General features: G+C 48.6%; 1 protein-coding gene across 2 annotated transcripts; it reads left to right on the forward strand.

The window, feature by feature from the left end:
* The first annotated feature begins 19657 nt into the window (after window positions 1-19657).
* Window positions 19658-38653, forward strand: swi5 (SWI5 homologous recombination repair protein). Of its 2 annotated transcripts, XM_072248738.1 has the most exons (6): window positions 19658-19816; window positions 31583-31631; window positions 32564-32679; window positions 36097-36191; window positions 37058-37128; window positions 38356-38653. In XM_072248738.1, the coding sequence occupies exons 1-5, from the start codon at window positions 19683-19685 to the stop codon at window positions 37096-37098; spliced, it is 435 nt and encodes a 144-aa protein (XP_072104839.1). In that variant the 5' UTR covers window positions 19658-19682; the 3' UTR covers window positions 37099-37128; window positions 38356-38653. The 2 variants fall into 2 exon arrangements, with proteins under 2 accessions (XP_072104839.1, XP_072104838.1); XM_072248737.1 differs by lacking the exon at window positions 37058-37128.
* The last annotated feature ends 32332 nt before the right edge of the window (window positions 38654-70985 follow it).

A 70985-nucleotide genomic window follows, 5' to 3' on the forward strand; every position in this document is an offset into this window, starting at 1 on the left:
TTCGTCTCAAGTCTCCAGCCTCCAGCCTCCACCCTCGCCTCAATTCTCCTCCCTCCAGCCTCCAGCCTCGCTTCAGGTCTCCTGCCTCTTGCCTCCAGCCTCCAGCCACTCCTCAGGTCTCCTGCCTCCAGCCTCCAGCCTCGCCTCAAGCCTCCTGCCTCCAGCCTCCAGCCACCCCTCAGGTCTCCTGCCTCCAGCCTCCAGCCTCGCCTCAAGTATCCTGCCTCCAGCATAGCCTCAAATCTCCAGCCTCCTGCCTCCAGCCTCGCCTCAAGTCTCCAGCTTCGTCTCAAGTCTCCAGCCTCCAGCCTCCACCCTCGCCTCAATTCTCCAGCCTCCTGCCTCCAGCCTCGCCTCGTCTCCAGCCTCCTGCTTCCAGCCTCGATTCAAGTCTCCTGCATCCAGCCACGCCTCAATTCTCCTCCCTCCAGCCTCCAGCCTCGCTTCAATTCTCCTCCCTCCAGCCTCCAGTCTCTCTTCAGGTCTCCTGCCTCTTGCCTCCAGCCTCCAGCCACGTATCAGGTCAGCCTCGCCTCAAGACTCCTGCCTCCATCCTCCAGCCACCCCTCAGGTCTCCAGCCTGCAGCCTCCAGCCTCGCCTCAAGTCTCCTGCCTCCAGCCTCCAGCCACCCCTCAAGTCTCCTGCCTCCAGCCTCCAGCCTCGCCTCAATTCTCCAGCCTCCAGCATTAAGCCTCGCCTCGTTTCCTGCCTCCAGCCGTACCTCAAGTCTCCAGCTTCCTGCCTCCTGCCTCACCTCAAGTTTCCAGCCTCCTGCCTTCAGCCTCGCCTCAAGTCTCCAGCCCCCTGCGTCCAGCCTCACCTCAATTCTCCTCCCTATAGCCTCCAGCCTCGCTTCAAGTCTCCTCCCTCCAGCCTCACCTCAAGTCTCCAGCCTCCTGCCTCCTGCCTCGCCTCAAGTTTCCAGCCTCCTGCCTTCCTTCAGGTCTCCTGCCTATTGCCTCCAGCCTCCAGCTGCGCCTCAAGTAAGCCTCGCCTCAAGCCTCCTGCAGACAGACTCGCCTCAAGCCTCCTGCCTCCAGCCTCCAGCCACCCCTCAAGCATCCTGCCTCCAGCCTCCAGCCACCCCTCAAGTCTCCTGCCTCCAGCCTCCAGCCTCGCCTCAAGTATCCTGCCTCCAGTATAGCCTCAAGTCTCCAGCCTCCTGCCTCCAGCCTCGACTCAAGTCTCCTGCATCCAGCCTCGCCTCGTCTCCAGCCTCCTGCCTCCAGCCTCACCTCAAGTCTCCTGCCTCCATCATAGCCTCAAGTCTCCAGACTCCTGTCTCCATCCTCGCCTCAAGTCTCCAGACTCCTGTCTCCATCCTCGCCTCAAGTCTCCACCCTCCTGTCTCCATCCTCGCCTCAAGTCTCCAGACTCCTGTCTCCAGCCTCCCCTCAGGTCACCACCCTCCTGTCTCCATCCTCGCCTCAAGTCTCCTGCCTCTTGCCTCCAGCCTCCAGCCTCCCCTCAGGTCACCACCCTCCTGTCTCCATCCTCGCCTCAAGTCTCCTGCCTCTTGCCTCCAGCCTCCAGCCACCCCTCAGGTCTCCTGCCTCCAGCCTCCATCCTCGCCTCAAGTCTCCACCCTCCTGTCTCCATCCTCACCTCAAATCTCCAGGCTCCTGTCTCCATCCTCGCCTCAAGTCTCCACCCTCCTGTCTCCATCCTCGCCTCAAGTCTCCACCCTCCTGTCTCCATCCTCGCCTCAAGTCTCCACCCTCCTGTTTCCATCCTCAGCTCAAGTCTCCACCCTCCTGTCTCCATCCTCACCTCAAGTCTCCACCCTCCTGTCTCCATTTTCGCCTCAAGTCTCCTGCCTCCAGCCTCCAGCCTCACTTCAGGTCTCCTGCCTCTTGCCTGCTGTCTCCATCCTCGCCTCAAGCCTCCAGCCACCCTTCAAGTCTCCAGCCTCCAGCCTCGCCTCAAATCTCCAGTCTCCTGCCTCCTGCCTCGCCTCGTCTCCAGCCTCCTGCCTCCAGCCTCGCCTCTAGCCTCCTACCTCCAGCCTCCAGCCTCGCCTCAGGTCTCTTGCCTCCAGCCTCCAGCCACCCCTCAGGTCTCCTGCCTCTTGCCTCCAGCCTCCAGCCTCACCTCAAGCCTCCTGCCTCCAGCCTCCAGCCACCCCTCGGCTCCAGCCTCCTGCCTCCAGCCTCGCCTCAAATCTCCAGCCTCCTCCCTCCAGCCTCGCCTCGTCTCCAGCCTCCAGCCTCCTGCCTCGCCTCAAGCCTCCTACCTCCAGCCTCCAGCCTCCCCTCAGGTCTCCTGCCTCTAGCCTCCAGCCTCACCTCAAGTCTCCTGCCTCCATCATAGCCTCAAGTCTCCAGCCTCCAGCCTCGCCTCGTCTCCAGCCTCCAGCCTCCAGCCACCCCTCAGGTCCCCTGCCTCTTGCCTCCAGCCTCCAGCCTCGCCTCACCTCAAGCCTCCAGCCTCCAGCCTCGCCTCAATTCTCCAGCCTCCAGCCTCGCCTCAAGTCTCCAGCCACGCTTCGCCTCGTCTCCAGCCTCCAGCCTCGCCTCACCTCAAATCTCCAGCCTCGCCTCCAGTCTCCAGCCTCGCTTCGCCTCAAGTCTCCAGCCTCCAGCCTCGCCTCACCTCAAATCTCCAGCCTCGCCTCCAGTCTCCAGCCTCGCTTCGCCTCAAGTCTCCAGCCTCCAGCCTCGCCTCAAGTCTCCAGCCTCCAGTCTCCAGCCTCGCCTCGCTTCAAGTCCCCACCCTCCAGCCTCGCCTCAAGTCTCCAGTTTCCAGCCTCGCCTCGCCTCAAGTCTCCAGTCTCCAGCCTCGCCTCGCCTCAAGTCTCCAGTCTCCAGCCTCGCCTCAAATCTCCAGTCTCCAACCTCGCCTCAGGTCTCCAGCCTCCAGCCTCCAGTCTCCAGCCTCGCCTCGCCTCACTTCAAGTCTCCAGCCTCGCCTCGCCTCAAGTCTCCAGCCTCTCTTCGCCTCAAGTCCCCACCCTCCAGCCTCGCCTCAAGTCTCCAGCCTCCAGTCTCCAGCCTCGCCTCGCTTCAAGTCCCCACCCTCCAGCCTCGCCTCAAGTCTCCAGTCTCCAGCCTCGCCTCGCCTCAAGTCTCCAGTCTCCAGCCTCCAGCCTCACCTCCAGTCTCCAGTCTACAGCCTCGCCTCGCCTCCAGTCTCCAGCCTCGCCTCAAATCTCCAGTCTCCAGCCTCGCCTCAGGTCTCCAGCCTCGTCTCGCCTCAAGTCTCCAGCCTCGCCTCAAGTCTCCAGCCTCGCCTCGCCTCACTTCAAGTCTCCAGCCTCGCCTCGCCTCCATCTCCAGCCTCGCCTCGCCTCGCCTCAAGTCTCCAGCCTCTCTTCGCCTCAAGTCCCCACCCTCCAGCCTCGCCTCAAGTCTCCAGCCTCCAGCCTCGCCTCAAGTCTCCAGCCTCGCCTCACCTCAAGCTTCCAGCCTCCAGCCTCGCGTTGCCTCACGTCTCCAGCCTCGCCTCATCTGCAGCCTCCAGCCTCGCCTCGCCTCACGTCTCCAATCTCTAGCCTCACCTCACGTCTCCAGCCTTGCCTCGCCTCGCGTCTCCAACCTCTAGCCTCGCCTCGCCTCGCCACAGGTCTCCAGTCTCCAGCCTCGCCTCGCCTCACGTCTCCAACCTCTAGCCTCGCCTCGCCTTGCCACAGGTCTCCAGCCTGCAGCCTCGCCTCAAGTCTCCAGCCTCGCCTCGCCTCACCTCAAGTCTCCAGACTCCTGTCTCCAGCCTCGCCTCAAGTCTCCACCCTCCTGTCTCCATCCTCGCCTCAAGTCTCCAGACTCCTGTCTCCAGCCTCGCCTCAAGTCTCCACCCTCCTGTCTCCAGCCTCGCCTCGTCTCCAGCCTCCTGCTTCCAGCCTCGACTCAAGTCTCCTGCATCCAGCCACGCCTCAATTCTCCTCCCTCCAGCGTCCAGCCTCGCTTCAATTCTCCTCCCTCCAGCCTCCAGCCTCTCTTCAGGTCTCCTGCCTCTTGCCTCCAGCCTCCAGCCACGTATCAGGTCAGCCTCGCCTCAAGACTCCTGCCTCCATCCTCCAGGCACCCCTCAGGTCTCCTGCCTCCAGCCTCCAGCCTCGCCTCGAATCTCCAGCCTCCTGCCTCCAGCCTCGCCTCGTCTCCAGCCTCCTGCCTCCAGCCTCCAGCCTCGCCTCAATTCTCCACCCTCCAGCCTCGCCTCAATTCTCCAGCCTCCAGCATTAAGCCTCGCCTCGTTTCCTGCCTCCAGACTCCAGCCTCGCCTCAATTTTCCTGCCTCCAGCCTCGCCTTAAGTCTCCAGCCTCCTACCTCCAGCCACCCCTCAAGTCTCCAGCCTCCAGCCTCGCCTCAAATCTCCAGTCTCCTGCCTCCAGCCTCCAGCCTCGCCTCAATTCTCCACCCTCCAGCCTCGCCTCAATTCTCCAGCCTCCAGCCTCGCCTCAATTCTCCAGCCTCCAGCATTAAGCCTCGCCTCGTTTCCTGCCTCCAGCCGTGCCTCAAGTCTCCAGACTCCTGCCTCCAGCCTCACCTCAAGTCTCCAGCTTCCTGCCTCCTGCCTCGCCTCAAGTTTCCAGCCTCCTGCCTTCAGCCTCGCCTCAAGTCTCCTCCCTCCAGCCTCCAGCCTCGCTTCAGGTCTCCTGCCTCTTGCCTCCAGCCTCCAGCCATGCCTCAAGTAAGCCTCGCCTCAAGCCTCCTGCCTCCAGCCTCCAGACTCGCCTCAAGCCTCCTGCCTCCAGCCTCCAGCCACCCCTCAGGTCTCCTGCCTCCAGCCTCCAGCCTCGCTTCAAGTATCCTTCCTCCAGCATAGCCTCAAGTCTCCAGCCTCCTGCCTCCAGCCTCGCAACGTCTCCAGTTTCCTGCCTCCAGCCTCACCTCGTCCCCAGCCTCCTGCCTCCAGCCTCGCCTCAAGCCTCCAGCTTCGTCTCAAGTCTCCAGCCTCCAGCCTCCACCCTCGCCTCAATTCTCCTCCCTCCAGCCTCCAGCCTCGCTTCAGGTCTCCTGCCTCTTGCCTCCAGCCTCCAGCCACCCCTCAGGTCTCCTGCCTCCAGCCTCCAGCCTCGCCTCAAGCCTCCTGCCTCCAGCCTCCAGCCACCCCTCAGGTCTCCTGCCTCCAGCCTCCAGCCTCGCCTCAAGTATCCAGCCTCCAGCATAGCCTCAAATCTCCAGCCTCCTGCCTCCAGCCTCGCCTTGTCTTCAGACTCCTGCCTCCAGCCTCGACTCAAGTCTCCAGCCTCCAGACTTGCCTCCAGCCTCCTGCATCCAGCCTCACCTGAATTTTCCTGCATCCAGCCTCCAGCCTCGCCTCAATTGTCCAGCCTCCAGCATCCAGCCTCGCCTCGTTTCCGCCTCCAGCCACCCCTCAGGTCTCCTGCCTCCAGCCTCCAGCCTCACCTCAAGCATCCTGCCTCCAGCCTCCAGCCACCCCTCAAGTCTCCTGCCTCCAGCCTCCAGCCTCGCCTCAAGTATCCTGCCTCCAGTATAGCCTCAAGTCTCCAGCCTCCTGCCTCCTGCCTCGCCTCAAGTTTCCAGCCTCCAGCCTTCAACCTCGCCTCAAGTCTCCAGCCCCCTGCGTCCAGCCTCGCCTCAATTCTCCTCTCTATAGCCTCCAGCCTCGCTTCAAGTCTCCTCCCTCCAGCCTCCAGCCTCGCTTCAGGTCTCCTGCCTCTTGCCTCCAGCCTCCAGCCACGCCTCAAGTAAGCCTCGCCTCAAACCTCCTGCAGACAGACTCGCCTCAAGCCTCCTGCCTCCAGCCTCCAGCCACCCCTCAAGCATCCTGCCTCCAGCCTCCAGCCACCCCTCAAGTCTCCTGCCTCCAGCCTCCAGCCTCGCCTCAAGTATCCTGCCTCCAGTATAGCTTCAAGTCTCCAGCCTCCTGCCTCCAGCCTCGCCTCAAGTCTCCAGCCTCCAGCATCCAGCCTCGCCTCAATTTTCCTGCCTCCAGCCTCCAGCCTCGCCTCAAGTCTCCAGCCTCCAGCATCCAGCCTCGCCTCGTTTCCGCCTCCAGCCTCGCCTCGTCTCCAGCCTCCAGCCTCCAGCCACCCCTCAAGCCTCCTGCCTCCATCCTCCAGCCACCCCTCAGGTCTCCTGCCTCCAGCCTCCAGCCTCGCCTCGAATCTCCAGCCTCCTGCCTCAAGCCTCGCCTCGTCTCCAGCCTCCTGCCTCCAGCCTCACCTCAATTTTCCTGCCTCCAGCCTCGCCTCAATTCTCCACCCTCCAGCCTCGCCTCAATTCTCCAGCCTCCAGCATTAAGCCTCGCCTCGTTTCCTGCCTCCAGACTCCAGCCTCGCCTCAATTTTCCTGCCTCCAGCCTCGCCTCAAGTCTCCAGCCTCCTACCTCCAGCCACCCCTCAAGTCTCCAGCCTCCAGCCTCGCCTCAAATCTCCAGTCTCCTGCCTCCAGCCTCCAGCCTCGCCTCAATTCTCCACCCTCCAGCCTCGCCTCAATTCTCCAGCCTCCAGCATTAAGCCTCGCCTCGTTTCCTGCCTCCAGCCGTACCTCAAGTCTCCAGCTTCCTGCCTCCTGCCTCGCCTCAAGTTTCCAGCCTCCTGCCTTCAGCCTCGCCTCAAGTCTCCAGCCCCCTGCGTCCAGCCTCACCTCAATTCTCCTCCCTATAGCCTCCAGCCTCGCTTCAAGTCTCCTCCCTCCAGCCTCACCTCAAGTCTCCAGCCTCCTGCCTCCTGCCTCGCCTCAAGTTTCCAGCCTCCTGCCTTCCTTCAGGTCTCCTGCCTATTGCCTCCAGCCTCCAGCTGCGCCTCAAGTAAGCCTCGCCTCAAGCCTCCTGCAGACAGACTCGCCTCAAGCCTCCTGCCTCCAGCCTCCAGCCACCCCTCAAGCATCCTGCCTCCAGCCTCCAGCCACCCCTCAAGTCTCCTGCCTCCAGCCTCCAGCCTCGCCTCAAGTATCCTGCCTCCAGTATAGCCTCAAGTCTCCAGCCTCCTGCCTCCAGCCTCGACTCAAGTCTCCTGCATCCAGCCTCGCCTCGTCTCCAGCCTCCTGCCTCCAGCCTCACCTCAAGTCTCCTGCCTCCATCATAGCCTCAAGTCTCCAGACTCCTGTCTCCATCCTCGCCTCAAGTCTCCAGACTCCTGTCTCCATCCTCGCCTCAAGTCTCCACCCTCCTGTCTCCATCCTCGCCTCAAGTCTCCAGACTCCTGTCTCCAGCCTCCCCTCAGGTCACCACCCTCCTGTCTCCATCCTCGCCTCAAGTCTCCTGCCTCTTGCCTCCAGCCTCCAGCCACCCCTCAGGTCTCCTGCCTCCAGCCTCCAGCCTCGACTCAAGTCTCCTGCCTCTTGCCTCCAGCCTCCAGCCTCACCTCAAGCGTCCTGCCTCCAGCCTCCAGCCACCCCTCAAGTCTCCACCCTCCTGTCTCCATCCTCACCTCAAATCTCCAGGCTCCTGTCTCCATCCTCGCCTCAAGTCTCCACCCTCCTGTCTCCATCCTCGCCTCAAGTCTCCACCCTCCTGTCTCCATCCTCGCCTCAAGTCTCCACCCTCGTGTTTCCATCCTCAGCTCAAGTCTCCACCCTCCTGTCTCCATCCTCACCTCAAGTCTCCACCCTCCTGTCTCCATCCTCACCTCAAGTCTCCACCCTCCTGTCTCCATTTTCGCCTCAAGTCTCCTGCCTCCAGCCTCCAGCCTCACTTCAGGTCTCCTGCCTCTTGCCTGCTGTCTCCATCCTCGCCTCAAGCCTCCAGCCACCCTTCAAGTCTCCAGCCTCCAGCCTCGCCTCAAATCTCCAGTCTCCTGCCTCCTGCCTCGCCTCGTCTCCAGCCTCCTGCCTCCAGCCTCGCCTCTAGCCTCCTACCTCCAGCCTCCAGCCTCGCCTCAGGTCTCTTGCCTCCAGCCTCCAGCCACCCCTCAGGTCTCCTGCCTCTTGCCTCCAGCCTCCAGCCTCACCTCAAGCCTCCTGCCTCCAGCCTCCAGCCACCCCTCGGCTCCAGCCTCCTGCCTCCAGCCTCGCCTCAAATCTCCAGCCTCCTCCCTCCAGCCTCGCCTCGTCTCCAGCCTCCAGCCTCCTGCCTCGCCTCAAGCCTCCTACCTCCAGCCTCCAGCCTCCCCTCAGGTCTCCTGCCTCTAGCCTCCAGCCTCACCTCAAGTCTCCTGCCTCCATCATAGCCTCAAGTCTCCAGCCTCCAGCCTCGCCTCGTCTCCAGCCTCCAGCCTCCAGCCACCCCTCAGGTCTCCGGCCTCTTGCCTCCAGCCTCCAGCCTCGCCTCACCTCAAGCCTCCAGCCTCCAGCCTCGCCTCGCCTCAATTCTCCAGCCTCCAGCCTAGCCTCAAGTCTCCAGCCACGCTTCGCCTCGTCTCCAGCCTCCAGCCTCGCCTCAAGTCTCCAGCCTCCAGCCTCGCCTCACCTCAAATCTCCAGCCTCGCCTCCAGTCTCCAGCCTCGCTTCGCCTCAAGTCTCTAGCCTCCAGCCTCGCCTCACCTCAAATCTCCAGCCTCGCCTCCAGTCTCCAGCCTCGCTTCGCCTCAAGTCTCCAGCCTCCAGCCTCGCCTCAAGTCTCCAGCCTCCAGTCTCCAGCCTCGCCTCGCTTCAAGTCCCCACCCTCCAGCCTCGCCTCAAGTCTCCAGTTTCCAGCCTCGCCTCGCCTCAAGTCTCCAGTCTCCAGCCTCGCCTCGCCTCAAGTCTCCAGTCTCCAGCCTCGCCTCAAATCTCCAGTCTCCAACCTCGCCTCAGGTCTCCAGCCTCCAGCCTCCAGTCTCCAGCCTCGCCTCGCCTCACTTCAAGTCTCCAGCCTCGCCTCGCCTCAAGTCTCCAGCCTCTCTTCGCCTCAAGTCCCCACCCTCCAGCCTCGCCTCAAGTCTCCAGCCTCCAGTCTCCAGCCTCGCCTCGCTTCAAGTCCCCACCCTCCAGCCTCGCCTCAAGTCTCCAGTCTCCAGCCTCGCCTCGCCTCAAGTCTCCAGTCTCCAGCCTCCAGCCTCACCTCCAGTCTCCAGTCTACAGCCTCGCCTCGCCTCCAGTCTCCAGCCTCGCCTCAAATCTCCAGTCTCCAGCCTCGCCTCAGGTCTCCAGCCTCGTCTCGCCTCAAGTTTCCAGCCTCGCCTCAAGTCTCCAGCCTCGCCTCAAGTCTCCAGCCTCGCCTCGCCTCACTTCAAGTCTCCAGCCTCGCCTCGCCTCCATCTCCAGCCTCGCCTCGCCTCAAGTCTCCAGCCTCTCTTCGCCTCAAGTCCCCACCCTCCAGCCTCGCCTCAAGTCTCCAGCCTCCAGCCTCGCCTCAAGTCTCCAGCCTCGCCTCACCTCAAGCTTCCAGCCTCCAGCCTCGCGTTGCCTCACGTCTCCAGCCTCGCCTCATCTGCAGCCTCCAGCCTCGCCTCGCCTCACGTCTCCAATCTCTAGCCTCACCTCACGTCTCCAGCCTTGCCTCGCCTCGCGTCTCCAACCTCTAGCCTCGCCTCGCCTCGCCACAGGTCTCCAGTCTCCAGCCTCGCCTCGCCTCACGTCTCCAACCTCTAGCCTCGCCTCGCCTTGCCACAGGTCTCCAGCCTGCAGCCTCGCCTCAAGTCTCCAGCCTCGCCTCGCCTCACCTCAAGTCTCCAGACTCCTGTCTCCAGCCTCGCCTCAAGTCTCCACCCTCCTGTCTCCATCCTCGCCTCAAGTCTCCAGACTCCTGTCTCCAGCCTCGCCTCAAGTCTCCACCCTCCTGTCTCCAGCCTCGCCTCGTCTCCAGCCTCCTGCTTCCAGCCTCGACTCAAGTCTCCTGCATCCAGCCACGCCTCAATTCTCCTCCCTCCAGCGTCCAGCCTCGCTTCAATTCTCCTCCCTCCAGCCTCCAGCCTCTCTTCAGGTCTCCTGCCTCTTGCCTCCAGCCTCCAGCCACGTATCAGGTCAGCCTCGCCTCAAGACTCCTGCCTCCATCCTCCAGGCACCCCTCAGGTCTCCTGCCTCCAGCCTCCAGCCTCGCCTCGAAACTCCAGCCTCCTGCCTCCAGCCTCGCCTCGTCTCCAGCCTCCTGCCTCCAGCCTCCAGCCTCACCTCAATTCTCCACCCTCCAGCCTCGCCTCAATTCTCCAGCCTCCAGCATTAAGCCTCGCCTCGTTTCCTGCCTCCAGACTCCAGCCTCGCCTCAATTTTCCTGCCTCCAGCCTCGCCTTAAGTCTCCAGCCTCCTACCTCCAGCCACCCCTCAAGTCTCCAGCCTCCAGCCTCGCCTCAAATCTCCAGTCTCCTGCCTCCAGCCTCCAGCCTCGCCTCAATTCTCCACCCTCCAGCCTCGCCTCAATTCTCCAGCCTCCAGCATTAAGCCTCGCCTCGTTTCCTGCCTCCAGACTCCAGCCTCCAGCCTCACCTTAATTTTCCACCCTCCAGCCTCGCCTCAATTCTCCACCCTCCAGCCTCGCCTCAATTCTCCAGCCTCCAGCATTAAGCCTCGCCTCGTTTCCTGCCTCCAGCCGTGCCTCAAGTCTCCAGACTCCTGCCTCCAGCCTCACCTCAAGTCTCCAGCTTCCTGCCTCCTGCCTCGCCTCAAGTTTCCAGCCTCCTGCCTTCAGCCTCGCCTCAAGTCTCCTCCCTCCAGCCTCCAGCCTCGCTTCAGGTCTCCTGCCTCTTGCCTCCAGCCTCCAGCCATGCCTCAAGTAAGCCTCGCCTCTTGCCTCCTGCCTCCAGCCTCCAGACTCGCCTCAAGCCTCCTGCCTCCAGCCTCCAGCCACCCCTCAGGTCTCCTGCCTCCAGCCTCCAGCCTCGCTTCAAGTATCCTTCCTCCAGCATAGCCTCAAGTCTCCAGCCTCCTGCCTCCAGCCTCGCAACGTCTCCAGTTTCCTGCCTCCAGCCTCACCTCGTCCCCAGCCTCCTGCCTCCAGCCTCGCCTCAAGCCTCCAGCTTCGTCTCAAGTCTCCAGCCTCCAGCCTCCACCCTCGCCTCAATTCTCCTCCCTCCAGCCTCCAGCCTCGCTTCAGGTCTCCTGCCTCTTGCCTCCAGCCTCCAGCCACCCCTCAGGTCTCCTGCCTCCAGCCTCCAGCCTCGCCTCAAGCCTCCTGCCTCCAGCCTCCAGCCACCCCTCAGGTCTCCTGCCTCCAGCCTCCAGCCTCGCCTCAAGTATCCAGCCTCCAGCATAGCCTCAAATCTCCAGCCTCCTGCCTCCAGCCTCGCCTTGTCTTCAGACTCCTGCCTCCAGCCTCGACTCAAGTCTCCAGCCTCCAGACTTGCCTCCAGCCTCCTGCGTCCAGCCTCACCTGAATTTTCCTGCATCCAGCCTCCAGCCTCGCCTCAATTGTCCAGCCTCCAGCATCCAGCCTCGCCTCGTTTCCGCCTCCAGCCACCCCTCAGGTCTCCTGCCTCCAGCCTCCAGCCTCACCTCAAGCATCCTGCCTCCAGCCTCCAGCCACCCCTCAAGTCTCCTGCCTCCAGCCTCCAGCCTCGCCTCAAGTATCCTGCCTCCAGTATAGCCTCAAGTCTCCAGCCTCCTGCCTCCTGCCTCGCCTCAAGTTTCCAGCCTCCAGCCTTCAACCTCGCCTCAAGTCTCCAGCCCCCTGCGTCCAGCCTCGCCTCAATTCTCCTCTCTATAGCCTCCAGCCTCGCTTCAAGTCTCCTCCCTCCAGCCTCCAGCCTCGCTTCAGGTCTCCTGCCTCTTGCCTCCAGCCTCCAGCCACGCCTCAAGTAAGCCTCGCCTCAAACCTCCTGCAGACAGACTCGCCTCAAGCCTCCTGCCTCCAGCCTCCAGCCACCCCTCAAGCATCCTGCCTCCAGCCTCCAGCCACCCCTCAAGTCTCCTGCCTCCAGCCTCCAGCCTCGCCTCAAGTATCCTGCCTCCAGTATAGCTTCAAGTCTCCAGCCTCCTGCCTCCAGCCTCGCCTCAAGTCTCCAGCCTCCAGCATCCAGCCTCGCCTCAATTTTCCTGCCTCCAGCCTCCAGCCTCGCCTCAAGTCTCCAGCCTCCAGCATCCAGCCTCGCCTCGTTTCCGCCTCCAGCCTCGCCTCGTCTCCAGCCTCCAGCCTCCAGCCACCCCTCAAGCCTCCTGCCTCCGTCCTCCAGCCACCCCTCAGGTCTCCTGCCTCCAGCCTCCAGCCTCGCCTCGAATCTCCAGCCTCCTGCCTCAAGCCTCGCCTCGTCTCCAGCCTCCTGCCTCCAGCCTCACCTCAATTTTCCTGCCTCCAGCCTCGCCTCAATTCTCCACCCTCCAGCCTCGCCTCAATTCTCCAGCCTCCAGCATTAAGCCTCGCCTCGTTTCCTGCCTCCAGACTCCAGCCTCGCCTCAATTTTCCTGCCTCCAGCCTCGCCTCAAGTCTCCAGCCTCCTACCTCCAGCCACCCCTCAAGTCTCCAGCCTCCAGCCTCGCCTCAAATCTCCAGTCTCCTGCCTCCAGCCTCCAGCCTCGCCTCAATTCTCCACACTCCAGCCTCGCCTCAATTCTCCAGCCTCCAGCATTAAGCCTCGCCTCGTTTCCTGCCTCCAGCCGTACCTCAAGTCTCCAGCTTCCTGCCTCCTGCCTCGCCTCAAGTTTCCAGCCTCCTGCCTTCAGCCTCGCCTCAAGTCTCCAGCCCCCTGCGTCCAGCCTCACCTCAATTCTCCTCCCTATAGCCTCCAGCCTCGCTTCAAGTCTCCTCCCTCCAGCCTCACCTCAAGTCTCCAGCCTCCTGCCTCCTGCCTCGCCTCAAGTTTCCAGCCTCCTGCCTTCAGCCTCGCCTCAAGTCTCCAGCCCCCTGCGTCCAGCCTCACCTCAATTCTCCTCCCCATAGCCTCCAGCCTCGCTTCAAGTCTCCTCCCTCCAACCTCCAGCCTCGCTTCAGGTCTCCTGCCTCTTGCCTCCAGCCTCCAGCCACGCCTCAAGTAAGCCTCGCCTCAAGCCTCCTGCCTGCAGCCTCCAGACTCGCCTCAAGCCTCCTGCCTCCAGCCTCCAGCCACCCCTCAGGTCTCCTGCCTCCAGCCTCCAGCCTCGCTTCAAGTATCCTTCCTCCAGCATAGCCTCAAGTCTCCAGCCTCCTGCCTCCAGCCTCGCCTCGTCTCCAGTTTCCTGCCTCCAGCCTCACCTCGTCCCCAGCCTCCTGCCTCCAGCCTCGCCTCAAGTCTCCAGCTTCGTCTCAAGTCACCAGCCTCCAGCCTCCACCCTCGCCTCAATTCTCCTCCCTCCAGCCTCCAGCCTCGCTTCAGGTCTCCTGCCTCTTGCCTCCAGCCTCCAGCCACTCCTCAGGTCTCCTGCCTCCAGCCTCCAGCCTCGCCTCAAGCCTCCTGCCTCCAGCCTCCAGCCACCCCTCAGGTCTCCTGCCTCCAGCCTCCAGCCTCGCCTCAAGTATCCTGCCTCCAGCATAGCCTCAAATCTCCAGCCTCCTGCTTCCAGCCTCGCCTCAAGTCTCCAGCTTCGTCTCAAGTCTCCAGCCTCCAGCCTCCACCCTCGCCTCAATTCTCCAGCCTCCTGCCTCCAGCCTCGCCTCGTCTCCAGCCTCCTGCTTCCAGCCTCGATTCAAGTCTCCTGCATCCAGCCACGCCTCAATTCTCCTCCCTCCAGCCTCCAGCCTCGCTTCAATTCTCCTCCCTCCAGCCTCCAGTCTCTCTTCAGGTCTCCTGCCTCTTGCCTCCAGCCTCCAGCCACGTATCAGGTCAGCCTCGCCTCAAGACTCCTGCCTCCATCCTCCAGCCACCCCTCAGGTCTCCAGCCTCCAGCCTCCAGCCTCGCCTCAAGTCTCCTGCCTCCAGCCTCCAGCCACCCCTCAAGTCTCCTGCCTCCAGCCTCCAGCCTCGCCTCAAGTCTCCAGCCTCCAGCATCCAGCCTCGCCTCAATTTTCCTGCCTCCAGCCTCCAGCCTCGCTTCAAGTCTCCAGCCTCCAGCATCCAGCCTCGCCTCGTCTCCAGCCTCCAGCCTCCAGCCACCCCTCAAGCCTCCTGCCTCCATCCTCCAGCCACCCCTCAGGTCTCCTGCCTCCAGCCTCCAGCCTCGCCTCGAATCTCCAGCCTCCTGCCTCCAGCCTCGCCTCGTCTCCAGCCTCCTGCCTCCAGCCTCACCTCAATTTTCCTGCCTCCAGCCTCCAGCCTTGCCTCAATTCTCCACCCTCCAGCCTCGCCTCAATTCTCCAGCCTCCAGCATTAAGCCTCGCCTCGTTTCCTGCCTCCAGACTCCAGCCTCGCCTCAATTTTCCTGCCTCCAGCCTCGCCTCAATTCTCCAGTCTCCTGCCTCCAGCCTCCAGCCTCGCCTCAAGTCTCCAGCCTCCAGCATCCAGCCTCGCCTCAATTTTCCTGCCTCCAGCCTCCAGCCTCGCTTCAAGTCTCCAGCCTCCAGCATCCAGCCTCGCCTCGTCTCCAGCCTCCAGCCTCCAGCCACCCCTCAAGCCTCCTGCCTCCATCCTCCAGCCACCCCTCAGGTCTCCTGCCTCCAGCCTCCAGCCTCGCCTCGAATCTCCAGCCTCCTGCCTCCAGCCTCGCCTCGTCTCCAGCCTCCTGCCTCCAGCCTCACCTCAATTTTCCTGCCTCCAGCCTCCAGCCTTGCCTCAATTCTCCACCCTCCAGCCTCGCCTCAATTCTCCAGCCTCCAGCATTAAGCCTCGCCTCGTTTCCTGCCTCCAGACTCCAGCCTCGCCTCAATTTTCCTGCGTCCAGCCTCGCCTCAATTCTCCAGCCTCCTACCTCCAGCCACCCCTCAAGTCTCCAGCCTCCAGCCTCGCCTCAAATCTCCAGTCTCCTGCCTCCAGCCTCCAGCCTCGCCTCAATTCTCCACCCTTCAGCCTCGCCTCAATTCTCCAGCCTCCAGCATTAAGCCTCGCCTCGTTTCCTGCCTCCAGACTCCAGCCTCCAGCCTCACCTCAATTCTCCACCCTCCAGCCTCGCCTCAATTCTCCACCCTCCAGCCTCGCCTCAATTCTCCAGCCTCCAGCATTAAGCCTCGCCTCGTTTCCTGCCTCCAGCCGTGCCTCAAGTCTCCAGCCTCCTGCCTCCAGCCTCACCTCAAGTCTCCAGCTTCCTGCCTCCTGCCTCGCCTCAAGTCTCCAGCCCCCTGCTGCCTCACCTCAATTCTCCTCCCTATAGCCTCCAGCCTCGCTTCAAGTCTCCTCCCTCCAGCCTCCAGCCTCGCTTCAGGTCTCCTGCCTCTTGCCTCCAGCCTCCAGCCATGCCTCAAGTAAGCCTCGCCTCAAGCCTCCTGCCTCCAGCCTCCAGCCTCGACTCAAGTCTCCAGCCTCCAGACTTGTCTCCAGCCTCCTGCGTCCAGCCTCACCTGAATTTTCCTGCATCCAGCCTCCAGCCTCGCCTCAATTGTCCAGCCTCCAGCATCCAGCCTCGCCTCGTTTCCGCCTCCAGCCACCCCTCAGGTCTCCTGCCTCCAGCCTCACCTCAAGCATCCTGCCTCCAGCCTCCAGCCACCCCTCAAGTCTCCTGCCTCCAGCCTCCAGCCTCACCTCAAGCATCCTGCCTCCAGCCTCCAGCCACCCCTCAAGTCTCCTGCCTCCAGCCTCCAGCCTCGCCTCAAGTATCCTGCCTTCAGCCTCCAGCCTCGCCTCAAGTATCCTGCCTCCAGTATAGCTTCAAGTCTCCAGCCTCCTGCCTCCAGCCTCGACTCAAGTCTCCTGCATCCAGCCTCGCCTCGTCTCCAGCCTCCTGCCTCCAGCCTCACCTCAAGTCTCCAGCCTCCATCATAGCCTCAAGTCTCCAGACTCCTGTCTCCATCCTCGCCTCAAGTCTCCAGACTCCTGTCTCCATCCTCGCCTCAAGTCTCCTGCCTCCAGCCTCCAGCCTCCCCTCAGGTCTCCACCCTCCTGTCTCCATCCTCGCCTCAAGTCTCCTGCCTCTTGCCTCCAGCCTCCAGCCACCCCTCAGGTCTCCTGCCTCCAGCCTCCAGCCTCGACTCAAGTCTCCTGCCTCTTGCCTCCAGCCTCCAGCCTCACCTCAAGCGTCCTGCCTCCAGCCTCCAGCCACCCCTCAAGTCTCCACCCTCCTGTCTCCATCCTCGCCTCAAATCTCCAGACTCCTGTCTCCATCCTCGCCTCAAGTCTCCACCCTCCTGTCTCCATCCTCACCTCAAGTCTCCACCCTCCTGTCTCCATCCTCGCCTCAAGTCTCCACCCTCCTGTCTCCATCCTCGCCTCAAGTCTCCAGCCTCCAGCCTAGCCTCAAGTCTCCAGCCACGCTTCGCCTCAAGTCTCCAGCCTCCAGCCTCGCCTCAAGTCTCCAACCTCCAGCCTCGCCTCACCTCAAATCTCCAGCCTCGCCTCCAGTCTCCAGCCTCGCCTCACCTCAAGTCTCCAGCCTCGCCTCACCTCAAGCCTCCAGCCTCCAGCCTCGCGTCTCCAGCCTCGCCTCGTCTGCAGCCTCCAGCCTCGCCTCGCCTCACGTCTCCAACCTCTAGCCTCGCCTCGCCTCGCCACAGGTCTCCAGTCTCCAGCCTCGCCTCGCCTCACGTCTCCAACCTCTAGCCTCGCCTCGCCTCTCCACAGGTCTCCAGCCTGCAGCCTCGCCTCAAGTCTCCAGCCTCGCCTCGCCTCACCTCAAGTCTCCAGACTCCTGTCTCCAGCCTCGCCTCAAGTCTCCACCCTCCTGTCTCCATCCTCGCCTCAAGTCTCCAGACTCCTGTCTCCATCCTCGCCTCAAGTCTCCACCCTCCTGTCTCCATCCTCGCTTCAAGTCTCCAGACTCCTGTCTCCATCCTCACCTCAAGTCTCCAGACTCCTGTCTCCATCCTCGCCTCAAATCTCCAGACTCCTGTCTCCATCCTCGCCTCAAATCTCCAGACTCCTGTCTCCATCCTCTCCTCAAGTCTCCTGCCTCTTGCCTCCAGCCTCCAGTCTCACCTCAAGCGTCCTGCCTCCAGCCTCCAGCCACCCCTCAAGTCTCCACCCTCCTGTCTCCATCCTCACCTCAAATCTCCAGACTCCTGTCTCCATCCTCACCTCAAGTCTCCAGACTCCTGTCTCCATCCTCGCCTCAAGTCTCCACCCTCCTGTCTCCATCCTCGCCTCAAGTCTCCAGCCTCCTGTCTCCATCCTCACCTCAAGTCTCCAGACTCCTGTCTCCATCCTCGCCTCAAGTCTCCAGACTCCTGTCTCCATCCTCGCCTCAAGTCTCCACCCTCCTGTCTCCATCCTCGCCTCAAGTCTCCAGACTCCTGTCTCCATCCTCGCCTCAGGTCTCCTGCCTCTAGCCTCCAGCCTCACCTCAAGTCTCCACCCTCCTGTCTCCATCCTCGCCTCAAATCTCCAGAATCCTGTCTCCATCCTCACCTCAAGTCACCACCTTCCTGTCTCCATCCTCACCTCAAGTCTCCACCCTCCTGTCTCCATCCTCGCCTCAAGTCTCCACCCTCCTGTCTCCATCCTCGCCTCAAGTCTCCATCCTCCTGTCTCCATCCTCGCCTCAAGTCTCCACCCTCCTGTCTCCATCCTCGCCTCAAGTCTCCACCCTCCTGTCTCCAGCCTCCAACCAAAAATTGGTTTTCGTTACAGTTGCACCATAAATAATAAATAGTAATAGAACCATAAATAGTTAAATAGTAATATGTAAATTATGCCAGTAAATTATGAAATAAGTCCAGGACCAGTCTATCGGCTCAGGGCGTCTGACCCTCCAAGGGAGGAGTTGTAAAGTTTGATAGCCACAGGCAGGAATGACTTCCTATGACGCTCTGTGTTGCATCTCGGTGGAATGAGTCTCTAGCTGAATGTACTCCTGTGGCCAACCAGTACATTATGTAGTGGATGGGAGACATTGTCCAAGATGGCATGCAGCTTAGACAGCATCCTCTTTTCAGACACCACGGTGAGAGAGTCCAGTTCCATCCCCACAACATCACTGGCCTTACGAATGAGTTTGTTGATTCTGTTGGTGTCTGCGACCCTCAGCCTGCTGCCCCAGCACACAACAGCAAACATGATAGCACTGGCCACCACAGACTCGTAGAACATCCTCAGCATCGTCCGGCAGATGTTAAAGGACCTCAGTCTCCTCAGGAAATAGAGACGGCTCTGACCCTTCTTGTAGACAGCCTCAGTGTTCTTTGACCAGTCCAGTTTATTGTCAATTCGTATCCCCAGGTATTTGTGATCCTCCACCATGTCCACACTGACTCCCTGGATGGAAACAGGGATCACCGGTACCTTAGCTCTCCTCAGGTCTACCACCAGCTCCTTAGTCTTTTTCACATTAAGCTGCAGATAATTCTGCTCACACCATGTGACAAAGTTTCCTACCGTAGCCCTGTACTCAGCCTCATCTCCCTTGCTGATGCATCCAACTATGGCTGAGTCATCAGAAAACTTCTGAAGATGACAAGACTCTGTGCAGTAGTTGAAGTCCGAGGTGTAAATGGTGAAGAGAAAGGAAGATAAGACAGCCCCCTGTGGAGCCCCAGTGCTGCTGATCACTCTGTCGGACACACAGTGTTGCAAGCACACGTACTGTCGTCTGCCAGTCAGGTAATCAAGAATCCATGATACCAGGGAAGCATCCACCTGCATCGCTGTCAGCTTCTCCCCCAGCAGAGCAGGGCGGATGGTGTTGAACACACTGGAGAAGTCAAAAAACATGACCCTCACAGTGCTCGCTGGCTTGTCCAGGTGGGTGTAGACACGGTTCAGCAGGTAGATGATGGCATCCTCAACTCCTAGTCAGGGCTGGTAGGCAAACTGGAGGGGATCTAAGTGTGGCCTGACCATAGGCCGGAGCAGCTCCAGAACAAGTCTCTCCAGGGTGTTCATGATGTGAGAGGTCAATGCCATCGGTCTGTAGTCATTGAGGCCGCTGGGGCGCTGCGTCTTCGGCACAGGGACGAGGCAGGATGTCTTCCACAGCACAGGAACCCTCTGGAGCCTCTCTATTGAAGAACAATACAGAAAAATGCCTTTTGTGGATTGGAAAGAAGCTTCATTTAAGAAAGATGGACTCCCTACAGGCACTGAAGAGTTTTGGATTGGTGTACTTCACCATCAGGCATTTAAAGAGGTCCCACCCTTCCTTGCCCAATACCCCGTCAGCAATGCTGTAGTTGAGAGGATATTTTCTCTTGTATCCTCCATTAAAACAAAGGCAAGAAACAGAATGCAGCTGAATCTTCTTGATGCTATTGTGAGAATCAGGGCAGAACTATTGCTTTCAAGCAAATGTTGCAAAGACTTCACTGCATGTCCAGAAATGCTAAAAAAAACTTCACATCGGACAAGGTTTATGCGGTATGTTCCACTCATTCTAGTGAAGAGGATAGGAATGACCTGGATCTGGAGTTTTTCATGTGATGTGAGTATGAAAAATATATTGAAATTTGTTTGGCTTTTTTCTGTTTTTTTTCTAGTATTGTTTGGCTTTAAATTAAAATTTCAATCTGGCAACCCTGGTCAACCAGTGTAGAACGTGTCTCGCCACATATTCCCGCGCCGACACAGCATGCCCATAATGTTCAGCAGAACAACACAAGCAGAAACAACAGAACAAAACAACTCCAGGTTCAATTAGTGTATTTACAATCAGGAGCGTCGATTTGCAGATGGAAGTTTAGATGCCGTTATGTCAGCTGGGTAATTTATATTAAAACCTGTATGCTTAAAAAAAACCTCAATAACCATGCTACGAGATTTGCTTTGCATTACACTTATAGTTTAATTTCCAGGTCCTGCCGGATTTTGCGTTAGGAATCTTGCGCTCAAATCTTTCCGATTCCAAGACAAAAAAAACACCAAAATGCCTCTGGAAAATATGACTGAAGAATGAAGCAGAGGCCCGAAACAACGAATGTCCGCCATACAACCTCAGTGCGTCTGATTGGCCGCTGCTTGTCACGTGCGCGGAAGTTGACCGAGGCGGCGAAGCGGTCACTATGGCCGAGGAATCGATGGCGGGGCTGCTGGCGGTGGATGCGGGTCCTCCCTCCTCTGGTGGCCTGACGCCGGCATTGCCCTGTGCCTCTACTCCTGCCGTTGGTGGGGGGACACTTGGCCGATCCCTCAAAAGGTCTGTCACATTCCGGGTTTGTAAACGTGGGAGGGGAGCGTTACGAAAAGAGGGGAGAAACTCCACTCTAGTGTAGCATAGCAGTTAGTGCGACGCTATCAGTTCAGTTCTGGCATCCTTTGTAAGGAGTCTGTGTATGTTCTTTCCGTGGAAAGCGTGGGTTTCCCCCGGGTGCTCCGGTTTCTTACACAGCCCAAAGATTGGGTTAACGAGTACTTTACATCAGCATTTTCCAAGGAGAAGAACGTGGAGGATTTGGAGATCAGTGCCGAGCACTTTGACGTGCTAAGGCATTTCGAGGTAAAGAAGGAGGTAGTGTTGGGTCTCTTAAAGGCCCCAGGGCCTGATAGGATATGCCCCAGGTTATTGAGAGGCAAGAGAAGAGATTGCTGGGGTCTTGACCAATATCTTAGTGTTCTATGTAGCCACAGGTGAGGTCGCCGAGCTAATTTTCCATTATTCAAGAAAGGAATCAGGGATAATCCTAGAAAATGTAGACCAGTGAGTCTTGCATGTATGGTAAGGAAGTTACTGGTGAGAATTCTTGGGGATAGGATTTATGAGTGTTTGGAAAACCATGGCCTAGTTATGGAAAACTAGCATGGCTTTGTTTGTGGCAAGTTGTCTTACTAACTTTAGTTAAATTTTTGATGAAGGCAGAGCTGTGGGTGTTGTTTATATGGACATTCATCCAGAAGATTGAGATATATGGGATCTGGGGTGAATTGGCTGTTTGGCTTCAGAACTGGCTTGTCCATAGAAGACAGAGGGTAGTGGTTGATGGGACTTATTCTAGCTGGAGGTCTGTGATTAGTGGTGTTCCACAGGAATCAACTGGGGACCTCTGCTGTTTGTGATTTCCGTAAATGACTTGGATGAAAATGTAGATGGGTGGGTTAGTAAGTTTGCAGATGATATGAAGGTTGGTGGTGTTGTGGATAGCTTAGATGACTGGCAAACAAATGGCAGGATATAGATCAGTTGGAGACATGGGCAGAAAAATGGCGAAGCAGTTTAATCGAGATAAATGTGAATTGTTGCTGCTTGGTAGGTCAAATGTAAGGGGCAAGATCCTTAAGCGTTGATGAGCAGAGGGATCATGGGATCCAAGTTCATAGCTCCTTGAAAGTGGCTGCACAGGTTGAGAGGGTGGTTAAGAAGGCATTTATTGCTTGCCTTTGTTAGTTGAGACATTGAGATCAAAATTTAGGAAGTTATGTTACAGCTTTATAAAACTGTAGTTAGGCTGCATCTGGAGTATTGTGTACAGTTCTGGTCGCCCTATTATAGGAAGGATGGTGAGGCTTTAAAGAGCATCTGAAAGAGATGCTACGTGGATCAGAGAGCATGTGCTATAAAGAGCGGTTGGACAAACTTGGATTGTTTTCTCTGGAGTAGTGGAAGCTGAGGGGAAATCTGAGAGGGGTTTATAAGATTGCGGGGCTTAGATTGAGTAAACAGATGACATCTTTTTTCCAGAGTTGAAATGTCTAATATCAGAATGCATGCCAGAGGGAGTAATTTCGAAGGATTTGAGGGACAGTGGGTGCCTGGAATGTGTTCCTAGAGTGGTCTTAGAGGCAGATACATGAGGGACTTTTAAGATGTATTTAGATAGGCCTATAAGTGTGAGAAAAATGGAAGGATATGGACAATGCGAGGCAGAAGAGGTTAATTTAGTTGCTGTTTGATTACCAATTTAAGTTGTTTGGCACAATATTGTTCCTGTGATGTACTGTTCAATGCTCTGAGTAAAAAAAATAGTGAGGTAGTGTTTATGGGTTCATTGTCTGTTCAGCTATTTGATAGCAGTTGGGAAGAAGCTGTTCCTAAAACATTGCGTCTTCAGGCTCCTGTACTTCCTGTCTCATAGCAAATAGAAGTGGGCATGTCCTGGGTGGTGGAAGTACTTAATGATGGGTTCCACCTTCTTGAGGCATGACCTTTTGAAGATATCCTTGATGTTGGGGAGGCGAGTCTACACGATGGAACTGGCTGAGTTTGCAACTCTACTGCTTTTTCTGATCATATGCAGTGTCCCCTCCATACCATAAGACCATAAGATATAGGAGCAGAATTAGGCCATTTGGCCCATCGAGTCTGCTCCATCATTCAATCATGGCTGATTCTTGTTTTTCACTCCTCAGCCCGATCCCTGGCCTTCTACTTGTGATACCATGTGCAATCATGAACCTATCAATCTCCTCCTCACCCAACGACCTGTCCTCCACAGCTGCCTGTGGTAATAAATTCCACAATTCACCACCTTCTGGCTAAAGAAATTTATCTGCATCTCTATTTTAAATGGACACCCCTCTATCCTGAGGCTGTGCCCTCTTGTCCTAGACTCCCCCACCATGGGAAACACCCTTTCCACATCTACTCTGTCTTGGCCTTTCAACATTCGAAAGGTTTCAGTGAGATTCCCCCCCCCTTGACCTTCTAAATTCCAGCGAGTACAAACCCAGGACCATCAAAGGTTCTTCATATGATAACTCTTTCATTCCCGGAATCATCCTTGTGAACCTCCTCTGAACCTTCTCCAATGCCAGTACATCTTTTGTTAGATGAAAAGCCCAAAACTGTTCACAATACTCAAGGTGAGTCCTCACCGGTGCCTTATAAAACCTCAGCATCACATCCCTGCTTTTGTATTCTGACCTCTTGAAATTAATTCTAACATTGCCTTTGCCTTCCTCATCACTGACTCTACCTGCAAGTTAACCTTCAGGGTGTTCTGCACAAAGATTCCCAAGTCCCTTTACATCTCAGATTCTTGGATTTTCACTCCATTTAGAAAATAGTCTACATGCTTATTTCTACGACTAAAGTGCATGACCATGCATTTTCCAACATTGTATTTCATTTGCCACTTTCTTGCCCATTCTCCTAATCTGTCTAAGTCTTTCTGCATCCTACCTGTTTCCTCAACACTACCAATCTTCATATCATCTGCAAACTTGGCAACAAAGCCATCTATTCCATCATCTAAATCATTGATATACAGCATAAAAGGAAACGTCCCAACACCGACCCCTGCGGAACACCACTAGTCACTGGCAGCCAACCAGAAAAGGATCATTTTATTCCCACTCACTGCCTCTACTAATCAGCGAATGCTGTAACCATGCCAGTAACTTTCCTGTAACACCATGGGCTCTTAATTCGATAAATAGCCTCAGGTGTGGCACCTTGTCAAAGGCCTTCTGAAAATCCAAATATACAACATCAGCTGCATCCCCTTTATCTATCCTACTTGTAATCACCTCAAAAAATTCCAACAGGTTCATCGGGCAAGATTTTCACTTCAGGAAACCATGCTGATGTTGTCCTATTTTGTCTTGTGTCACCAAGTACTCCATCACCTCATCCTTACCAATTGACTCCAGCATCTTCCCAACCACTGAGGTCAGGCTAACTGGTCTATAACTTACTTTCTGCTGCCTTCCACCTTTCTTAAAATGTGGAGTGACATTTGCAATTTTCTCGTCATCTAGCACCATGCCAGAGTCCAATAATTTTTTGAAAGATCATTACTAGGGCCTCCACAATCTCTACTGCTACCTCTTTCAGAACCCTAGGGTGCAGTTCATCTGGTCCGGGTGACTTATGTATCCTTACGTCTTTCAGCTTTTTGAGCACCTTCTCCCTTGTAATAGCAACTACACTTACTTCTCTTCCCTCACACTCTTGAACACCTGGCACATTGTTAGTCTCTTCCACAGTGAAGACCAATGCAAAATACTCATTTAGTTCATCTGCCATCTCCTTGTCCCCCGTTATTATTTCTCTGGCCTCATTTTCTAGTGGTCCTATATCCACTTTAATCTCTCTCTTATTTTTACATACTTGAAAAAGCTTTCACTATCCACTTTGATATTGTTTGCTAGCTTGCTTTCATATTTCATCTTTTCCCTCAATGATTCTTTTAGTTGCTTTCTGTAGATTTCTAAAAACTTCCCAATCCTCTATCTTCCTGCTAATTTTTGTTTTGTTGTATACCCTCTCTTTTGCTTTTACATCCCTTGTCAGCTACAGTTGTACTATTTTGCCATTTGAGTATTTCTTTGTTTTTGGAATACATCTATCCTGCACCTTCTTCATTTTTCCCAGAACTCGCGCTATTGCTGCTCTGCTGTCATCCCTGCCAGCAGCTCCTTCCAATTTACTTTGGTAACTCTCCTCTCTCATACCACTGTAATTTCCTTTACTCCACTGAAATACTGCTATGTCAGACTTTACTTTCTCCTGTCTCCTAAGGGTTTTTTTTTACCTAATAACCTCCGGTTCATTACATAACACCTAATCCAGTGTAGCTGATCCCCTAGCAGGCTCAATGTCAAACTGCTCTAAAAAGCCATCTTGTAGGCGTTCAACAAACTCGTTCTCTTGAGATCCATTACCAGCCTGATTTTCCCAATTGACCTGCATGTTGAAATCTCCCATGATTATCATAGCATTGCCCTTTTAACTTGCCTTTTCCATCTCCAGTTGTGACCTGTGGTCCACATCCCAGCTACTTTTGGAGGTTTGTATATAACTGCCATTGGGGTCCTTTTACTCTTGCAGTTTCTTAGCTCAACCACGAGGATTCAACATCTTCTGATCCTAAACCACATCTTTCTACTAATTTGATGCCAGCAGAGCCACGCCACCCCCTCTGCCTATCCTCCTATCCCTCTGATACAACGTGTAACCTTGGACATTCAGCTCCCAACTACAACCATCTTTCAGCCACGATTCAGTGATGGCCACAACATCATACCTGACAATCTGTAACAGTGCAACAAGATCATCCACCTTATTTCTTATACTCTGCATTGAGGTATAACACTTCGAGTGCTCTATTTGCTACCCTTTTTGATTCTGCATTCCTAATACACTGGTACTCCACCTGCTTGCTGCAATTTTGTCCCATCATCTGCCTGTCCTTCCTGACAGTCTAACTGCATGCTATCTTTGCTTTTTTTTAAACCATCCATCCTATCCTAAGTCCCTTCACTCCAGTTCCCACCCTCTGCCAAATTAATTTAAACCCTCCCCAGATTGTGGAGGGTTTAAACATGGTTAGATTGCTTTCCAAGTTACATCTCATCTCAGTACCTTTCTCCAGAGAATATACCTCTCATGACAAATTGATTACAACGCTCACTTTCAAAATGCTTCTCATGCCAGTCATCTTAAGTCTGTGCATTGATATCCATTCCTAAGATTACTGGCAATAGTTTCACTGTCCTCCAACAAACCCTTTTATTGAATGTGAGGATTGATTGATTCTGCGAACTTCTAACAGCCCCATTAAAAAAAAAATCCAGTTGCTGTTGCATGTCCCCAGGCAAATCAGAATGGCATAGGTGGACATTTTGTTTGGCATTGGTGAGTTGGGCTGTAGGGCATCTTTTTCCATGCTCTCGGACACTGAAAGTGAATGTCAGTTTGAGTTGCTAGTTCTTTATGCAATGATTTATGATCAGATATGAACATTTAAGAGACTTGTAGATAGGCACATGGATGAAAGAAACTGAAGGGCTTTGTGGGAACGAAGGGTTAGATCAATCTTGGAGTAAGTTAAAGAGTTTGCATAACATTGTGGGCCAAAAAACCATAAGACATTGGAGCAGAATTAGGCTACTTGGTCTATCAAATCTGCTCTGCCTTGTAGCAGAGTACAGGCCTACAAAGCCCTGTACCTGTGCTGTGTTCTACACTCAGTGGTCACTTTATTAGGTACAGCAGTGGAACCCTGTGTGGTCTTCTGCTGCTGTAGCCCATCCACTTCAAGGTTTGACGTGTTGTACATTCAGAGATACTCTTCTGCACATCACTGTTGTAATGTATGGTTATTTGAGTTATTGTCGCCTTCCTGTCAGCTTGAAAGAGTCTAGTCATTCTCCTCTGAACTCTGTCATTGTCAAAGTGTTTTCGTCCACAGCACTGCTATTCGTGGTTTTTTTTTTTGTTTTTCACACAATTCTTTGTAAACTTTGGGAGAAAATCCCAAGCGGTCAGCAGTTTCTGAGAGACCTAAACCACTCCGTTTGGCACCAACAATCATTCCACGGTCAAAGTCACTTTGATCGCATTTCTTCCCTATTCTGATATTTGGTCTGAACCTCTTGACCGTGTCTGCATGTTTTAATGCATTAAATTGCTACCACATGATTGGCTAAGTATTTGCATTAACAAGCAGGTGTACCTAATAAAGTGGCCACTGAGTATGTTTCTATATTTGTTAAAGAAGGGTTGGTTAACTTGTGTTGAAATAAGTATACAGGAAATAGATTTAAGGTTGTATGTGTCCTACCAATCCAAAGTATTGGTCAACAAGCCTATGAAGTGTAGTACTTATTAGGCACTGTCAAGAATAATACTCGAGATCAATCTCAACAATGCTCCATTCTGCCTTTGCCTTGAAATGTGCCTCTCCCAGGCAATACCAGTGAGATTTTCAAGCATGAGACCCATAATAGGTCATTAGAGGGGTAACTTTGAAGGTATGAGATGTGAATTAGCTAAGATAGACTGGCAAATGACACTTAAAGGATTGACGGTGGATATGCAATGGCAAGCATTTAAAGGTTGCATGGATGAACTACAACAATTGTTCATCCCAGTTTGGCAAAAGAATAAATCAAGGAAGGTAGTGAACCCGTGGCTGACAAGAGAAATTAGGGATAGTATCAATTCCAAAGAAGAAGCATACAAATTAGCCAGAGAAAGTGGCTCACCTGAGGACTGGGAGAAATTCAGAGTTCAGCAGAGGAGAACAAAGGGCTTACTTAGGAAGGGGAAAAAAGATTATGAGAGAAAACTGGCAGGGAATATAAAAATGGACTGTAAAAGCTTTTATAGATATGTAAAAAGGAAAAGACTGGTAAAGACAAATGTAGGTCCCCTGCAGACAGAAACAGGTGAATTGATTATGGGGAGCAAGGACATGGCAGACCAATTGAATAATTACTTTGGTTCTGTCTTCACTAAGGAGGACATAAATAATCTTCCAGAAATAGTAGGGGACAGAGGGTCCAGTGAGATGGAGGAACTGAGCGAAATACATGTTAGTAGGGAAGTGGTGTTAGGTAAATTGAAGGGATTGAAGGCAGATAAATCCCCAGGGCCAGATGGTCTGCATCCTAGAGTGCTTAAGGAAGTAGCCCAAGAAATAGTGGATGCATTAGTGATAATTTTTCAAAACTCATTAGATTCTGGACTAGTTCCTGAGGATTGGAGGGTGGCTAATGTAACTCCACTTTTTAAAAAAGGAGGGAGAGAGAAACCGGGGAATTATAGACCGGTTAGCCTAACGTCGGTGGTGGGGAAACTGCTGGAGTCAGTTATCAAGGATGTGATAACAGCACATTTGGAAAGCGGTGAAATGATCGGACAAAGTCAGCATGGATTTGTGAAAGGAAAATCATGTCTGACGAATCTCATAGAATTTTTTGAGGATGTAACTAGTAGAGTGGATAGGGGAGAACCAATGGATAGGGGAGAACCAGTGGATGTGGTATATTTGGATTTTCAAAGGCTTTTGACAAGGTCCCACACAGGAGATTAGTGTGCAAACTTAAAGCACACGGTATTGGGGGTAAGGTATTGGTGTGGGTGGACAATTGGTTAGCAGACAGGAAGCAAAGAGTGGGAATAAACGGGACCTTTTCAGAATGGCAGGCGGTGACTAGTGGGGTACCGCAAGGCTCAGTGCTGGGACCCCAGTTGTTTACAATATATATTAATGACTTGGATGAGGGAATTAAATGCAGCATCTCCAAGTTTGCGGATGACACAAAGCTGGGCGGCAGTGTTAGCTGTGAGGAGGATGCTAAGAGGATGCAGGGTGACTTGGGTAGGTTGGGTGAGTGGGCAAATTCATGGCAGATGCAATTTAATGTGGATAAATGTGAAGTTGTCCACTTTGGTGGCAAAAATAGGAAAACAGATTATTATCTGAATGGTGGCCGATTAGGAAAAGGGGAGGTGCAACGAGACCTGGGTGTCATTATCCACCAGTCATTGAAAGTGGGCATGCAGGTACAGCAGGCGGTGAAAAAGGTGAATGGTATGCTGGCATTCATAGCAAGAGGATTCGAGTACAGGAGCAGGGAGGTACTACTGCAGTTGTACAAGGCCTTGGTGAGACCACACCTGGAGTATTGTGTGCAGTTTTGGTCCCCTAATCTGAGGAAAGACATCCTTGCCATAGAGGGAGTACAAAGAAGGTTCACCAGATTGATTCCTGGGATGGCAGAACTTTCATATGAAGAAAGACTGGATGAACTGGGCTTGTACTCGTTGGAATTTAGAAGATTGAGGGGAGATCTGATTGAAACGTATAAGATCCTAAAGGGATTGGACAGGCTAGATGCAGGAAGATTGTTTCCGATGTTGGGGAAGTCCAGAACGAGGGGTCACAGTTTGAGGATAAAGGGGAAGCCTTTTAGGACCGATATTAGGAAAAACTTCTTCACACAGAGAGTGGTGAATCTGTGGAATTCTCTGCCACGGGAAACAGTTGAGGCCAGTTCATTGGCTATATTTAAGAGGGAGTTAGATATGGCCCTTGTGGCTACGGGGATCAGAGGGTATGGAGGGAAGGCTGGGGCGGGGTTCTGAGTTGGATGATCAGCCATGATCATAATAAATGGCGGTGCAGGCTCGAAGGGCCGAATGGCCTACTCCTGCACCTATTTTCTATGTTTCTATGTTTCTATAATAGGAAGAGCAGTTAGCTGGCTAAGTGGAGGAGAGTGGAGAAATATTGGTTATTTAAATCAGAGGTTAAGTTCTTGAATAACTTCACTTACCTCAACACTAAACTGATTCCACAACCTAACAACTTACTTTCAAGGACTGTACATCTCATGTTCTCAATATTATTTATTGTGTATTTATTTTTTTTGTATTTGCACAGTTTGACTTTTGCACATAGCTTGTTTGCCTTTTTATGTGGTTTTTCATTGATTCTATTGTTTGTATTGACTGTGAATGCCCGCAAGAAAATGAATCTCAGGGTAGTGTATGGTGATGCATATATACTTTGATAAATTTAGTTTGAACTTTGATTGACAAGGGTGTCAAAGGTTACTGGGAGAAGTCTGGAGAGGAATGATAAATCAGCCATGATGGAATGGTGGGGCAGACTTGATGTGCTGAATGGCCTAATTCTGCTCCCATGTCTAAAGTAAATGTTTCACCAGTTGTTTGAGAGATAATCTTCTGGGACATCATGTCAGTAGTCTCCAGGCATCAATCTGGAAACCCACATCAGGTAACAAATAGAGGGCTGACAAGTGGAGACCGGATGCCAGTTCAGTGTGAGAAAGAGAAATTACCGTTAACCTCACAAGAGAGTATAGGCCATCAACTTTTTGCTGTTGATGTTTCTGTAGCAGGCAATTTTTTTTTTTAATGAGGTCGAGTTGCTAGCTCGACGCTCAACCCAGCACGCATGGAAAGCGTGCCAGGGGAGCCGGCTGGGTTCAAACTCAGGAGCCTCCGCTCCGAAGTCAGGCGCTAATGCCACTACGCCACCAGCCGGCCAATGTTTAGCGTAATTGAGACAAAATCAATTGAATTGTTAACGATTTTGATGGCAAATGAGCAGCGTTTTTCATTCATTTCAAATAAAAGATTGAAGAAGAGCTGAATACTGATGTCCATGTATATGATTCTGTTGCTGGTGACAGAGGAGAGGCTTAATAGAAATGAATGTTTCACTTGGGCTCTAAAGCTATGAGCCAATCTTTCATCTGCAATGATATGGACAATGTCAGTTCAGAACACCACAGTGTAAATGCTGGCAGTTTGTAGAGGACAAAGTAAGACGTCTGGAAATCTGAAATAAAAACAGTAAATACTTGACACGAAAGATTCTGCAGATGCTGGAAGTCCAGAGTAACACACACAAAATGCTGGAGGAACTTTCCTTTGAAACCCTTAGGCCGCGGCCTGAAGATCAACTCTATTCCTCTTCATAGATGCTGCCTGGCCTGCTGAGTTCCTCCAGCATTTTGTGTGTGTCTCTTTGAATTTCCAGCATTTTATGTGTGTTACAGCAAATGCTCAGAACTGTTAGTAGGTCAGGCAGCATCTGTGGAAACAGAAACCATAAATATTTCAGACCTGCAACCTTTCATTGGAACTCAGAATCAAGTTTATCACTGACTTGTAGGATGTGAAAGTAGTTGTTGTGTGGCAGTACAGGGCAAAGACAAAAATAACTAAAATAATAGTGCAAAAAAGGGAATAACAAGAATGAATTCATAAACTTTCAGAAATTTGTTAGTAGAAGGAAAGATCATTGGGAAAGGTGCGACTAACGGGGAAAGAGGTTAAAATAAGGTAATTTTAAAATAAGTTAAATCAGAAGCATTGTCACTGTGATCATCACTGCATGGAGTTCCGTAGAAACATAGAAAATAGGTGAAGGAGTAGGCCATTCAGTATGATCATGGCTGATCATCCAACTCAGAACCCTGTACCAGCCTTCTCTCCATACCTCCTGATCCCTTTAGCCACAAGGGCCATATCTAACTCCCTCTTAAATATAGCCAATGAATTGGCCTCAACTGTTTCCTGTGGCAGAGAATTCCACAGATTCACCACTCTCTGTGTGAAGAAGTTTTTCCTCATCTCGGTCCTAAAAGGCTTCCCCTTTATCCTCAAACTGTGACCCCTCGTTCTGGGCTTCCCCAACATCGGGAACAATCTTCCTGCATCTAGCCTGTCCAATCCCTTCAGCATTTTATATGTTTCAATAAGATTCCTCCTCAATCTTCTAAATTCCAACGAGTACAAGCCCAGTTCATCCAGTCTTTCTTCATATGAAAGTCCTGCCATCCCAAGAATCAATCTGGTGAACCTTCTTTGTACTCCCTCTATGGCAAGGATGTCTTTCCTCAGATTAGGGGACCAAAACTGCACACAATACTCCAGGTGTGGTCTCACCAAGGCCTTGTACAACTGCAGTAGTACCTCCCTGCTCCTGTACTCGAATCCTCTTGCTATAAATGCCAGCATACCATTCGCCTTTTTCACTGCCTGCTGTACCTGCATGCCCACTTTCAATGACTGGTGTATAATGACACCCAGGTCTCGCTGCACCTCCCCTTTTCCTAATCGGCCACCATTCAGATAATAATCTGTTTTCCTGTTTTTGCCACCAAAATGGATAACCTCACAAGTAGGACAGAGGTGTCCCTTGAGGAAGAACTTAGAACATTATGGCAGAGTACAGACTCTTTGGCCCAAGATGTTGTGCCGACCTTTTAACCTACTCTTCAGATCAATCTGACCCTTTGCTCCCACATGCCCTCCATTTTTATATCATCCAAGTGCCTACCTAAGAGTCTCTTAAATATCCCTAATGTATCTGCCTCTTCCACCACCCATGGTATTGCATTCCACACGCCCACCACTCTGTATTTTTTTTTAATTTGACTCTGACATCCACCGCCCCCCCCCCATGCTTTCATCCAATCACCTTAAAATTATACCCCCTGGTGTTAGCCATTTCCACCATGGGAAATTGTCTCTGGTTGTCTGCATGATCTGTGCCTCTTATCTTGTACACCTCTATCAAGTCACCTGTTATCCTCCTTCGCTCCAAAGAAAAAAGCTCTGGCTCACAAGAGTTGGATGTATTCATGTGGCAGGATAATATGAAATCTTTCTGGATGGATGAACCAAGATGTAAAAAGACAGTTGTAGGCCAAGTCTAAATATTGTAGTATATGTTTTGACTAATGGTTTCCCTCTTGTTCACAGGACACCTGTTGAACCATCCAAAAAATTAAATGCAAGATTTAAGTCACCAGTGAGTATCTGAATGCTCTCTCAAGTGGGTCTGCTGGCAGATTTGAAAAGACAGATCAAAGTAATGAAGTTCAAAACAAAAACCAGAAAAGATTGGACATACTTGGAAGATCATGTTGCATTTGTGTGAAGTAAAACTGAGTCAGCGTTCCAGACTGATAAAGGATCAGAAACATTATCTGTTTCTCTGCCCACAGATGCAGCCTGACTTGCCAAGTGTTTCTAGCATTTTCTGGTTTTGTTTTAGATTTACAGTTTTAGATCTGCACTGTTTATTTTATTTAGAGGTACAGCACAGTGACCCGTGCTTTCGGTCCAACGAGCCTGCGTAATCCAATTACACCGACCATCAAATGTGGCCAGATAATCTACTAACCCATACGTCTTTGGAATGTGGACAGGTTACCCGAAGGAAGCCCACATGGTCATGGGGAGAACATACAAACTCCTTACAAACAGTGACGGAAATGATCCCAGGTCATTGGTACTGTAATGGAGATAGCATACGATAAAGGAGGAGAATTGGGCTGTTTGGCCCATTGAGTCTGCTCTGCTGTTTGATCATGGCTGATTTATTACCCATCTCAACACTTCTCTGATTACGCTAACTGCTGTGCTATGAACCTGGTGTTTTCAATTTTTATTAAGAATTAAGTTATTTTTAAGATTTTTATTATGAAATCAAGTTCTTGAGCAATCTCCTGTCCGTTTTCTCCCTTTGTAAAGAGAAACTAATTTCCTTTTACTTTATTACCTGTGAGATACTACACTTCATACCGAATCTACTGTTTATTTTCCTTCTTTAAAATAAAAGCAAAAAAAATGCTGGAAACACTCATTAGATCAGGTAGCATCTGTAGAGAAAGGAACAGTTAATATTTTGGATCCAAGCCCATTCATTACTGCTGTCACTAAATTTTCTCTCACCTACAGTCTCTATCAACCCACCGGAGTACAGAGCTCAATGCTACTGATCTTCAGACTGAACTTGCAAATCTGAAGAAGAAATCTGAAGAGCAGGACCGGCAGATTGCTGAACTGATCTCGGAGTAAGTTTGTTGTTTGCCTTGATCATGCAAATTTTTGACAAGAAGCCAATCAAAGTGCAGAAACATGCTATTTAGAACATAAACAGTACAGGGCCTTCAGCCTATGATTCTTTTAACTTATCCCAAAATCAGTCTAACTCTTCCCTCAATTCAAAAATTGAGCATAGAACTCAATTTTTCTTTTCTAGGAATAAAACAATAAATGTTGGTGACAGTCAGCTTGTCAGGCAGTGTCTGTGCAAAGAGAAACTGAGTTAACATTTCAGTTGGATGACCTTTCATTGTGTCCTTGAACAGTGGCATTCCCAGTCATCTTAGAGGGCAGTTAAGAGTCTACAATTGGGTCAGCCAAGACCCTTTGTTAAGAAAGATCAAATGTAAACTTGATTTTTCTCTCTCCACAGATGCTGGCTGCCTGTCAACTATTTTCAGCATTTTCTGTTTATCGTAGACTTGTAGCAATTGCAGTTTTCCTGTAGAAATTCTGAAGATGGGTTATTATCAGTCATAGTTCCATTCATACCATGACTTAAATCTGTCAAGTTTAGAATTTTGTTCAAATTTAGTTTATTATCAAAGTATATGTATGTCACCATGTACAACCCCAAGTCCTTTGAAAAATGAACTTATTCACTCGGTCCAACAAACAAAATGCAGAGGGATCTCAGTGGGTAAGGTAGCATCTTCGGAAGCAAGTGGACAGTCAATATTTCAGGAAACATCAAGGTAGATTGTTAAGTATAATCTTTAGGTCCTACACACAAAATGCTGGAACTTTGGGAAACATCAACTCAAAATGTTGACTGTCCTTCAACCTCTATCAATGCTGCCTGACCTGGTGAGTTCTTCCAGCAGTTTGGGTGTGTTCCAGATTTCCAGCCAACTGCAGTCTGTCTTGTGCCTGCATTCTCTTGAACTGTATTGTACAGTATACAGATACTTTAGTTTTTTCCCCCGGGAGCACAATATTTATTTGGTGTAGGACTGGATGAGTTGCTTATTGAGCCTAGCAGAGGTAGTTATTGGGACCCTAATTCTCATCTGATCCAGGAAGTTGGAGTATTTAAATCCAGAGAGATAAACGCATTGTGACTTTTTAAAAAAAAAGTTTTAGTTCTAGTTCTTACTTCAGCGGTTGGTAAGTTGATTGAAAAGATCCTGAGAGGCAGGATTTATGAACACTTGGAGAGGCATAATATGATTAGGAATAGCCAGTATGGTTTTGTCAAAGGCAGGTCGTGCCTTACGAGCCTGATTGAATTTTTTGAGGATGTGACTAAACACATTAATGAAGGTAGAGCAGTAGATGTAGTGCATATGGATTTCAGCAAGGCATTTGATAAGGTACCCCATGAAAGGCTTATTGAAAAAGTAATGAGGCATGGGATCCAAGGGGACCTTGCTGTGTGGATCCAGAATTGACTTGCCCACAGAAGGCAAAGAGTGGTTGTAGATGGGTCATATTCTGCATGGAGGTTGGTGACCAGTGATGTGCCTCAGGAATCTGTTCTGGGACCCATTCTCTTTGTGATTTTTATAAATGACCTGGATGAGGAAGTGGAGGGATGGGTTAGTAAATTTGTTGATGACACAAAGGTTGGGGGTGTTGTGGATAGTGTGGAGGGCTGTCAGAGGTTACAGTGGGACATCGATAGGATGCAAAACTGGGCTGAGAAGTGGCAGATGGAGTTCAACCCAGATAAGTGTGAAGTGGTTCATTTAGGTGGATCAAATATGATGGCAGAATATAGTATTAATGGTAAGACTCTTGGCAGTGTGGAGGATCAGGGGGATCTTGGGGTCCGAGTCCATAGGACACTCAAAGCTGCTGCGCAGGTTGATTGTGTGGTTAAGAAGTCATACGAGGCATTGGCCTTCATCAATCGTGGGATTGAGTTTAGGAGCCGAGAGGTAATGTTACAGCTGTATAGTACCCTGGTCAGACCCCACTTGGAATATTGTGCTCAGTTCTGGTCACCTCACTACAGGAAGGATGTGGAAACCATAGGAAGGGTGCAGAGGAGATTTACAAGGATGTTGCCTGGATTGGGGAGCATGCCTTATGAGAATCGGTTGAGTGAACTCGGCCTTTTTTCCTTGGTGTGACGGAGGATGATAGAGATGTATAAGATGATGAGGGGCATTGATCGTGAGGATAGTCAGAGGCTTCTTCCCAGGGCTGGAATGGCAACACGAGAGGGCATAGTTTTAAGGTGCTTGGAAGTAGATACAGAGGAGATGTCAGGGGTAAGTTTTTTACGCAGAGAGTGGTGAGTGCGTGGAATGGGGTGACGGTGGTGGAGGCAGATACGATAGGGTCTTTTAAGAGACTCCTGGAAAGGTACATGGAGCTTAGGAAAATAGAGGGCTATGGGTAACCCTGGGTAATTTCTAAAGTAAGTACATGTTTGGCACAGCATTGTGGGCTGAAGGGCCTGTATTGTGCTGTATGTTTTTCTATGTTCTAGTTATTACAGAGTTGCATGCTTTTCAGGAAGTATGGAGTACCACCCCTTGAAGTGTAAGAGAGGGAGCTCAAGGATTTTGACACTGCACTGGTGTAGGAATGGTGATATATTTCCTAGTCAGGATGGTGTGTGACTTGGAGGCAACATCCAGGCAGTGATGTTCCTGTGCTTTTGCTGCCCTTGTCCTCCCAGCTGGTAGAGATTAAAGATTAAAAGATAAAGATTAACAATTAGCTTTACTTGTCATGTAGATATCGATAGATTTTGTGAAATGTGTTGTTTGCATCAATGACTAACAGGGTCAGAGGATGCACTGGGAGCAGCCAGAAAGTGTTGCCAGTCTTCTGGCGGCAACGTAGCATGCCCAGAAGTTACAAACCTTACCCCGTATGTCTTTGGAACGTGGGAGGAAACCGGACCACCCAGAGGAATCCCACACGATCATGGAGAGCATACAAACTCCTTACAGGTGGCAGTGGAATTGAACGTGGGTTACTGGTGCTGTAAGGCATTTTGCTAACCACTATACTACCATGTGGTTTGGTGAGTTTGGAAAGTGCTTTCTAAGGTGAGTTATTTCAGTGTGTCGTGTGAATGGTAAGAACTGCTGCCACTGTGGACTGAGTGAATGGTGATGGAGGGCCCTTATGTCCTGTATTGTGCTGAGCTTCTTAAGCTGCACTTATCCAGGCACGTGGACAGTATTCCATCATGCTCCTGATGAGCCTTGTAGATGGTGGACATGTTTTAGGGAGTTAGGGGGATGAGTTAATCACCACAGGATTCCCAGCCTTTGACTTGCTCTTGTAGCCACATTGGAGATAAAAAGTTATTATGTTACCCTGTATGATATGCTGCCCTGAAATTACAATGTGGAGGTGCCTCAACGTTAAGTACAAGATGTGACTGTGTGTGTGCAGGAATCACTAGTATACTTCTTTGGTTGCAGTGGATGTACTCTCGAAGAACTTGACCAGCACATTGACCAGCTCCATGAGTACAATGACATCAAAGATGTAGGCCAGATTCTGTTGGGAAAACTGGGTAAGAACTTGTTACGATCAGTTGAAAGTGATATATCATCCAAAAATCAGGGGAAATTGACCATATCCCCCAAAATCAAAACATGTCCCTCTAGGATTATGATCTTTTCACAAATCTGTAACAAATATATTAAAATTTGTTCCATATTCTTTTCTGATCCAGCAAAGTACAATAGCAAACAAGGGAGTCACTGTAACGTGTTAAATCACAAGAAATCACTTTATTAGAATTGTATAAAATATGCAAAACAAAATGGAAAGCAAATGGTTAATGAAATAGCAGTATAGAAAACAAACTAATACTTATCATCCACTGAATGAGCTGATCTGCAGAATGCCAGAAGGAACCACAGACCTGACAACCTTTCACGCCACCTTCTCTCTCTATCCCTCTTGCTCTTGATGCCCTTCTCCATCTCTTTGCACTGGCACTAGTTGTGACCTATCCTAAGAGAAGATTTCCCCCTATACAAAGAAAATGCAACACACACAAAATGCTGGAAGAACTCAGCAAATCAGGCAGTACCTATCAAAAGAAATAGTTGATATTTTGGGACTTCATTAGAACCTTCATCAGAAAAAGGGCCTCTTTTTATACCCTTCAAGATCCATTCAAAATTCTTACCCCAGTACTTTCCCATGATAAGGTCTTATTTGGTACCTGCACCTGCACAATGATCTCGCCTTCTCCAAACACCTATTCGTCGTTACCTTCTCACAAGTCTGTAGACTTGTACTCCTTTAACTTTCTCAAAATAATCCCACTTCTAGGGTACTGCCATTTTGTCTTACAGATGCCATTTCAGTTTAGAATATACCAAGGAGGAATTGTATTTAAATCTCTCCTTACACTATCGTATATTACAGATAAACGCCCTTCTTGCCCACCTTGTTCATGCCAACCCTGATGACTACTAGGCTAGTACCATCTGCTTCTGGTAAGCACTTAACCCTCTGCACCTTTCCTATCTAAGTAACTGTCTAAATGTCTCAAATATTCAGATTCATTTATCACACGTACATCAAAGCATGCAGTGAAATGTGTAATTTCTATTATCAACCAACAACCGACATACATTATATCAATAAGATTGAAAGGGTGCAGAGAAAATTATGAAGGGTATTGCCAGGATATGAGTACCCAAGTTAATGGGGAAAGTTTGTTTAGATTAAGACTTCATTCCCTAGAACATAGGAGATTGAGGGTAGATTTGATAAGAGGTATACAAAATTATGAGGGGTATAGAGGTTTTTTCACTGAGGTTGGGTGGGATGACACCTAGAGGTCATGGGTTAAGGGTGAAAGGTGAAATGTTTAAAGGGAACCTGAAGGGAACTTCTTCACTCAGAGGTTGGTGAGAGTGTGGAACGAGCCATGAACAGAAGTGGTGAATGGGTTTGATTTTGAAATTTGAATAGGTACATGGATGGCCTATGGTCCAGGTGGAGGTCGATGGGATGAAGCAGATTAATACTTCGGCTCAGACTAGATAGGCTGAATGGCTGACTATGACTCTATACCCAAGGATGTGCTGGGGGCAGCCAACATAGCGTGCTCACAGTGCTTGGCAGGACAACACAGAACAGAACAAGCAACAAAGCAACATCAGTGAAACAAGTCCCATTCCTCCCTCTCTTTAAAGGGGATGTGCATAGCAAGTGTTTTACTGGAGAGTGGTGGGTTTCTGGAGCACACTGCCAGCGGTAGTGTAGACACAGGAAAAAGCAGGGAATTGGATATGAATTATGTGCAGGCAGAAAAGATTAATTTTAATTTGGCATTTTGTGTTCTGCACAGACATCTTGAGTTAAAGAGCCCCTTCTTATGCTATACTATTTTCTAAAATCCCCTCTCATTCTTGCACATGCATGCCTGGTAACCCTTCTGTGAAATGGCTGGAGATATTAAAGATATTGCCTTAATCAAGCAGATGTTTTTATTTTGGTCTCTATGTGAGCTGGAGTTAGGTACAGCAAAAATGAAGATGGCTTTGTTCATGCATACAGAAATATATAGCAAACTCTGTTTTCAAAACCAGTGTGTTCCTTTTAAAGTAATTGTTTACATGGTGTAGCTTCACAGACTGTGAATCACAGCTCCTGGGGTTCTCACTGCTTACTGAGCCAGCTCCTGTAATAATTTCCCTTTGTTGTCTTTGCTCCAGCTATAGTCAGAGGGGTCACCATCAAGGATCTGTATGGTGAATTCGGGCTGGAGTTGGATGACTAGACTGCATCAAGACAGAAGCTGGAGGGGAGGTGCCATTCCTTCACACTGTTTGGGTCATTGCGTCGCTCCAATCAGCACAAATGTTGGGGAGCAGGGAGAAGAACTAGGCCCAAAAGCCTTTAGAATAGTGGGGGGTAGATTTTTATGCAGCATCGTATCCTGAGTAACAATCACTTTGTTCTCCTTTACACTTGTGTACTGATAAATGACAATAAACAATCTTGAATTTTTAATCTTGACAATTCTTACGAGCTGTATTCTGCTGAAGAAAAGTAGATTTTCATAAAGACAACAATGTGCCTAGGAGCGTCAGTTTGCAAACCAATTCTGAACAGATGGAGACACCAACCAGAACACTGAAAAATGAAGGCTGTACGGGAGGGAAACATAAGATTAATCTTAGAGCAGGTTAAAAGGTTGGCACAACATCATGGGCCAAAGGCCCTGTTCACTGTCTACCCTTCTGCCAACAGTGTGAATTAAAACTAATCAAAGTGTAACACCCTGGGAAAGGTTTCACTGCTAACGCAATGGTCTTTGGGATATGGTTAGAGAGAACAGGTGCTTTGGAATGTGAGCTGGGCCCTTTGTTCAGCTTGAGATAAGACAAAGGAGCAGAAGTCGGCCACTCGGGCCATCGAGTCTGTTCTGCCATTTTATCATGAGCTGATCCATTCTCCCATTTAGTCCCACACCCCTGCCTTCTCAACATAACCTTTGATGTCCTGGCTACTCAGATACCTATCAATCTCTGCTTTAAATACACCCAATGACTTGGCCTCCACTGCTGCCCATGGCAACAAATTCCACAGATTCACCACCCTCTGACTAAAAAAATTTCTTCGCATCTCTGTTCTGAATGGGCGCCCTTCAATCCTTAAGTCATGCCCTCTCGTACTGGACTCCCCCACCATGGGAAATAACTTTGCCACATCCACTCTGTCCATGTCTTTCAACATTCAAAATGTTTCTATGAGGTCTCCCCTCATTCTTCTAAACTCCAAGGAATACAGTCCCAGAGCGGTCAAACATTCCTCATATGTTAACCCTCTCATTCCCAGAATCATTCTAGTGAATCTTCTCTGAACCCTCTCCAACGTCAGCACATCCTTTCTTAAATAAGGAGACCAAAACTGCCCACAGTACTCCAAGTGAGGTCTCACCAGCACCTTATAGAGCCTCAACATCACATCCCTGTTCCTATACTCTATTCCTCTAGAAATGAATGCCAACATTGCATTCACCTTCTTCACTACCGACTCAACCTGGAGGTTAACCTTAAGGGTATCTTGTACGAGGGCTCCCAAGTCCTGTTGCATCTCAGAACTTTGAATTCTCTCCCAATTAAATAATAGTCTGCTCATTTATTTCTTCTACCAAAGTGCATGACCATACACTTTCCAACATTGTATTTCATTTGCCACTTTGCCCATTCTCCCGATCTATCCAAGTCTCTCTGCAGACTCTCTGTTTCCTCAGCACTATCAGCCCCTCCACCTATCTTCGTATCGTCAGCAAACTTAGCCACAAAGCCATCTATTCCATAATCCAAATCGTTGATGTACAATGTAAAAAGAAGCGGCTCCAACACGGACCCCTGTGGAACACCACTGGTAACCAGCAGCCAACCAGAATAGGATCCCTTTATTCCCATTCTCTGTTTCCTGCCAATCAGCCAATGCTCTATCCACGTATGTAACTTTCCCGTAATTCCATGTGTTCTTATCTTGTTAAGTAGTCTCATGTGTGGCACCTTGTCAAAGGCCTTCTGAAAATCCAAATATACAACATCCACTGCATCTCCCTTGTCTAGCCTACTGGTAATTTCCTCAAAAAATTGTAATAGGTTTGTCAGGCAGGATTTTCCTTTAAGGAATCCATGCTGAGCTCTGCCTATCTTGTCATATGCCTCCAGGTACTCAGTAACCTCATCCTTGACAATCGACTCCAACAACTTCCCAACCACCGATGTCAAGCTAACAGGTCTATAATTTCCTTTTTGCTTCCTTGCTCCCTTCTTAAATAGCGGAGTGACATTTGCAATCTTCCAGTCCTCCGGAACCATGCCAGAATCTATCGACTTTTGAAAGATCATCGCTAATGCCTCCGCAATCTCCACAGCTACTTCCTTCAGAACACGAGGGTGCATTCCATCTGGTCCGGGAGATTTTTCCACCTTTAGACTATTCAGCTTCCTGAGTACTTTCTCTGTCATAATTGTGACTGTGCACACTTCTCTTCCCTGCCACCCTTGAGTGTCCGGTATACTGCTGCCTTCCTCAGTGAAGACTGATGCAAAATGCTCGTTCAGTTCCTCTGCCATCTCCTGGAGAGAGAAAACGCTGGAGAGAACCAGTCGTAGGATACGACCTGGTGGGACACTGTGATTCAATGGAGTCAGGCACTGAGATTGACTGAGGATCGGTGAATTGAGCACATTTGACTGTTTAATTATAATGGGCACTTTCTGTGTTTTCTTTCTTTTCTTTACTAACCCTTTAGTTAAGATTCATAAATATAATTACTTTAATCATAGGCAATGTGCTGTCTGGTATTTCTTGGCACTGAGTTGTAACAGGGTAGCAAATTACACAGTATCCACACAAACCGGGTTTGGGGTAGGAGAGTCGTCTCAATCTCACAGTTTTGGCAGGACCGGAGTGTGTCTTCCCTCGGTTTCCACAGCCAAGGAAACCAGCGGGGTTTCAAAAGATTTGGGGAGGGAGTAGTGGTGATCTGAAAAAAGAAAAGCTGTAGAGTGTTGCATTCTGCTGAACAGGATATAGAATTAAGTCCAGTAGTAGTGGTAATATACATAATAGATTTATTTATTATTATGTTTTGTTTTATTATTTTTTCTCTCTCTGCTAGATTATGTATTGCATTGAACTGCTGCTGCTAGGTTAATAAGTTTCACGTCACATGCCGGTGATAATAAACTTGATTCTGATATTGGTAAGACTCTTGGCAGTGTGGAGGATCAGAGGGATCTTGGGGTCAGTGTCCATTGGACACTCAAAGCTGCTGCGCAGGTTGCCAGTGTTGTTAAGAAGGTGTCTGGTGTGTTGGCCTTCATCAACCGTGGGATTGACTTCAAGAGCCATGAGGTAATGTTACAGCTATATAAGACCTTAGTTACACCGAACTTGGAGTATTCATTTCTGGTCACTTCATTACAGGAAGGACATGGATGCTATAGAGAGAGTGCAGAGGAGATTTACAAGGATGTTGCCTGGATTGGGGAGCATGCCTTATCAGAATAGGTTAAGTGAACTTGGGCCTTTTTTCCTTGGAGTGACAGGATCAAAGGTGTCCTGATAGAGGTGTATAAGATGATGAGAGGCATTGATTGTGTGGATAGCCAGAGGCTTTTTCCCAGGACTGAAATGGCTACCATAAGGGGTTATAGTTTTAAGGTGCTGGGAAGTAGGTACAAAGGAATGTCAAAGGTAAATTTTTCACACAGAGTGGTGGGTGCGTGGAATGCACAGCCAATGAAGGTGGTAGAGGTGGATACAGTAGGGTCTTTGAAGAGACTGTTAGATAGGTACTGAGGAAATATAGAGAGCTACGTGGTAGGGAAATTCTAGGCAGCTTCTAGAGTAGGTTACGTGGTCGGCACAACGTTGTGGGCTGCAGATTTTCTATATTCTATGTTCCATGCATTGACTCAACAAGGTACAGAAGTCTTAGATCCAACGGCACCAGATTCATGAGCAGTTATTACCCTACGACCTTCAGGCTCTTGAACTAGCATGGTAACTTCAATCACCACAACTCTGAACTGATTCTACAACCACTCACTTTCAAGGACTTTTTATAACTCATGCTCTCAGTATTAATTTTTTATTTGCACAGTTTGCCTTTTAGCTTTGGCTGTTTGTCAGTCTTAGTTTGTTTAGGTATGTTTGTATTTTTTTCCTGTAAATGCCTACAAGAAAATTAATCTTGTCAGTATATGGTGACATATACGTACCAGACATCCAGAGCCGCATTAAACAGGTATCAGCTGCCTTTGGGAGACTTCAGCATAGAGTCTTTCAGAACAGGAGTCTTTGTCCCTCCACAAAGGTCGCCGTATACCAAGCAGTCTGTGTCACCACCTTCCTTTATAGCTGTGAAGCTTGGGTAACCTACTGCCGTCACATCAAGTCCTTGGAGCACTTCCACATAAGCTGCTTCCAGCGTATCCTGGGAATTACCTGGCGTGAGCGGGTGCATCACACTGAAATACTTGTAAAGACCAACTGCAGAAGTATTGAGGCCATGATCACCCAGTGTCAGCTGCAGCAGCTGGAGCACGTGATAAGGATGCCCCCATGTCAGCTACCCCGCAGCGTGTTATACGGCCAGCTACATCATGGTCGACGCTCAGCTGGAAGGCCGAAGAAGCACTATAAGGATCAGATGAAGAATTTAAGGAAGTGCAAGATCAGACCCGAGGACCTGGAGGATGTTGCTGCTGACCGTACCACTTGGTGACAGCTGTGTAGGGACGGGATTCATATTCTGGAGATGGAAAGAACAACCAGAAGACAGCAGAAGAGAGCCAGGAGAAATGCAGCCATGGTCGCCATCACTACTACATGTACATGTCCCACCTGCAATAGAGCTTGTGGGTCCAGGATAGGACTGTATAGTCATCAAAGAGCTCACCGTTAAAGGAGTGGATGTCATCATCAGATTTCGATGGACAACCAAAGAAGATACGTACTTCGATAATTTACTTTGAACTTTTGAGAATTTTGTTTTTATATGTACAACTCTAGCAGGAGATACTGATATCTCCCACCAGGGGGAGCACAGCTGAACGTTCCTGAAACCACGTGCTAGAAAGTTGCTTCACTCATCATTCTGCTGAAGGACTGATGGCAGAATATGGTTTGCAGCTGCATTTCGGGCAAAAGTAAAGCCTTTCTCTCCTATCCCAACGGTATCGGGGTATAGCTTAGTGCTCGTGTTTTTTTTACATGTGGATCAAGAAGCCCTGAACCTGCACACACTAAGCTTAAACACACCTCCTCCTCTGCAATAATCACGATCTACATCACTAACATTCTGGTATCTTTGTTAAAAGAACAAAAATTTTCACAAGAAATTCCGAGTAATTTTGGGAAATATTCCAGCTTTTATAAATGGCCTTTCTGAATCCATCAGTGTTCAATCAGAATCAGGTTTAGTATCACTATCACTTTTGCAGCAGCAGTGTAGTGCAATGCATAATATAAAAACTATAAACTACAATAAGAAATATACATGATATATATAATTGTAATTTATGTGTATGTATAATTATATGCAGTATATATTTTATTTTAAAGATTAAGAGAGCAAAAAAAAATTGTCCATTCAGAAATCTGAATCCGCGATAGTATCATGGGCCGCAAGCGCGAGGAAATCTGCAGATGCTGGAAATTCAAGCAACACACACAAAATGCTGGTGGAACGCAGCAGGCCAGGCAGCATCCGTCTGGAGGGCTTCTGCCTGGGTAGCCTCCAACCTGATGGCATGAACATTGACTTCTCTAACTTCCGTTAATGCCCCTCCTCCCCTTCTTACCCCATCCGTCATTTATTTATTATTTTTTCCTTTTTCTCTCTCTCTCTGTCCCTCTCACAATTCCTTGCCTGCTCGCCATCTTCCTCTGGTGCTCCCCCCCCCCCTTTCTTTCTTCCTAGGCCTCCCGTCCCATGATCCTCTCCCTTCTCCAGCCTCGTATTCCTTTTGCCAATCAACTTTCCAGCTTTTAGCTCTATCCCTCCCCCTCCTGTCTTCTATCATTTTGTATCTCCCCCTCCCCCTCCCACTTTCAAATCTCTTACTATCTCTTCTTTCAGTTAGTCCTGACAAAGGGTCTCAGCCCAAAACGTCCACTGTACCTCTTCCTATAGATGCTGCCTGGCCTGCTGCGTTCACTAGCATTTTGTGTGTGTTGCTAGTATCATGGGCTGGTGAGATAGACCAGAGGAGAGGGAGGGGGAAGTTGTAAAGTGGCTGTGGTGAATGTGGCTGTTGTGTTGTTACAGAGAACTTGCTTTGAGTGCCAGCAACTAGGGCACTTTGCAAGGAACTGCTGGAATAGATGTGGAAGGGTAAAGGAGATGATTTTTACAGCTGCGATTTCTCGAACCATGGTTGGAGGCAGTGTCCTGAAAAGAGAGATGTGTGAAAATCACTCACCAAAGCAGGTAGAATCCACAGCTGTACCCTCTCTTTCTGATTTGACTGCCGACTAGATTATAGAGCTAGTGGGGGCAGACAAACGCTGATGGCCAATGGTGGTCATCCACAGATGTACACAAAGGTTTATTATGGGGGCAGCAATGTGAAATGTTAGTGGACACGGGTTCGTCCGTATTGATAACTGATCTACCCTTGCCCACGAGTGGAGAGGCGAGTTACAGGAGATGAAACAATGAGGGTGGAGAGGTCAGCCCTAGGTACTTGAGGTTGAGGGATTGCAGATTCCTGTAGAATTTTGGGTGTGCACAAACAATGAAGGTACTATCCTGGGGATAGACACGCTGTGTAAGGCAGGTGTATGCCTTACTCAGGGAAAGAAGAAATAACATGGACAAGACAGGGAGAGCAAACGTGTATGACCCTCAAAGCAGCTAATATGGCCCACAGAGAGACAGCAGCCCCAAACAGAGAAGAGAGACAGCGATGTGTGGGAATCATGCCAGGATGTCCCAAGGGGAGAGGCCGAGCACAGTCAGGAGCTGTTAAAAATAGTGCGGCTGCCTGAGGTGATCACAGTAAAGGCTCGCCAGAAAGGGAACGAGTGGGCAGACTCAGTGCGAGCAGGGCAGCAGGAGAACAAGACGCAACAGAAATTGCAAGTGTATAGGAAGAAACTACAAATGCCATGTTAGTAAGGTTACAGGGAGATGTGAAGGACCACATTGAGGGGTTGAGCAAAGCAGCAGCGATACATTGCGGATCGAAGAAACCCAGGGGGAGAGAAGATAGTCCTCCCATGGCCAAGTGACCAAGTCATGGGAAGGGAGTTGGCTGAAAAGACAGGTTTCGCTCCCAGGTGGAGCTCCTGACGAATAACGCCAGTGTTGGTGTACAAATCCGGCAATGCAGTCAGTGGAAACACCGGACTCAGCCCACATGATTCACCTCTCACAGACAGAGTGGGAGACAAAGTGTACCCAGTAACAGTGTAATTACAGAGAACCTAAGCAATGAACACCAGCTGGCCGCACCAGACCTGACCACAGTTGATAGAAGCAAATGCAAAGGCAGGGGACACCGGCAGCGCATGACAGAAAGCCGTGACTAGCAGGTTCAAGTGCAATGGTAATAGTACTCTGTGATGAAGGCTGTAGATAATTAGTTGTATAGTATAGAATAGAAAAGATACTGGGGGGAAATAGATGGGAATGGACCCAAGTTACAGCAGGGACATCAGGGCCCACAACTTTGATGGCATGGCAGACTGAGAAAGAGAAGAAATTGCACATTGCATCTGAAAGCAGTCATCCCCAGCCTGAATGGGCGGTGAATACAAATGAGCTGGGCCCTTTCAGTGGTTGGGCCAGCCATCAACTGGATAGTTTGGAAAGGGGTGCCACCAGGGAGAGGTCTTTGCAGTCATTCAAATAGAGACCACCTCAACCCCTTCTGTGCATCGATGAGAGTGCATGTGAACCTGATATATTTACCCGGCTGGTGCTCCTGGAAAAGAGAAAGTTTTAGCTCTCAGAGAATGAAAGGGTAAAGAATGAAAAATGTGATCAAAACTGCAAGTGGCCAGCAGGGAATGAGGCAACAGACATACGAATGTCCAAGCTGTATTTTAAAGACTGTTCATCAAATTTCTGTTTAGAGTCTTGTAGGGAGCTATTAAGGATGATAGCATAGATGTAGATGCACATAAGAATGTGATAGGTAATTGGGGAAGGTGGTCCTAAGAACAGAGCATTTTTGCTGCCCTTTTTGATTAGATCCTCCTTAAAGTTTGGCCTTTCCTGGATCAAATTCATTTTTGTCCGGGAAGGCCAAGAAGAGGGGCAGTTAAGGTGTATTCTGGAGTTAGGATAAATTGCAACTACAAACCCCATTTCCAGAAAAGTTGGGATATTTTCCAAAATGCAATAAAAACAAAAATCTGTGATATGTTAATTCACGTGAACCTTTATTTAACTGACAAAAGTACAAAGAAAAGATTTTCAATAGTTTTACTGACCAACAATTGTATTTTGTAAATATACACAAATTTAGAATTTGATGGCTGCAACACACTCAACAAAAGTTGGGACAGAGTTAAAATAAGATTGAAAAGTGCACAGAATATTCAAGTAACACCGGTTTGTAAGCCTCCACATTAAGCAGGCTAATTGGTAGCAGGTGAGGTATCATGACTGGGTATAAAAGTAGCGTCCATCAAAGGCTCAGTCTTTGCAAGCAAGGATGGGTCGTGGCTCACCCCTTTGTGCCAAAATTTGTGAGAGAGTTGTTAGTCAGTTCAAAAGGAACATTTCTCAATGCAAGATTGCAGAGAATTTAGGTCTTTCAACATCTGCAGTACATAATATTGTGAAAAGATTCAGCGAATTCAGAGACATCTCAGTGTGTAAAGGGCAAGGTCGGAAACCACTGTTGAATGCGCGTGATCTTCCAGCCCTCAGGCGGCACTGCCTAAGAAACCGTCATGCTACTGTGACAATTATAGCACCTGGGCTCGGGAGTACTTCGGAAAACCATTGTCACTCAACATAGTCCATCGCTGCATCCAGAAATGCAACTTGAAACTGTATTACGCAAGGAGGAAGCCATTCATCAACTCTATGCAGAAACGCCAGCGAGTTCTCTGGGCCCGAGCTCATCTCAGATGGATTGAAAGACTGTGGAACCATGTGCTATGGTCAGATGAGTCCACATTTCAGCTAGTTTTCGGAAAAAACGGGCGTCGAGTTCTTCATGCCAAAGATGAAAACGACCATCCAGATTGTTATCAGCGAAAGGTGCAAAAGCCAGCATCTGTGATGGTATGGGGGTGCATCAGCACCCATGGCATGGGTGAGTTGCATGTATGTGAAGGTACCATTGACTCTAAGGCGTATATTAGGATTTTAGAGATACATATGTTGCCATCAAGGCGACATCTCTTCCCGGGACGGCCATGCTTATTTCAGCAGGACAATACCAGACCACATTCTTCACGGGCTACAACAGCGTGGCTTTGTAGACACAGAGTGCGTGTGCTTGACTGGCCTGCTGCCAGTCCAGATCTATCTCCTATTGAAAATATACGGCGCATCATGAAGAGGAGAATCAGACAACGGAGACCACGGACTGTTGAGCAGCTGAAGTCTTATATCAAGCAAGAATGGACAAAATTTCCAATTGCAAGTCTACTACAATTAGTATTCTCAGTTCCAAAACGATTAAAAAGTGTTATTAAAAGGAAAGGTGATGTAACACAATGGTAAACATGCCTCTGTCCCAACTTTTGTTGAGTGTGTTGCAGCCGCCAAATTCTAAATTTGTGTATGTTTACAAAATACAATTAAGTTGGTCAGTAAAACTATTGAAAATCTTTTCTTTGTACCTTTGTCAGTTAAATAAAGGTTCACGTGAATTAACATATCACAGATATTTGTTTTTATTGTATTTTGGAAAATATCCCAACTTTTCTGGAAATGGGGTTTGTATTTACTTCACCAGCAACCAATCTTCAGACCCGAATGTGAACTGTAGATTAAATTTAAAATACAGCCCTGAACAACAGTTTTCCTGGAACTGTGCACTGGAGTTAATTGCAAACCAGACAGTGCTGATTAACATTCATCTTGGGTGTCTGCAATGTGGCTGCAAAGAAGAACGTGTGTGACAACTATATGTAATTCAAAATAAGCATTGTAAATACATTCCAACTGTAGAACTGTCCTGATGTTACCTTTGGTTTTCAGAATACAAAAAATGGCATGTAATATTAGGTCGGGAGGCAGCTTCCTCCAACAGCGTCTCATTTTGTTGAATAAAACACTTCTGTCTCCACGAGCTTCAGTGTCTCTCCGGTAACTTTGTTCACTTTACAACATCCTCTTATAGACCATTATGTAATGAACCGGAGGTGATTGGAGAGATTGAGGTGAAGGAACCCTTAGGAGGCAGTGATCATAACATGATTGAGTTCACTGTGAAATTTGAAAAAGAGAAGCCGAAATCTGATGTGTTGGTATTTCAGTGGAGTAAAGGAAATTACAGTGGCATGATAGAGGAACTGGCCAAAGTTGAGTGGAAAGAGACACTGGCGGGAAAGACAGCAGAGCAGCAGTGGCTGGAGTTTATGCGAGAAATGAGGAATGTGCAAGACAGGTATATTCCAAAAAAGAAGAAATTTTCGAGTGGAAAATGGATGCAACCGTGGTTGACAAGAGAAGTCAAAGCCAAAGTTAAAGCAAAAGAGAGGGCATACAAGGAAGCAAAAATTAGTGGGAAGAGAGGATTGGGAAGTTTTTAAAACCTTACAAAAGGAAACCAAGAAGGTCATTAAGAGAGAAAAGATTAACTATGAAAGGAAGCTAGCAAATAATATCGAAGAGGATACTAAAAGCTTTTTCAAGTATATAAAGAGTAAAAGACAGGTGAGAGTAGATATAGGACCGATAGAAAATTATGCTGGAGAAATTGTAATGGGAGATGAGGAGATGGCAGAGGAACTGAACAAGTATTTTGCATCAGTCTTCACTGAGGAAGACAGCAGTATACCGGACACTCAAGGGTGTCAGGGAAGAGAAGTGTGTGCAGTCACAATTACGACAGAGAAAGTACTCCGGAAGCTGAATAGTCTAAAGGTAGATAAATCTCCCGGACCAGATGGAATGCACCGTTGTGTGCTGAAGGAAGTAGCTGTGGAGATTGCGGAGGCATTAGCGATGATCTTTCAAAAGTCGATAGATTCTGGCATGGTTCCGGAGGACTGGAAGATTGCAAATGTCACTCCGCTATTTAAGAAGGGGCAAGGAAGCAAAAAGGAAATTATAGACCTGTTAGCTTGACATCGGTGGTTGGGAAGTTGTTGGAGTCGATTGTCAAGGATGAGGTTACAGAGTACCTGGAGGCATATGACAAGATAGGCAGAACTCAGCATGGATTCCTTAAAGGAAAATCCTGCCTGACAAACCTATTACAATTTTTTGAGGAAATTACCAATAGGCTGGACAAGGGAGATGCAGTGGATGTTGTATATTTGGATTTTCAGAAGGCCTTTGACAAGGTGCCACACATGAGGCTACTTAACAAGATAAGAGCCCATGGAATTACGGGAAAGTTACATACGTGGATAGAGCGTTAGCTGATTGGCAGGAAACAGAGAGTGGCAATAAAGGGATCCTATTCTGGTTGGCTGCCGGTTACCAGTGGTGTTCCACAGGGATCAGGTTACCAGTGGTGTTCCGCAGGGATCAGTGTTGGAGCTGCTTCTTTTTACATTGTACATCAACGATTTAGATTATGGATTAGATGGCTTTGTGGCTAAGTTTGCTGATGATACGAAGATAGGTGGAGGAGCCGGTAGTGCTGAGGAAATGGAGAGTCTGCAGGGAGACTTGGATAGATTGGAAGAATGGGCAGAGAAGTGGCAAATGAAGTACAATGTTGGAAAGTGTATGGTTATGCGCTTTGGCAGAAAAAATAAACGGGCAGACTATTATTTAAATGGGGAAAGAATTCAAAGTTCTGAGATGCAATGGGACTTGGGAGTCCTCGTACAGGATTCCCTTAAAGTTAACCTCCAGGTTGAGTCAGTAGTGAAGAAGGCGAATGCAATGTTGGCATTCATTTCTAGAGGAATAGAGTATAGGAGCAGAGATGTGATGTTGAGGCTCTATAAGGCGCTGGTGAGACCTCACTTGGAGTACTGTGGGCAGTTTTGGTCTCCCTATTTAAGAAAGGATGTGCTGATGTTGGAGAGGGTACAGAGAAGATTCACTAGAATGATTCTGGGAATGAGAGGGTTAATATATGAGGAACATTTGTCCGTTCTTGGACTGTATTCCTTGGAGTTTAGAAGAATGAGGGGAGACCTTATAGAAACATTTCGAATGTTGAAAGGCATGGACAGAGTGGATGTGGCAAAGTTGTTTCCCATGATGGGGGAGTCTAGTACGAGAGGGCATGACTTAAGGATTGAAGGGCGCCCTTTCAGAACAGAAATGCGAAGAAATTTTTTTAGTCAGAGGGTGGTGAATCTATGGAATTTGTTGCCACAGGCAGCAGTGGAGGCCAAGTCATTGGGTGTATTTAAAGCAGAGATTGATAGGTATCTGAGTAGCCAGGGCATCAAAGGTTATGGTGAGAAGGCAGTAGAGTGGAACTAAATAGGAGAAAATGGATCAGCTCATGATAAAATGGCAGAGAAGACTTGATGGGCCAAATGGCCTGCTTCTGCTCCTTTGTCTTATGGTCTTATGTAATCCCACACACAAAAAAATTCAACCTTCCCACCTTCCAGAATTGTGGAAAACTAAAAGAATTGTAAACATTCAATATCTTCAGGCAGCATCTGTCAACAGAGAAATATAAGTAATGAGGAGTGGGTGTATGCTAATTGGAGTATGTTTCTCCCATAAACAAAGTGGATTTAGCATTGTTTTCCTACCCCCTTTGACTCCATGTCATTTAAATGTCACCCCATTGAATATTCAAGATCCAAGATCACTTATTGTCATTTTTCAGTACATGAGTGTAAACGAGAATGAAACGATTGTTACTGCGGATCTGATGCAGCATAAAAACACATTAAGCATAAAGAACACGATAAATATAAAAGCAGACATGTAAAATACAATGTACAAGTAACTGTTATGTACGAGGGGTGATTGATAAGTTCATGGCCTAAGGTAGAAGGAGTCAATTTTAGAAAACCTAGCACATTTATTTTTCCTACATTTACACACTTAGTTCAGCAGTCGTGGAACATACGGATCCCTTCTTTGTAGAAGTCGGCGTCTTGGACCTCCAGAAGTGATCCACAGCAAGGGTGATTGATAAGTTCGTGGCCTAAGGTAGGAGATGAGTTATTAACGTCAAACTTTCTGCATTTTCATTCAAAGAGTTGAACTGCACATAATGAGAGCTGTATAACTCATCTCCTTCTACCTTAGGCCACGAACTTATCAATCATCCCTGCTGTGGACCAGCTGGAGATCCAAGATGCTCTCGTTACATGCACGTAATGTAATGTGTAATGTGATGTGAGCTGATGTGAGTTCCCATTGAAGGGTGGGTTCATGCGTGGAGGAGTTGATCAGCCTGACGGTATATATTGAATTATACACAGGTGCCTCAGGACTTATATCACCAGGTTCAAGAACAGTTACTGCCCCTCTTGTCATGGTCCGGATCGGGGTCCCTTTAAATTTACTTTATGTAACGATCCGGACCATTGACTCCCTGTTTCCCTTTGGTTCACTGTTTTCCCGTGTCCCTCGGCCTTGGTGATTAGAGGCAATTTACTCTCAGCTGAACCGGTAGTTTATAGTCTCTGGCTTTCAGCCGTTCAGCGCGACAGCGTTTGCAAAGTCACCAAGGTATGGCGTGCCAATGTCATCTGGCTGGAGCAAGACTAGTCTCTGCCGAAGCGAGTGCTGGTAAGTCACCTTTCCTCACCGAAGCAACCCTGTCAAGTTACCTCGCCAAAGCGAGCCTGCAAAGTTCCTCACCGAGGTGGGTCCATCAGTTAACCCGCCGAAGAGAACCAAGAACCGCTGTCTACTGTTCCCGGGCCAAGTCGAAAGCTCGCCACTACCCAGAGGCTCCAAGTCAAGTCCTGGCTCCAGGGGCATCCACGTACCGAGTCAAGTCCCGGTCCTGGCGGCATCCAAGTTCCAAGTAAAGTCCCGGCCCTGGCGGCATCCAAGTTCCGAGTCAAGTCCTGGCCCTGGCGGTCTGTGATTCCTGTCCTACCCCACCCCCCGTCTGAATCCCTTCTCTGCCCCTCTCGCCTCTAGCCCTCGTCTGCAGCCCTCACCTGCACTCCGGTCTAGTTCTATCACCGGAGCTAGATAGGTACTATCTGGTGTTCTTTCGTGTTGGTCTTGTCTTGTCCTCGCCTCGGTGGGGTAAGTCAGGCCGTCTTGCCGTTGCCCCGCGGGGGGGGGGGGTGTCATGACTTGTCGTGTCTTGTCCTCGCCTCCGTGGGGTAAGTCAGGCCGTCTTGCCGTTGCCCCGCGGGGGGGTCATGTCTTGTCGTGTCTTGTCCTCGCCTCCGTGGGGTAAGTCAGGCCATCTTGCCGTTGCCCCGCGGGGGTCATGAGTCCCAGCCCTATGTCCTGTACCCAAGGAGGGGTCCCGACTCTGTGTTCTGTGTATGTGTCCATGGTCCATGTGTCCATGTACCTGCTCTCCCGAGACCGAGGCTCTGTTTTCCATGTTCCTCCTCTCCCTAGCCCATGTCATGTCCATGCCTGGTTCTGGGGTCCGAGCCCGAGGCAAGATCCAGGTACTGGGTCCTTGCCCAGTCCCTGGCTCGGAGTCCATACCCTAGCCTCTTCATGTCGCCTCTAGTTCTGGGATCCGATTCCGAGTCCAAGCCCAGACCCTTGGTCCCAGCCTAGTCGTGGTCCTGAGTCCTTGTCCAGTTCGCTATTACTGCTTCTACCTAGCTCTCCTGGTATCAAACAATAAACTACATCTGATTAACCTCACAAGATGTGTCTTGCATTTGGGTCCACCCTTGCTCCCAATGCCCCACCATTGCGACACCTCTACCATCAGGCTCTTAAACAAAATGGGTTAAGTCCATTCATTCCACTTCTGGTGTTCCCAAAACCAATGGTCTCACGAGAAGGACTCTTTATCTTGTTATTTCATGCTCGTTTATTTATATTTTCATTTGCACAATTTGTTTTCCATTGATCGTGTTTACAGTGGCTGCTCTACAGATCTGCTAAGTATGGCCGCAGGAAAAGGTTGCATGATGCATTTTACGTTGAGCTTAATTCCCGCGTATGTATTAATAAATGATCGAGATCCAAGAGCACATTCAACTTTAAATGGGAGAGAACTTTATTTTTAAAAGAATACGGAAATCATTTGAATCATTTTAAGTCATGTTCTTGAAATATTCTGTGGCTTCAATTCCAATAGGAGCGGCCCAACGATTGGAGAGCAGAGTCAGAGGAGTCCTGGTGTGATGGTGTTGGCGGGTTTTCCGCCATTTTAGGTGGATGGTGACAACATCGATTGCTTTACTTCGTTTCTGTGTTTACTGGTTTCTGTGTTTCGGGGTTGTTAATCCGAAGCAGTGTACATTTTTATATTATTCTGTGGTGTCTACTTCCACCAATAGATGCGCAGTAGCTGGGGATTAGACTGGAAGCAGCAGTGGCTTGGATTGAAAACTCTTCCGACTTTGACTGTTTTTTGATGGCCGCTGACTGTATTTATTTATTGGCATCCATCCTGCTGTTGGATTTCGGAGCTTGCCCCAACTTGATTTTCTGGAGCTGTCATGCAAATGAGTTATGTTAATAATAGTAACCGTACCACGTGACATTGTAACGTTGCCATTACTTATGCTGGGCGGGTCTGTTTTTACAACGCGTGAGAACAGGTTCCAGATATAGTTCAGTATAGTGCGGAAGTAATATAACATCATTTTTTTGCGCTTTGTCAAGTTTCCTTTCCAACCACGAAACAACACGTGTTTCACAATCGCTCGCTGCTTTTAAATAGTTCATCATTCACCTTTTCGGAATATAGTTGTCTAATGATTGCACATTTCAGGCAATAATTTCACGTTCCCTCTCTAACAATATTTTTATTAAAAATGTTAAAACACTTTTAAACTTTTCAAGGAAACAATTTCGCTATTGTTCCAAGATTAATTTGAAATATTGGCAGTTTATATAAGAAAATAAAAAACAATGTACTCAGGCGCAGAGTGACACTGAGAGGAATGGGGGAGAGGGAGAAAGTGAGAGAGACACAATTGGTTGGATTTGTGCCATGTTAGTTAAGAGACTTCAAATAAGGAATTATGGAGGTGATCGAGAGAGTATGTCAACGACAGACATACTAGCTCTTCTTTCCGTTAGTCCTGACGAAGGGTCTCGGCCCGAAACGTCGAATGTACCTCTTCCTATAGATGCTGCCTGGCCTGCTGTGTTCACCAGCAACTTTGATGTGTGTTGAATGAAATAAGTGACTAATAATTTCAATGCATGTGTGAATGAATAGTTGACTTCAAAGAACACATTGAACTTTAAACTGGCTAGAAATTTATTTTGAAAGGAAGGTGGAACGCATTGGAATAATTTCAAGTCATCTCCTTGATAGCTTAAAGGTGGACTTAGCTTCCAACAGTACAGTGCCAATGCCTGGAGAGCGGAGTGGAATCACAGCAATCCTGCTTTGAAGGTGCTTGCGGGTTTCCCAGCCGCTGGCGTGGCGCTCGCAAGTTTGCTTCGTACCGATTCAGCTGAATAATGTCTTCACAAGCTTCCGAACCTTCCGGCTTCGCTTCTTGGAATCGATATTCTGATCAATAAGAAGGACACCGCCTTGTGACTCTGTGTTATAGACAACAGTTGGGCTGCGGTAAAATATGTTAATACATGCTCGCCCTCACACAACGTGACAGAGCTCTGATGCAGTTCGTCTCACGCCCTTATTCTGTCCGTCAGAGACGGGGTGGGCGGGGGGTGGTGGAGGGGTGCTGCATTTTCCGGTAAAAATATCGCGTTACATTTCATACAAATGAGGCTATATTGTGTCTAGGGGATAGAAAAAGATACTTGACCACAGTTGTTCGTCCAAAACAGTGTTCATTCTTAAATTATTCTGCGGGTTAAAAAGTCCAGCTATATAGTCACAGTAATCTTTATTGATCCCGAGGGAACTTGTTTTTCGTTACAGTTGCACCATAAATAATTAAATAGTAATAAAACCGTAAATAATTAAATAGTAATATGTAAATTATGCCAGGAAATAAATCCAGGACCAGCCTATTGGCTCAGGCTGTCTGACCCTTCAAGGGAGGAGTCATCGACTGGGTATTATTAGACTGGAAGTACAGGCGTCCTGGTTGAAAGCTGTTCAGAATACTCTTGCTTTTTTGAGGGCAGTGATTGTATTTTTTCGCAGTGTTCCTGCTTTTGGGTTTCATGGCCAGCAACTGATCCCGCCGACTTGACTTTCCGGAGCTATTATACGAATGAGTCATGTTAATAACATTAACCGTTTCAGGTGACACAGTAATGTTGACGTTACCTTTTCTTTTGACAACGTGAGAGAGTAGGTCCCAGATGCAGTTCAGCCCAATGCGGAGGTCATAAACAGCATTTTTTTTGTCGTTCCCCAAGTTCCTGTTTCAACCACTGAACGACACAATGTGTATATTAACCCAGCCGCTCGCAGAGTTAATAGTTCATAGAAACAGAAAACCTCTAGCACAATACAGGCCCTTCGGCCCACAACACTGTGCCGAACATGTCCTTACCTTAGAAATTACTAGGGTTACCCATTGCCCTCTATTTTACTAAGCTCCATGCAGCTATCCAGGAGTCTCTTAAAAGACCCTATCGTATCCGCCTCCACCACCGTCGCCGGCAGCCCATTCCACGCATTCACCAGTCTGCGTAAAAAAAAACACGCCTGACATCTCCTCTGTACCTACTTCCAAGCACATTAAAATGTACCCTCTCGTGCTAGCCCTGGAAAAAAGCCTCTGACTATCCACACGATCAATGCCTCTCATCATCTTATACACTTCTATCAGGTCACCTCTCATCCTCCGTCACTCCAAGGAGAAAAGGCCGAGTTCACTCAACCTGTTTTCATAAGGCATGATCCCCAATCCAGGCAACATCCTTGTAAATCTCCTTTGCACCCTTTCTATGGTTTCCACATCCTTCTTGTAGTGAGGTGACCAGAACTGAGCACAGTACTCCAAGTGGGGCCTGACCAGGGTCCTCTCGGCTCCTAAACTCAATCCCATGATTGATGAAGGGCAATACACCGTATGCTTTCTTAACAGAGTCAACCTGCGCAGCAGCTTTGAGTGTCCTATGGACTCAGACCCCAAGATCCCTCTGATCCTCCACACTGCTAAGAGTCTTACCATTAATACTATATCCTGCCATCATATTTGACCTACCACAATGAACCACTTCACACTTAACTGGGTTGAACTCCATCTGCCACTTCTCAGCCCAGTTTTGCATCCTATCAATGTCCCACTGTAACCTCTGATAGCCCTCCACACTATCCACAACACCCCCAACCTTTGTCATCAGCAAGTTTACTAAACCATCCCTCCACTTCCTCATTCGGGTCATTTATAAAGATAGGTGACGTTGTGGATAATGAAGTGGGTTTTCAAAGCTTGCAGAGAGATTTAGGCCAGTTAGAAGAGTGGGCTGAAAGATGGCAGACGGAGTTTAATGCTGATAAATGTGAGGTGCTACATTTTGGTAGGACTAATCAAAACAGGACATACATGGTAAATGGTAGGGCATTGAAGAATGCAGTAGAACAGAGGGATCTAGGAATAATGGTTCATAGTTCCCTGAAGGTGGAATCTCATGTGGATAGGGTGGTGAAGAAATTTTTTGGTATGCTGGCCTTTATAAATCAGGGCATTGAGTATAGGAGTTGGGATGTAATGGTCCAATTGTACAAGGCATTGGTAAGGCCAAATTTGGAGTATTGTGTACAGTTCTGGTCACCGAATTATAGGAAAGATGTCAAAATAGAGAGTACAGAGAAGATTTACTAGAATGCTACCTGGATTTCAGCACCTAAGTTACAGGGAAAAGTTGAACAAGTTGGGCCTTTATTCTTTGGAGCATAGAAGGTTGAGGGGGGACTTCATAGAGGTATTTAAAATTATGAGGGGGATAGATAGAGTTGACATGGATAGGCTTTTTCCATTGAGAGTAGGTGAGATTCAAACAAGAGGACATGAGTTGAGAGTTAGGGGGCAAAAGTTTAGGGGTAACATGAGGGGGAACTTCTTTACTCAGAGAGTGGTAGCAGTGTGGAACGAGTTTCCAGCAGAAGTGGTAGAGGCAGGTTTGATATAGTCATTTAAATTAAAATTGGATAGCTATATGGACAGGCAAGGAATGGAGGGTTATGGGCTGAGTGCAAGTCAGTGAGACGAGGTGAGAGTAAGTGTTCAGCATGGACTAGAAGGGCCGAGATGGCCTGTTTCCGTGCTGTAATTGTTATATGGTTATAATGGGTCTCAGATGCATACCAACCTCCATGACCCACTTACAACCACTTTTTGCCCTCTGTGGGCAAGCCATTTCTGGATCCACAAAGCAATGTCCCCTTGGATCCCATGCCTCCTTACTTTCTCAATAAGCCTTGCATGGGGTACCCTATCAAATGCCTTGCTGAAATCCATCTACACTACATCTACTACTCTACCTTCAATGTGTTTCATCACATCCTCAAAAAAATTCAATCACGACCTGCCTCTGACAAAGCCATGCTGACTATTCCTAATCATATTATGCCTCTCCAAATGTTCATAAATCCTGCCTCTCAGGATCTTTTCCATCAACTTACCAGCCACTGAAGTAAGACTCACTGGCCTATACTTTCCTGGGCTACCTCTACTCTCTTTCTTAAAAAAGGGAACAATATCCGCAACCCGCCAATCCTCCGGAACCTCTCCCGTCCCCATTGATGATGCAAAGATCATTGCCAGAGGATCAGCAGTCTCCTCCCTCGTCTCCCACAGTAGCCTAGGGTACATCTTGTCCGGTCCTGGAGACTTATCCAACATGATGCTTTCCAAAAGCTCCAGCACATCCTCTTTCTTAATGTCTATATGCTCAAGCTTTTCAATCCACTGTCAGTCATCCATACAATCGCCAAGACCTTTTTCCATAGTGAATACTGAAGCAAAGTATTCATTAAGTACCTCTGCCATCTCCTCCAGTTCCATACACACTTTTCCACTGTCACACTTGATAGGTCCTATTCTCTCTAAGTCTTATCCTTTTGCTCTTCACATACTTGTAGAACGCCTTGGGGTTTTCCTTAATCCTGCTTGCCAAGACCTTCCTCATGGCCCCTTCTGGCTCTCCTAATTTCATTCTTAAACTTCTTCCTGCTAGCCTTATAATCTTCTAGATCTCTATCATTACCTAGTTTTTTGAACCTTTCGTAAGCTTTCCTTTTCTTCTTGACTAGATTTTCAACAGCCTTTGTACACCACGGTTCCTGTACCCTCCCATCATTTCCCTGTCTCATTGAAACATACCTATTGAAACTCCACACAAATATCCCCTGAACATTTGCCACACTTCTGCCGTACACTTCCCTGAGAACATCTGTTCCCAATTTATGCTTCCAAGTTCCTGCCTGATAGCTTCACATTTCCCCTTACTCCAAGTAAATGCTTTCCTAACTTGTCTGTTTCTATCCTTTTTACCCTTTCAGATTACATTTCATCTAACAATTGCTCCTTCCGGGCAACGATTTGTCATGACATTTATTTAACCAACGTTTGGTGTTTGAAGTTTTAAAACAGTTTCATGCTACATTTTTGTTTCTGAAGTGTTGCGTATCCCGGGATTGCACGGCATTATGCAATAATCGGCACCTCTAAACACCTTTACACCAGGTCGCCTCCGAGTCCAGTCCACCCTCCAGTCATTGGACTGGTATTGGTAGAAGCTCAATGTTCAGGGAGATGTATTTTGAATACAAGTTTCTACTTCATTGAAAGCTCAAGGTGTTCCTGGAAGTCGATTACTCGTTCACACATACAGTATATTGTAGTTATTAATGAACTGGGCCAACTACGTGGTTTATTTCAGACAGGCTCTGTGAATTTGACTGTAGCGTACCTCTTTCTCGTTATCACCCAGTTTCTCATATAGACTCTTAAATGAACATGACAAAAACCTGAGCATCCTGCTTTTCCTTCTTTTTCCTCCCTCTCCCTCCACCCCTCCCCCATGGGCTGTATTTTGCTTCTTGTAGATGAAATCACCTGGTTTCCTTGGCTGCGTAAATTGAGGGAATACACACTCCGGTCCTGCCAAACCCGTGAGTTTGAGACCTCAAACCTCAAACCCCGGTTTGTGTGGATATTGTGTAATTTGCTACCCTGTTACAACTCAGTGCCAAGAAATAACAGACAGCACACTGCATACAATTAAAGGAATTATATTTCTGAATCGTACTTAACTAAAGGGTTAGTAAAGAAAAGAAAGAATACAAAGGGTCCATTCAAAAGAACAATCAAATGTGCACACGTTGGAGCTCATCTTGAACTTGTCTGTCACTCACACCTCGTTCTGCGTGAAAGCACACACCACCTTCCGAGATTGAAAACCTGACTGAGTGGTGCCACAACAATACAATTAAGTGCCATTATAAGGCACTGCAGTACCTCCGCTTTCTTAGAAGTTTGTGAAGATCTGCACGTCATCTAAAAATTTTACAAACATCTATGGATACACAGTGGAGAGTATACTGACTGGTTGTACCACAGCCTGGTATGGACACACCAATGCCCAGGAATAGAAAAACCTACAAAAGGTGGTAGATACAGCCCAGTCCATCATAGGTAAAGCCCTCCTCACCACTACACACATCTACAAGGAATGCTGTTGCAGGAAAGCAGCACCGATCATCAAGGACCCCTACCATCCAGGCCATGCTCTTTTATCACTGCTACCATCAAGGAGGCACATTGGATTAGACAATTCAAAATCCAGTTTAATATCACTGGCATATGTTGTGAAATTCATTAACTTTACAGCAGCAGTACAATGAAATGCATGATAAATAGATGTAGAGAAAAAAATGAAATTACAGTAAATATATACACACACACACAAACACACATATATATATATATCCATTAATTGGGTCCGTTAAAATAAAGAATGCAAAAAAAACTGAAATTTAAAAAAAAGTAGGGAAGTTGTGTTCACAGGTGCAATGTCCATTTAGGAATCGGATGGCAGAGGGGAAGAAGCTGTTCGTGAATCGCTGAGTGTGTGCCTTCAGGCTTCTGTACCTCCTCCCTGATGGTAACAGCGAGAAAAGGGCATGCCCTGGATAATGGACATCACCTTTCTGAGGCATCACTCCTTGAAGATGTCTTGGATACTACTGAGGCCATTGGTCAAGATGGAGCTGATTAATTTTACAACTTTCTGTAGCTTCTTTTGGTCCTGTGCAGTAACCGCTGCCACCCCCGCCCCCGGAACACCAGACAGTGATGCAGCCTGTTAGAATCGTAAACACAAAATAATCTGCAGATGTTGGGGTCAAAGCAACACTCACAACACGCTGGAGGAACTCAGCAGGTCGGGCAGCATCCGTGGAAAAGATCGGTGGACGTTTCGGGCCGGAACCCTTCGTCAGGACTGTAGTGGGAAGGAGCAGAGGCCCTATAAAGAAGGTGGGGGAGGGTGGGAAGGAGAAGGCTGGTAGGTTCCAGGTGAAAAACCAGTAAGGGGAGAGATAAAGGGGTGGGGGAGGGGAAGCAGGGAGGTGATAGGCAGGAAAAGTGAAGGAGGAATGGGGAAAACACAAAGGGTAGTAGAAGGAGGCGGAACCATGAGGGAAGTGATAGGCAGCTGGGGGAGGGGGCAGAGTGACATAGGGATAGAGGAAGGGAGGGGGAGGGAATTACCGAAAGTTGGAGAATTCTATGTTCATACCAAGGGGCTGGAGACTACCTAGACGGTATATGAGGTGTTGCTCCTCCAACCTGAGTTTCGCCTCATCATGGCAGTAGAGGAGGCCATGTATGGACATATCTGAATGGGAGTGGGAAGCAGAGTTGAAGTGGGTGGCTACTGGGAGATCCTGTCTGTTGTGGCGGACAGAGTGGAGGTGCTCGACGAAGCTGTCCCCCAATCTGTGTCGGGTTTCACCGATGTAGAGGAGGCCGCACCGGGAGCACCGGATGCAATAGATGACCCCAACAGACTCACAAGTGAAGCATTGCCTCACTTGGAAGGACTGTTTGGGGCCCTGAATGGTGGCAAGAGAGGACGTGTAGGGACAGGTGTAGCACTTGTGCTAACAGGGATAAGTGCCAGGTGGGAGATCCGTGGGGAGGGACGTGTGGACCAGGGAGTCGCGGAGGGACCGATCCCTGCGGAAGGCGGAGAGGGAAAGATGTGCTTAGTGGTGGGGTCCTGTTGAAGGTGGCAGAAGTTGTGGAGGATAATGTGTTGGATCCGGAGGCTAGTGGGGTGGTAGGTGAGGACAAGGGGAACTCTGTCCCTGTTGTGGTGGCGGGAGGATGGGATGAGAGCCGAAGTGCGGGAAATGGAGGAGATGCGGGTGAGGGCATCATTGATGACAGCAGGCTTTTGGAGTGTTTTAGGTGACAAACCAATCTCTTCAAACTCTCGTGCCTGCATAGATGCATTGATATGTTGGGACCAGGTTAGATCCTCAGAGATCTTGACACCCAGGAACTTGAAGCTGCTCACTCTCTCCACTCCTCATTCATTGATGAGGATTGGTTTGTGTTTCCTCGTCTTACCCTTCCTGAGGTTCCCAATCAGGTCATTTTATCTTACATTAAGTGCGAGCAAGGAGGCCTACAAACCTGACTCAGTTACACCAGTTCTGTCTGGAGGAATGGAACAAAATTCCAGCAACTTACTGTGAGAAGCTTGTGAAAGGCTACCCAAAAGTTTGACCCAAGTTAAACAATTTAAAGGCAATGCTACCAAATACTAACAAAGTGTATGTAAACTTCTGACCCACTGGGAAAGTGATGAAAGAAATAAAAGCTGAAATAAATCATTCTCTCTACTATTATTCTGACATTTCACATTCTTAAAATAAAGTAGTGATCCTGATTGACCTAAGACAGGGAATGTTTTCTAGAATTAAATATCAGGAATTGGGAAAAACTGAGTTTAAATGTATTTGGCTAAGGTGTATGTAAATTTCTGACTTCAACTGTACCTTCGGAGTCTACAGAGATTTGTTACGTCATCAAAACCTTGGCAAACCTCTGTAGATGTGTGGTGGCAAGTGCGCTGACCGGCTGTGTTATGGCCTGGTATGGGAACACCAATGTCTTTGAGCAGAAAATCCAACAAAAGGTAGTGGATTCTGCCCAGTGCACCATGAATAAAACCCTCCCAAACATTGAGCACATCCCTATGAGTCGTTGCAAAGACGCTCACCACCCAGGCCCTGCTCTTTTATCGCTGCTGCCGTCAGGTAGAAGGTACAGGTGCCTCAGGACTTATATCACCAGGTTCAAGAACAGTTACTGCCCCTCTTGTCATGGTCCGGATCGGGGTCCCTTTAAATTTACTTTATGTAACGATCCGGACCATTGACTCCCTGTTTCCCTTTGGTTCACTGTTTTCCCGTGTCCCTCGGCCTTGGTGATTAGAGGCAATTTACTCTCAGCTGAACCGGTAGTTTATAGTCTCTGGCTTTCAGCCGTTCAGCGCGACAGCGTTTGCAAAGTCACCAAGGTATGGCGTGCCAATGTCATCTGGCTGGAGCAAGACTAGTCTCTGCCGAAGCGAGTGCTGGTAAGTCACCTTTCCTCACCGAAGCAACCCTGTCAAGTTACCTCGCCAAAGCGAGCCTGCAAAGTTCCTCACCGAGGTGGGTCCATCAGTTAACCCGCCGAAGAGAACCAAGAACCGCTGTCTACTGTTCCCGGGCCAAGTCGAAAGCTCGCCACTACCCAGAGGCTCCAAGTCAAGTCCTGGCTCCAGGGGCATCCACGTACCGAGTCAAGTCCCGGTCCTGGCGGCATCCAAGTTCCAAGTAAAGTCCCGGCCCTGGCGGCATCCAAGTTCCGAGTCAAGTCCTGGCCCTGGCGGTCTGTGATTCCTGTCCTACCCCACCCCCCGTCTGAATCCCTTCTCTGCCCCTCTCGCCTCTAGCCCTCGTCTGCAGCCCTCACCTGCACTCCGGTCTAGTTCTATCACCGGAGCTAGATAGGTACTATCTGGTGTTCTTTCGTGTTGGTCTTGTCTTGTCCTCGCCTCCGTGGGGTAAGTCAGGCTGTCTTGCCGTTGCCCCGCGGGGGGGGGGGTGTTATGTCTTGTCGTGTCTTGTCCTCGCCTCCGTGGGGTAAGTCAGGCCTTCTTGCCGTTGCCCCGCGGGGGGGTCATGTCTTGTCGTGTCTTGTCCTCGCCTCCGTGGGGTAAGTCAGGCCATCTTGCCGTTGCCCCGCGGGGGTCATGAGTCCCAGCCCTATGTCCTGTACTCAAGGAGGGGTCCCGACTCTGTGTTCTGTGTATGTGTCCATGGTTCCATGTACCTGCTCTCCCGAGACCGAGGCTCTGTTTTCCATGTTCCTCCTCTCCCTAGCCCATGTCATGTCCATGCCTGGTTCTGGGGTCCGAGCCCGAGGCAAGATCCAGGTACTGGGTCCTTGCCCAGTCCCTGGCTCGGGGTCCATACCCTAGCCTCTTCATGTCGCCTCTAGTTCTGGGATCCGATTCCGAGTCCAAGCCCAGACCCTTGGTCCCAGCCTAGTCGTAGTCCTGAGTCCTTGTCCAGTTCGCTATTACTGCTTCTACCTAGCTCTCCTGGTATCAAACAATAAACTACATCTGATTAACCTCACAAGATGTGTCTTGCATTTGGGTCCACCCTTGCTCCCAATGCCCCACCATTGCGACACCTCTACCATCAGGCTCTTAAACAAAATGGGTTAAGTCCATTCATTCCACTTCTGGTGTTCCCAAAACCAATGGTCTCACGAGAAGGACTCTTTATCTTGTTATTTCATGCTCGTTTATTTATATTTTCATTTGCACAATTTGTTTTCCATTGATCGTGTTTACAGTGGCTGCTCTACAGATCTGCTAAGTATGGCCGCAGGAAAAGGTTGCATGATGCATTTTACGTTGAGCTTAATTCCCGCGTATGTATTAATAAATGATCGAGATCCAAGAGCACATTCAACTTTAAATGGGAGAGAACTTTATTTTTAAAAGAATACGGAAATCATTTGAATCATTTTAAGTCATGTTCTTGAAATATTCTGTGGCTTCAATTCCAATAGGAGCGGCCCAACGATTGGAGAGCAGAGTCAGAGGAGTCCTGGTGTGATGGTGTTGGCGGGTTTTCCGCCATTTTAGGTGGATGGTGACAACATCGATTGCTTTACTTCGTTTCTGTGTTTACTGGTTTCTGTGTTTCGGGGTTGTTAATCCGAAGCAGTGTACATTTTTATATTATTCTGTGGTGTCTACTTCCACCAATAGATGCGCAGTAGCTGGGGATTAGACTGGAAGCAGCAGTGGCTTGGATTGAAAACTCTTCCGACTTTGACTGTTTTTTGATGGCCGCTGACTGTATTTATTTATTGGCATCCATCCTGCTGTTGAATTTCGGAGCTTGCCCCAACTTGATTTTCTGGAGCTGTCATGCAAATGAGTTATGTTAATAATAGTAACCGTACCACGTGACATTGTAACGTTGCCATTACTTATGCTGGGCGGGTCTGTTTTTACAACGCGTGAGAACAGGTTCCAGATATAGTTCAGTATAGTGCGGAAGTAATATAACATCATTTTTTTGCGCTTTGTCAAGTTTCCTTTCCAACCACGAAACAACACGTGTTTCACAATCCCGCGCTGCTTTTAAATAGTTCATCATTCACCTTTTCGGAATATAGTTGTCTAATGATTGCACATTTCAGGCAATAATTTCACGTTCCCTCTCTAACAATATTTTTATTAAAAATGTTAAAACACTTTTAAACTATTTTCAAGGAAACAATTTCGCTATTGTTCCAAGATTAATTTGAAATATTGGCAGTTTATATAAGAAAATAAAAAACAATGTACTCAGGCGCAGAGTGACACTGAGAGGAATGGGGGAGAGGGAGAAAGTGAGAGAGACACAATTGGTTGGATTTGTGCCATGTTAGTTAAGAGACTTCAAATAAGGAATTATGGAGGTGATCGAGAGAGTATGTCAACGACAGACATACTAGCTCTTCTTTCCGTTAGTCCTGACGAAGGGTCTCGGCCCGAAACGTCGACTGTACCTCTTCCTAAAGATGCTGCCTGGCCTGCTGTGTTCACCAGCAACCTTGATGTGTGTTGAATGAAATAAGTGACTAATAATTTCAATGCATGTGTGAATGAATAGTTGACTTCAAAGAACACATTGAACTTTAAACTGGCTAGAAATTTATTTTGAAAGGAAGGTGGAACGCATTGGAATAATTTCAAGTCATCTCCTTGATAGCTTAAAGGTGGATTTAGCTTCCAACAGTACAGTGCCAATGCCTGGAGAGCGGAGTGGAATCACAGCAATCCTGCTTTGAAGGTGCTTGCGGGTTTCCCAGCCGCTGGCGTGGCGCTCGCAAGTTTGCTTCGTACCGATTCAGCTGAATAATGTCTTCACAAGCTTCCGAACCTTCCGGCTTCGCTTCTTGGAATCGATATTCTGATCAATAAGAAGGACACCGCCTTGTGACTCTGTGTTATAGACAACAGTTGGGTTGCGGTAAAATATGTTAATACATGCTCGCCCTCATACAACGTGACAGAGTTCTGATGCAGTTCGTCTCACGCCCTTATTCTGTCCGTCAGAGACGGGGTGGGCGGGGGGTGGTGGAGGGGTGCTGCATTTTCCGGTAAAAATATCGCGTTACATTTCATACAAATGAGGCTATATTGTGTCTAGGGGATAGAAAAAGATACTTGACCACAGTTGTTCGTCCAAAACAGTGTTCATTCTTAAATTATTCTGCGGGTTAAAAAGTCCAGCTATATAGTCACAGTAATCTTTATTGATCCCGAGGGAACTTGTTTTTCGTTACAGTTGCACCATAAATAATTAAATAGTAATAAAACCGTAAATAATTAAATAGTAATATGTAAATTATGCCAGGAAATAAATCCAGGACCAGCCTATTGGCTCAGGCTGTCTGACCCTTCAAGGGAGGAGTCATCGACTGGGTATTATTAGACTGGAAGTACAGGCGTCCTGGTTGAAAGCTTTTCAGAATACTCTTGCTTTTTTGAGGGTAGTGATTGTATTTTTTCGCAGTGTTCCTGCTATTGGGTTTCATGGCCAGCAACTGATCCCGCCGACTTGACTTTCCGGAGCTATTATACGAATGAGTCATGTTAATAACATTAACCGTTTCAGGTGACACAGTAATGTTGACGTTACCTTTTCTTTTGACAACGTGAGAGAGTTGGTCCCAGATGCAGTTCAGCCCAATGCGGAGGTCATAAACAGCATTTTTTTTGTCGTTCCCCAAGTTCCTGTTTCAACCACTGAACGACACAATGTGTATATTAACCCAGCCGCTCGCAGAGTTAATAGTTCATAGAAACAGAAAACCTCTAGCACAATACAGGCCCTTCGGCCCACAACACTGTGCCGAACATGTCCTTACCTTAGAAATTACTAGGGTTACCCATTGCCCTCTATTTTACTAAGCTCCATGCAGCTATCCAGGAGTCTCTTAAAAGACCCTATCGTATCCGCCTCCACCACCGTCACCGGCAGCCCATTCCACGCATTCACCAGTCTGCGTAAAAAAAAAACACGCCTGACATCTCCTCTGTACCTACTTCCAAGCACATTAAAATGTACCCTCTCGTGCTAGCCCTGGAAAAAAAGCCTCTGACTATCCACACGATCAATGCCTCTCATCATCTTATACACTTCTATCAGGTCACCTCTCATCCTCCGTCACTCCAAGGAGAAAAGGCCGAGTTCACTCAACCTGTTTTCATAAGGCATGATCCCCAATCCAGGCAACATCCTTGTAAATCTCCTTTGCACCCTTTCTATGGTTTCCACATCCTTCTTGTAGTGAGGTGACCAGAACTGAGCACAGTACTCCAAGTGGGGCCTGACCAGGGTCCTCTCGGCTCCTAAACTCAATCCCATGATTGATGAAGGGCAATACACCGTATGCTTTCTTAACAGAGTCAACCTGCGCAGCAGCTTTGAGTGTCCTATGGACTCAGACCCCAAGATCCCTCTGATCCTCCACACTGCTAAGAGTCTTACCATTAATACTATATCCTGCCATCATATTTGACCTACCACAATGAACCACTTCACACTTAACTGGGTTGAACTCCATCTGCCACTTCTCAGCCCAGTTTTGCATCCTATCAATGTCCCACTGTAACCTCTGATAGCCCTCCACACTATCCACAACACCCCCAACCTTTGTCATCAGCAAGTTTACTAAACCATCCCTCCACTTCCTCATTCGGGTCATTTATAAAGATAGGTGACGTTGTGGATAATGAAGTGGGTTTTCAAAGCTTGCAGAGAGATTTAGGCCAGTTAGAAGAGTGGGCTGAAAGATGGCAGACGGAGTTTAATGCTGATAAATGTGAGGTGCTACATTTTGGTAGGACGAATCAAAACAGGACATACATGGTAAATGGTAGGGCATTGAAGAATGCAGTAGAACAGAGGGATCTAGGAATAATGGTTCATAGTTCCCTGAAGGTGGAATCTCATGTGGATAGGGTGGTGAAGAAATTTTTTGGTATGCTGGCCTTTATAAATCAGGGCATTGAGTATAGGAGTTGGGATGTAATGGTCCAATTGTACAAGGCATTGGTAAGGCCAAATTTGGAGTATTGTGTACAGTTCTGGTCACCGAATTATAGGAAAGATGTCAAAATAGAGAGTACAGAGAAGATTTACTAGAATGCTACCTGGATTTCAGCACCTAAGTTACAGGGAAAAGTTGAACAAGTTGGGCCTTTATTCTTTGGAGCATAGAAGGTTGAGGGGGGACTTCATAGAGGTATTTAAAATTATGAGGGGGATAGATAGAGTTGACATGGATAGGCTTTTTCCATTGAGAGTAGGTGAGATTCAAACAAGAGGACATGAGTTGAGAGTTAGGGGGCAGAAGTTTAGGGGTAACATGAGGGGGAACTTCTTTACTCAGAGAGTGGTAGCAGTGTGGAACGAGTTTCCAGCAGAAGTGGTAGAGGCAGGTTTGATATAGTCATTTAAATTAAAATTGGATAGCTATATGGACAGGCAAGGAATGGAGGGTTATGGGCTGAGTGCAAGTCAGTGAGACGAGGTGAGAGTAAGTGTTCAGCATGGACTAGAAGGGCCGAGATGGCCTGTTTCCGTGCTGTAATTGTTATATGGTTATAATGGGTCTCAGATGCATACCAACCTCCATGACCCACTTACAACCACTTTTTGCCCTCTGTGGGCAAGCCATTTCTGGATCCACAAAGCAATGTCCCCTTGGATCCCATGCCTCCTTACTTTCTCAATAAGCCTTGCATGGGGTACCCTATCAAATGCCTTGCTGAAATCCATCTACACTACATCTACTACTCTACCTTCAATGTGTTTCATCACATCCTCAAAAAAATTCAATCACGACCTGCCTCTGACAAAGCCATGCTGACTATTCCTAATCATATTATGCCTCTCCAAATGTTCATAAATCCTGCCTCTCAGGATCTTTTCCATCAACTTACCAGCCACTGAAGTAAGACTCACTGGCCTGTACTTTCCTGGGCTACCTCTACTCTCTTTCTTAAAAAAGGGAACAATATCCGCAACCCGCCAATCCTCCGGAACCTCTCCCGTCCCCATTGATGATGCAAAGATCATTGCCAGAGGATCAGCAGTCTCCTCCCTCGTCTCCCACAGTAGCCTAGGGTACATCTTGTCCGGTCCTGGAGACTTATCCAACATGATGCTTTCCAAAAGCTCCAGCACATCCTCTTTCTTAATGTCTATATGCTCAAGCTTTTCAATCCACTGTCAGTCATCCATACAATCGCCAAGACCTTTTTCCATAGTGAATACTGAAGCAAAGTATTCATTAAGTACCTCTGCCATCTCCTCCAGTTCCATACACACTTTTCCACTGTCACACTTGATAGGTCCTATTCTCTCTAAGTCTTATCCTTTTGCTCTTCACATACTTGTAGAACGCCTTGGGGTTTTCCTTAATCCTGCTTGCCAAGACCTTCCTCATGGCCCCTTCTGGCTCTCCTAATTTCATTCTTAAACTTCTTCCTGCTAGCCTTATAATCTTCTAGATCTCTATCATTACCTAGTTTTTTGAACCTTTCGTAAGCTTTCCTTTTCTTCTTGACTAGATTTTCAACAGCCTTTGTACACCACGGTTCCTGTACCCTCCCATCATTTCCCTGTCTCATTGAAACATACCTATTGAAACTCCACACAAATATCCCCTGAACATTTGCCACACTTCTGCCGTACACTTCCCTGAGAACATCTGTTCCCAATTTATGCTTCCAAGTTCCTGCCTGATAGCTTCACATTTCCCCTTACTCCAAGTAAATGCTTTCCTAACTTGTCTGTTTCTATCCTTTTTACCCTTTCAGATTACATTTCATCTAACAATTGCTCCTTCCGGGCAACGATTTGTCATGACATTTATTTAACCAACGTTTGGTGTTTGAAGTTTTAAAACAGTTTCATGCTACATTTTTGTTTCTGAAGTGTTGCGTATCCCGGGATTGCACGGCATTATGCAATAATCGGCACCTCTAAACACCTTTACACCAGGTCGCCTCCGAGTCCAGTCCACCCTCCAGTCATTGGACTGGTATTGGTAGAAGCTCAATGTTCAGGGAGATGTATTTTGAATACAAGTTTCTACTTCATTGAAAGCTCAAGGTGTTCCTGGAAGTCGATTACTCGTTCACACATACAGTATATTGTAGTTATTAATGAACTGGGCCAACTACGTGGTTTATTTCAGACAGGCTCTGTGAATTTGACTGTAGCGTACCTCTTTCTCGTTATCACCCAGTTTCTCATATAGACTCTTAAATGAACATGACAAAAACCTGAGCATCCTGCTTTTCCTTCTTTTTCCTCCCTCTCCCTCCACCCCTCCCCCATGGGCTGTATTTTGCTTCTTGTAGATGAAATCACCTGGTTTCCTTGGCTGCGTAAATTGAGGGAATACACACTCCGGTCCTGCCAAACCCGTGAGTTTGAGACCTCAAACCTCAAACCCCGGTTTGTGTGGATATTGTGTAATTTGCTACCCTGTTACAACTCAGTGCCAAGAAATAACAGACAGCACACTGCATACAATTAAAGGAATTATATTTCTGAATCGTACTTAACTAAAGGGTTAGTAAAGAAAAGAAAGAATACAAAGGGTCCATTCAAAAGAACAATCAAATGTGCACACGTTGGAGCTCATCTTGAACTTGTCTGTCACTCACACCTCGTTCTGCGTGAAAGCACACACCACCTTCCGAGATTGAAAACCTGACTGAGTGGTGCCACAACAATACAATTAAGTGCCATTATAAGGCACTGCAGTACCTCCGCTTTCTTAGAAGTTTGTGAAGATCTGCACGTCATCTAAAAATTTTACAAACATCTATGGATACACAGTGGAGAGTATACTGACTGGTTGTACCACAGCCTGGTATGGACACACCAATGCCCAGGAATAGAAAAACCTACAAAAGGTGGTAGATACAGCCCAGTCCATCATAGGTAAAGCCCTCCTCACCACTACACACATCTACAAGGAATGCTGTTGCAGGAAAGCAGCACCGATCATCAAGGACCCCTACCATCCAGGCCATGCTCTTCTATCACTGCTACCATCAAGG

This window comes from Mobula birostris, chromosome X (assembly GCF_030028105.1).
Source record: "Mobula birostris isolate sMobBir1 chromosome X, sMobBir1.hap1, whole genome shotgun sequence".
NCBI lineage: Eukaryota > Metazoa > Chordata > Chondrichthyes > Myliobatiformes > Myliobatidae > Mobula > Mobula birostris.

Excerpts from the sequence above, each read along its gene's own strand:
- swi5 (XM_072248737.1), top strand. The coding sequence starts at position 19,683 with ATGGCCGAGGAATCGATGGCGGGGCTGCTGGCGGTGGATGCGGGTCCT. Across the intron at positions 19,817-31,582 it reads CTTGGCCGATCCCTCAAAAG|GACACCTGTTGAACCATCCA; the intron begins GTCTGTCACATT and ends TCTTGTTCACAG. Across the intron at positions 36,192-38,355 it reads GATTCTGTTGGGAAAACTGG|CTATAGTCAGAGGGGTCACC; the intron begins GTAAGAACTTGT and ends TCTTTGCTCCAG.